The sequence below is a fragment of the Hordeum vulgare genome, chromosome 6H (assembly GCF_904849725.1).
Source record: "Hordeum vulgare subsp. vulgare chromosome 6H, MorexV3_pseudomolecules_assembly, whole genome shotgun sequence".
Taxonomy (NCBI): Eukaryota; Viridiplantae; Streptophyta; class Magnoliopsida; order Poales; family Poaceae; genus Hordeum; species Hordeum vulgare.
In genome coordinates this window covers 398,889,551-398,961,639 of record NC_058523.1, presented here as the reverse complement: position 1 = coordinate 398,961,639, position 72,089 = coordinate 398,889,551, and the positions used below count along the sequence as shown (strand labels likewise).

The following is a 72,089-nucleotide window of genomic DNA, read 5'->3' as shown; positions in this document are numbered from 1 at the left end:
ATAAGACTTTGTTCAGGCTTGTCCCTCGCAGCAAAAGGGATTGGGCCACTTGCTGCACCATTGCTACTACTTGTTACTTGTTACTTTTCGCTTGCTACCTTTCACCTCACTACATCATCACTTGTTACCGCTACTTTCAGTGCTTGCAGTTATTACCTTGCTGAAAACCGTTTATCAAAGCCTTCTACTCCTCGTTGGGTTCGACACTCTTACTTATCGAAAGGACTACGATTGCTCCCCTATACTTGTGGGTCATCAACACCGTTCGGCTACCGGAGGAGCTTCGACGAGCTCCCGAAACGAAAACGCCGCCCGGAAATCGCTTACGATGGTCCGTTTCGCGTGATTCTTCTTGCGCTTGCTAGCTGCAGTCGCCACCGATCCATTCAAAGCATCAGAACAATCAATGGTCATCGGATCTGAGTGCTACACCGACAGTGGCGGAGGCAAGCTTCGGCATCGATGGCAAGACGAGCACCGGCACGCAAATAACCTATCTATCGCGTGGGAACGAAGCTAGGAGTGATCTGGAGCACGCCCGTTGCACCCAAGGGTTGCCAGGGGCACGCAGAGCTCGAGCCCAACAAAAAATGGCGGAGAGAAGAGCTATTTCACGGCGGGAGCTTATTGTGGCGGTCAACTGGAGCTATGCGAGGAAGAGGAGGTCGCGGAGAAGCTCCCTTGCGGCGATGGGAAGTCCGAGAGCAATGGTGATGCACTGCAGATGGCGAATCGACGACGGTGAGCTTGCGGATTCGAGGCGGCGACGTGTGAGCTCACTAGCCTCGATCCAGTACTCGGGCAGGAAGAGGTGGTCGCTACGGAGCTCGTGGACGTCGAACGGAGGCATGGGAGCGGCCGTGGCCACGTGCGTCGGCCTACCGCAGCCATTGTTGCGCTCGGCCGAGCTCGAACGCGAACGAGGAGAGGGACAGAGAGGGGGCTAATGGGTCCTAGGGTTTGCGGGAGGGAGAGAGAGGCGCTCGGGGGTGGTATTATCCGCAAGGGGAGCAGCTGGATGCACGCCAGCGAGCGCATCCCCGTGCGGACGGCTCTCGCTCCATGGCCTCCCGTGCCTATGTCGAGAGGTGGGAGAAAGGCCGGTGGGGATGGGTCGGGCCAGCCTGTAGCACCAGGCCTAAGTGCGCAGGGGCATTTTCCTTTTCTTTTCTTTTCTTTTCTGTTTCATTTTCTTTGCTTCTATTTTATTTACATTTTGCATTATTTTTCTACATAAAAAAATGTGCACCAAGGCCCAACAAATATTTTGAAATATTCAGCATGGCCACATCTAGTTAGGGCATTTTTGGAATCTGTCTTAATTTCCAAATTGAATTTATGAGCACCTTTAAGTCTTTAAACTTCTGTTTTGGATGGTGGGGTCCATACCACCTTCTAGGTGATGTTGTTTTCCTTAACAATATTTGTTTTAAGATTTTCAATAAGTGTGCAACATTTTTCATATTTTCTTTGCAACTTTATTTTATCACAATAAAATTCAAGGGCCTTTTCAAGTGGAATTTGAAATGAGATATGACTTTCAACTTGATCATACCCAATTTAGCTAAAATGATTTGTTGCTGATCATGGTCATCACTGTAGCTTAATTACAATGATCACTGTAGCAAAAACTGAGGATGTCACACCTAACGTATAACAAATCACGGGTCTAACTTTCTTAAGTTATCCAAATCAATTGATCCCTCTCATTAGTGCAATTTATTTTTGGAAGCAAATAACATATTTTCAGGAAAAAATAACAAATTTAAATATAACTTTCGTAACTTATCCAAATCAACCGATGCATCTCATCAGTGCAATTTGTTTTAGGAAAAAGATAATAGTTTTTTGGAAACAAATAACGGATTTCAAGAAAATTAACATCTAAATGACAACAAACAAATCTTATGACAAAAGCATTATATGCGACACTAGGTCGGTCATTCGTTTGAATGGCCTCCCATCGATCGATATCTTCACCCAACCGATTTTTTCCTTCGCATATGCTCCCCACAACCCGATTTATTTTTTCTCTTCATAAACTAAAAACCCGGTTCCCATCTTATGCTGCTAGGACAAGTGCCAATCTCAAGCCAAGTGTTTGGGGTAGATGGGATTTCCATCATCGTCCGTCTTGGTGTGGATCTAGCACAACTGTTCCTAGAGGTAGCTCTTGGGCTCGGTTTTCTTCTTAGCCACCAAATCCTTCTTTTTCTTCTGCTTGGATTTATTTTGATCTTGCTCTGGGACAACATCAACTTCGGCCTTGCCTGATGCGTCGGCCTTCCACTTCTACTTCTTCCTTGTGTTACCTCCCGAATGAGGGGCATCACTGGCTCGCCTTTTCCCATTGTAGAGGCGGTCTTCTTCTTTGTCGTTTGTATGCTGATTGGCGATCTCCATGCCGCGACTGGGGGACAGGTCCCCCGCTCGTCCAAACTTGAGTATGAGCTCCCTGTACCGAGTGACTGCCTTGAAGGCGCACATGGCCTGATGCTCGATGATGTTCTCCACGGTGTTGTGCAGCGTGGTCCATCGCTGGATGTACTCTTAGAGAGTCCCGTTATTCTTCAGGACGCAATGTCGTAACTCCGTCACGCCATCCGGTCACTTGTAAGTGCCCTCGAATGTTTTGATGAACACTCGGGCAAGGTCCTCCCAACTGTGGATGCTACTTGAGGGTAGCTGATTGAGCCACGCCCTCGCCAACCCCTCCAACATGAAGGGCAGGTGCTTCATCGTGACAAAGTCGTCGCCGTTGCTAATCTGGACGACCACTCGGTAATCTTCGAGCCAAGTTTCCGGCTTGGACTCACCGTTGAATTTGACAATCCCCATGGCCAAGCGATCGTTGGAGGGGTTCTTTGCTTCGTGCATGTGTCTACCGAAACACTCAAGACCGGAGACTCCCCGGCCCGCCCACGATCAGTCAACCATGTTTTGCGTGATTATGGACCTTGCATTGAACTGGGGAGCGCGATAACTGTCATGTCCATAACCCATGTGCCGATTGGGGATTGGCGTGCAGTCGTGGGCTCGGTGTCCGAGTGAGCCACTCCTCGGAGGAGGTGTCCTGCTACAAACCCGATAATCATGCCTTCGATCACCATACGGGCCTCTCCAAAGAGGAGGAGTTCTCCGGTGTCTTTCTTATGCGTGAGGGTTGTGTGCCGACTGCATCGTGTCCGCTCGAACGGACTTGCTATGGATGCGATACTGCGATTGGGACACCGCAGAGTTCTGCTGCAAGGCGGTCTTCAACAGAGTCTCGATCTGCCGAATGCCCTCCCGAGCTGCGAAATCAATCGGCTGTATGGCAACGACCTGAGTGACCGCAACCATGTTCTGCAAAGGTATTCGCATCACCTCAATGTTGCGCTGGCGGTCATTCAGACAACTTCCGGCGGTTGCGACTGGACTGGGTTGATCCCTCACGGCTCAGGCATCGAGTGAGCGTTGAAGCCGCTCGAACCACCCGCGCTCGGTCAGGGTGGCCTGGCATGCGTTCTCTAGGGTGAAAGGACGTGGATGTCGCCTAGAGGGGGGGGGGGAATAGGCGTTTTGAAATAATTATGGTTTAGGCTTGAACACATGCGGAATAAAACTAACGTTTAATTTGTCAAGCACAAAATCTCAAACAACTAGGCTCACCTATGTGCACCAACAACTTATGCTAAGAAAGACAAACAACTAAGTGATAGCAAGATATATGACAATAAACAATATGGCTATCACAAAGTAAAGTGCATAAGTAAAGGGTTCGGGTAAGAGATAACCGAGGCACACAGAGACGATGATGTATCCCGAAGTTCACACCCTTTCGGATGCTAATCTCCGTTGGAGCTGTGTGGAGGCACAATGCTCCCCAAGATGCCACTAAGGCCACCATAATCTCCTCACGCCCTCGCACAATTCAAAATGTCGTGATTCCACTAAGGGACCCTTGAGGGTGGTCACCGAACCCGTACAAATGGCAACCCTTGGGGGCGGTCACTGGTACCCGTACAAATTGCTCGAGGCAATCTCCACAACCTAATTGGAGACCCCGACGCTTCCCCGGAGCTTTACACCACAATGATTGAGCTCCGAGACACCACCAAGCTTCTAGGACGCCAAAGCATCCACGAAGAACGATCTCTAGGGTACTAAGTACCAAAGGGTAATAAGCTTCTCAACTTCTCACTTCCACGTATCACCGTGGAGAACTCAAACCGATGCAACTAATGCAATGGCAAGAACACACGAAGTGGTCAAGTACCTCACACTCAAATCCCTCCACAACAACAAAGGCTATGAAGAAATATGAGAGGAAGAACAAGGAGCTCACAAAGAACTCCAAGATCTAGATCCAAGGGGTTCCCCGCACATAGAGGAGAAAGTGAGTCATGGATATGTGGATCTAGATCTCCTCTCTCTTTTTCCTCAAGAACTAGCAAGAATCATTGGAGGGATTGAGAGTTAGCAAGCTCTAAGAAGGTCAACAATGGAGGAAGAACATGAGCTCAAACGGTCAAGTTAGTCCAAGGAGGAAGAAGACCCCCTTTATATAGTGGTGGAAGGAATGAGACCGTTACCCCCACTTAAATCCCGCGCATAGTGGTACTACCGCTGGTGAGGCGCGGTACTACCGCTGACGAGGAGCGGTACTACCGCTGCCCCTAGCGGTACTACCGCTGGCGAGGAGTGGTACTACTGCTAGGCCACGGTAGTAAAGATATTACTGTCGGGCCTACCACCGCTTGGAAAAGTATTCGCAAAAAGTCCAACAAAGTACAACCGCTGAGAGAGAGGTACTACCGTCTCGAAGCAGTACTACCGCCCACCCGGAGCGGTACTACCGCTAGGGAGCAGTACTACCGCCCACCCGGAGCGGTACTACCGCTTGGCACAAACGGTACTACCGCTCACCACTGAAACAGCCATAACTTTTGCATACGAGCTCCGAATCGAGCAAACCCAAGCTTGTTGGATTCAGGACGACAAGAGATATCCAAACACTTAAGACCAAGAAAATATGAAGATGCCAATTATATAGAGATGTGAGACCTCTATGAATGAAGAACCAGCCAAAACTCCAACATCGAGAACATCATAGTAGATGCATATGGACTTCGTTTTCGATGAACTCGAGCTTGTCATGAAAATGACCATAAGCTCTAAAACAAATAGAAACACCAAACAAGAACCAAGAAGTATGATGCAAGGATGCAAATGGTTTGAGCTCTCAATGAACGATACGATCTAGCTACTCACTTGAGAGCCCCCCCCCCCCTTGACAGAACGACAATCTATCCTAAAACAGAAAACCTATCAAGGGCAAACCTATACCTTGCACCTCGTCCTCTTGAGCTAGATGACAATGATCTTGGCTTCCTCAAGATGGACCACCTGCTTGGTTGTGTTGGCTTGATGAAGACTAGTTGATTGCTCCCATGCACAATATGGGTGAGCTGCTCTTCAGCATATCTTCACAAGTCCATTGCCACCACAATGGACGGCAAGCTTCAAGCATGATCTTCATGCTGATCCACTTGAACTTGCTCACCGCAATCTTGATGACGATCACCACTTGACGTCATCCTTCATGGGTTGTATGAGATCTTCCTCTAGACGCAAGCCCATCGAAATACACCTAACCCCACATAGAACTCTCACGAAGACCATGGGTTAGTACACAAACACGGAATGGACAATGCTTACCATACCATGGGATCACTTGATCCCTCTCGGTACATCTTGTACGTTTTGTGTATTGATCATCTTGACTTACTCTTTGTCTGACGATCTTGATCAACCTTGTGTCTCTATGACCATTCTTTGAATAATACCTTGAATACCACCTTGGTCATCATATAAACTCCTTGAACCCAATAGATGGACTTCAATAAGTGCCTATGGACAAATCCTATAAACATAACTTAAGGCAACCATTAGTCCATAGGAATTGTCATCAATTACCAAAACCACATATGGAGAGATATGCTCTAACATAGGGCTATCTCCTCCGGGGTGTTTCAGTGATGGGGGTATGCAGAGCCTGTTCATTCCTCCGCCTCGGTTCCTCCATCTCCTGCTCATTGAGCAGCTGGGGAATGTAGTGGCCGAAGTCGGCATGACGATGCTCGCCTCCATCGTGTCTGTGGGAATTTCCCATGGAAAAACCGAGGGCTCCTCCCCTGGCTGAGTCGGCCATTAGGACCTCCGCGGCGTCCCCGCTGCTCCCGCAGTCGGACTCATCGAATGAGTCATCACGTGATGAACGTAAAAGGCTGAGGGCTTGTTTGAGTCGAGCATGGCCACCTGCTCTGATGTGGCCTCAAGAGCCATCGCATGCTTGATCCAATGTGCATCCATGAGCGCCTGGAGCGATTGCGACGAAACGCAGCAGGACGTGGGTGTGCCGAATGATACGACACCGACGACTGTCGAATCAGGATCCCACACGTCACCGCGTTGAAGTGCGAAGCGCCTTGAGCGGGTAGAGAGTCGGTGTCCAACGACGCGTCCTGCAGCCACACCGAGTTGTCGGTGGTGAAGTTGAGGGAACCGAAGAGGATCTCGCTCTCGAGTGTCATCGTGATGACGGAAAGGATGGAAACTCCAACTACGCGCGGATTTTGCTAGACGCGGAGCCCCAAGGTGGGTGCCAACTATCATTGGAATGAACCTCACAATAGTACCAAGGGTACGAACGGGGGGTGAAGCCTAGCTATGGCGCAATGGTCACACTCGGATGTACGAATTTGGGCCCAACTCGGGAGTGGTAAAGACCCTACGTCTCGAGCCCGGAGGCTAGTGTTTGCTTATGAGGGGTGTGAGAGTACATAATGCTCAACCCTTATCGAGTGAAAGGACCACGATGACGCCTAGAGGGGGGGGGGGTGAATAGCCTATTTAAAAACTTCTTCGGATTTGGCTTAAACCTAATGCGGAAATAAACTAAGAGGATAATTTTCAAGCACAAATCCTAAATGCAATAGGCACCGCAACATGCACCAACAACACGATCTGCCAAGATGGACACAACATGGTTCCTAACAAGCACAAGTAAGTTACACAAACTTACTTGACCTATATCACACGACGAGTAGGTAAACGACACAAGATACTAGATCACACTATAGCATACGATATATCAAAAGCTGCAAGTGTGAACATGTGGATATAGAGGGTATGCTTGAACGATTAATCTTGTACAAAGAAATAGCCAACACAATATAATGAGCACAAACAATATGCAATGTATGTATGCTCAAGTAACACAAGTAAACCACAAGTAAGGAGTTAGGGTTACGGATAACCAAGGTCACTGAGACAAAGATGTATCCCGATGTTCACTTCCTTGGAGGGAAGCTAGTCACTGTTAGAGAGGTGGATGTTACCACGAAGGCACACCAACGCCACGAAGGCTCACCCTATTCTCCCTTTGAGATAACACCACGAAGGCGTTTCTCAAGCACTAGTGGTAAGCCTTTGAGGTGGCTTCCAAACCCTCACAAACTTTTCCGGGGGTAATCACACGGATTGATTCCTCTCCGAAGAACTCCTACTGCCTAGGAGTCTCCAACCTCCAAGAGTAACAAGATCACGGGGAATGCTCAAAACTTGCTCAAATCTCAAATAGCTTGGGTTGAGAGGAGGAGAGGGAGACGATCTATCTTTTGATTGGAACAACTCTCAAAGGGGCTCACAAATGCTCTTGGGATCTAAGATTTGGTGTGAGCAAATGTGTGTGAGGTAGAAATGTGTTCTTATGAAGATATGGTTGTGTTGGACCCCCGCCCACGAAGTGGGAGGGGGTATTTATAGTGGATAGGGGAAAGTGACCGTTGGGGTCACTTAAGTCTGACAATGCTCGGACGTCCGGCACTTCTCGGATGTCCGGACGCCCACAAGGGGTCGGACGTCCGACAGGGGTCGGTCGTCCGAGGGATGTATATATATATATATCAGGAACCACTGTATAGATATCAGGAATCACTGTATAGACGAACAGGGACCGGATGTCTGAGAGGGGGTCGGACATCCGAGGCACGGACATCCGAAAGTGTTCGGATATCCGACAGTTCGGCTGTGTTGGCACACAATCTATCCTCTGAAGGGGCCCGGACGACCGGCCCTCGGACGACCGGAAGTCTCCGGATGTCCGAGAGTTTGGATCTGATCAGAGGCTCCGGATATCCGAAGGAGGTCAGACGTCCAGCTCTCGGACGTTCAGAGGGATCCAGATGTCCGAGATTTTTACTCTGTTACAAGGCTCCGGAATACCGAAGGGGTCGGTCGTCCGGCCCACGGACGTCCGAAGTGAGCCGGATGTCCGAGAGTTTGTTACTGTTGGGTTCTGTTTGGAAGATCTCAAATGAGAAGTGGAGATGTAGTTTTGAGCAAATTTATCGCAAGTCCCGTGATCCCCTCTTAATAGTGCCGGATCCCTAAAGACTCAAGAATCATAAAAAGGGTACTGATGATCCATACTTGAGTGTATACTTTTATTCGCTGGTCATCACTCCGCACCACTAATGTCAAAGGAACTGATACCTTTGAGTTAGCCCTTTCACTTGAGCTTGATGTTGTTGTTCCTTCTTGGCTCAAGTTGAAAGCAAGACATGATGAAGTCTTCAAGTAGCTCTCCCATACACAATGTGGAAAGCCTAGCTTATGTATTCATCTTCATTTGTCCACCATGTGAACATCCACAAGAATCAAGCATGTAGTACTCAGGAATACTTATCTTGATCTTGTCCTTGTTAGCACATGAGCTTGTCCTTGTTAGCACATGAGCTTGTCCTTATCAACACATGATCATTAACAATAGCTTAAGAGGGGATTAGTGATTAGTTGTCTATATATGTGTTGTCAGCAACATCAAAACATCATAAAGGGCATGATTGCACTTTCAATCTTCCCCTTTTTGGTAGTTGATGACAACATACATATAGCTCTCAAAAATAGTAATAAACTTGTGTGGCTTAGGAGAGATTTGTTACGATGCTTATGAAGCTCCCCCTGATTATATGCATGGTAATAATGAATGGGAGAGTTTTGTCGAAACTCCCCCTGATTATATGCTTAGTAAAATAGGTAAGTGCGGGAGCTCCCCCTTAATGCATGCTTGAAGATAATAGCATGATATAATATTACACCATAATAGTTCAACAATACATAGCATATCATATGAATCAATAATACATAGCATATCATATGAATCAAAGCATATCATATGAATCAATAGGATAGCTTAAAACTCATCATCATATGACACAACGATAATATCATGATATCTCATCACCACATGATAGTTTAACAATACATCATCCATAAGTGATGGCATATCACATCATCCATAAGTATCGTTACATGATGACACATCATTAAGTTCGACATACTACATCATACCATACATTATGAGAGAAACAAAAAATCGAAACTAAGATAAGATAATGTCCTCCCCCTTTGGCATCAAGGACCAAAAAGGAAGGAACCCGGCAATGCTGCCACATACTCAAATATCACCCTCATCAACAACATCATCATTAGGCAGGCCACTGCCACCAGCCTCGTGAAGAAAGTCAGCCCACTCAGGGCCAGATGGGAAGCCAAAGCCTGAAGGGGGAGCAGCAGGAAGATCCTCATCGTCACTCACATCAAGAGCGCCTGAGTCTCTCAGACGAGCCTTGAGGGCATTCTTGGAGGAGATGAGGCGAGAAACCACACCATGAGTTTGACCGCACTGGAAAGAGAAAGCCTTCATCATGGCAGAATGTGCCTTGCCAATGAATTTGGCAAAGTGACCGAGAGGAGCTGAGCTGGATGAAGGGGTTGCTGACCGGGCAGCAGTGCGGCGAGTGGAGGTGGATGAGGTTTTCTTAGGAGCATAGTCATCCGCCATGAGATTGGGAATGGCCCACTTGTGATGCGTGTGAGTGGGAGCAACAGTGAATTCAGCAACATGGTGAATAAAGGCCTGGATGAAGGGGGCATGAGGGAAGGCTTGCTTGTATTGAAGACTAGCGAGCCGAATCCCATGCCAGAGAAAGTGAGGCACATTAATCTTGCGCTTGGGGAAATCATGTAAATGTGACATGATATCAATACAGTAGCCGTTGCAGGTTCCCCTGTCACCCATCTTGGGATAGATGGTGCGGATAAGACACTGAAATATGATAAAGAAGGGAGAGTGCCAGATGGATACTTGGTTAAGATCCTTCATCTGTTCGTATGCATCAAGTTCACGAAGTGGTTTGAGGAGAAAGCCACACGCCTCAATGGGCTTAGGTGCATGGTTAGGATCACTCTTATGGATTTTGGTGCCAGAGTCAGGGAAACCGAGTGCGGCAACAAACTCAGCATGAGAGGCTGTGAACTCAACATCAGAAGTCATCCAGCTAACAGTGTTGTTTGAGCAAAAGAAACACGTGGCATAAAATTGATGAATAGCGACACTGTTAAAATCGCACCGAAAAGCAAAGGGGGCAGCGAGCCCCGACGACTCAATGAGTTCAATGGCACCCGGGTATTTCACCGGATGAGTGCGAATATGCTCAAGATCAATCTAATGATGTACTGGGAGACCCTTAGGAACGATGATAGTAGAAAAGATGTCCGCTTGGACGTGTGTGTGGAAACGTGAGTCCATAGAGTCATGTTCAACAGAAGATTGGTTAACATCGCGTCGGAATGTAAAGTAGGAAGACTTAGGAACCTTGGTGAAGTCCTTGACTTCACGACCTAAAGCAGGAGGAGGTTCAAGGGAGATGCGACGAGCATCACCTTCGGGCTGTTCGGGAGGAGGCGAGGGCATGTAAGATGGCTTGCAAGAGCCCGTCTTCGGAAGATTCTTCCGCACAGCTACAAATTTCGCCCGTTCTTGAACTTCAAGTTCGTCCTCAAAGGTTGAGCCTTCCGAGGGAGATGAGCGAACCGAGCGAACCGGACGCCGGGCGACCCATTTGACGGGACGACAGTATTCATCCGAGTCATCCGACCCCGTACCGTGAGTGGCACGAGCGGATGAACCGGCAGCAGGCTTGCGTGCTGAGTGCTTGATCCGAGGCATGGTGGAAGATCCTGGCTGCGAGGAGCGTATGGAGGTGGATCCGGCCAGGGTGGTTACCGGAGGGAGAGGAATCCGGTGAAGAACAACCCACCAGTAGCGAGGAAGGGCCAGGGGACGGTGCGGCGGTGGCTGGGGCGAAATAGGGGAGGAGGAGGTGCGTGGTCGTTAGGGCAAAGCCCAGACCCGCGCCCTCCAGCCTCTATTTATAAAGGATCCCCGATGTGTCGGACGACCGACGGGCGCCGGACGTCCGAAAGCCGTCAGCGGTCGGACGATCGAGCTGTGACGGACGTCCGAGAGGGAGGCAGACAGGTCTGAACATGATGGTGAGATGGTTCAAGTGAATAGAGCAGAGGTAACATCCAACAGTATTTCATATAGTGAATATACCTTCCCAACGCTCGAACAATGGAGTGTGTGGTGGGTTTAACCACCAAGTTCGAGTGCTACCTCGAGACAGGGACACTTAAGCATTTTCTGTCTAGCTCATGATGGTGAGGTGATAAGGAGTATTCTCGCATGTGTAGCAACCAAGGGCCTCTCAACTAACATATTTTGGACATGGTATGATGTAAATCTTCTAACTCGATTACTATGATAAGTGTGGGTCCAAAATACGGTCAAACGCATGAGTGCATAGGATCATGCACAAGTTATCCTATTGTAAGAGCAAGGCACACGACACAAGGGCCATGGCACAAATTTGTCTCATTCATATGACCATGAAGTGCTAAGAGAACACCAACACTAAGCATTTCATTAGTGTGATTAACAAGGACATGCAGGAAATTACAAAGTGGAAAAAGTATTATGTTCATGCAATGATGCAACCTACACAGGGTTGACTCTAATGTTATACATGCATGAAGTAAATACTTGTTACCGGAAAAAGCATCGGTATGGCGTAGAAGTAGCCGAGTCATGTCTTGACTCTAATTTCTTCGTGACCAGCACCATCTTCTTCTGAGAATAAGTCAAGATAGCAATGCTTCTCCAAAGTACCTAAACCACCATTTAAGCACAATATGGTCCCCAAAGTTATTGGGTCCGAAGTAGTTAGTCCAACTACAATATATATAGGGTAAGATCACTCAATTATGTGCATATAGATATAAGTTTTACTTTCAAGCACACCTTAACCTTTTAATGGATACGTCTGATTTACCATATACATATATTGGATAAAAGATACGATAGACATGACATGTGCATCTACACATAGTAGATATGCCTACACAAGCCTATCAAAATCCAAGGATATACAATTTGGACAAATGAACACATAATTGTCAATTACAGAACATTCATGTCTTCCAAAATGGATCAGGGTGACAAATCAACATATGATAGCACCCCAAGTTCAACACATGAACCGGTCAAAGCATCAAACCATGTAAGGTATGCATTTTGCACAACCTTACATGCATGTCTCACCCAAGTAGATGTATAAGTGTAGGTAATATGATTATAACTCCCACAACATTATGAAATAAATAGTACGAGCTCAAAGACATGCATGGGAGATTACTGGGAGACACATGAATTTCTCGGCAAGTTATGTAGGTCAAATGAAGCCAAAGCCGAAATAGAATGACCATGAAAAACACTACCAAGCCAGAGATACCATGTGTGAGAGAACACAATGGTATTTAGAATTATCAGTGGTGGTAGATGCCAAACGAGCACAAAGATCGTTTTATACTCACACAAGTGTGATATGGGAGTTTAACCATAAGCATAATGTTTAGATGTCGTACGTTAACATCCCAATTAGTTAGATCATAGTGTAGAGAAATAATTCGAAAGGCATGCATCAACTATGCCCTTCTTTTAAGTACGATCTAGCGGCTAAGCCATGAGTATTGGTGTAGTAGAACGTCATAATCACGTACATCTAAGGGATTTAGACACCAATAGGGTTATTATGCGAATTAAGACATGTGGAGCATGACACGCCACACAGTTATAGAATAACCCCATGTGGTAGATTCTGAGTGGCATACATCGAATGTTTATCTTACCAAGGGATGTGACATGCACAAAGCATATCACACTCCCTTAATGTGATAATACATGTATTTATCATACAAGGCAATCAATCATCGAACTAAGCTGATAAGTGGATGCCAATTTGAACTTCGGATGGCTTTGACATCCAACGAAATGATTGGATAATCTTGCATCATGAATACTAGATGGAGTCCAATACATATATACACATTTTGGGTTAGTGATGTGCGTAGAGCAGAACACTCCCCCTTAATGTGATGAGCTATTAACGTCTCAAAAGACCCGCACAACGGTGCAACTAGGATGCAAGTAATGATCAGGACTACACACAACTATATGACATACATAACGACCTACACATGATAGATAACACATAACAATCATACTAGTAGGCGCAACATGTCAAAGTACATTCTAGGTACCAAACCTAGACATGAGAAGGATTGGGGCAGGCAACTTTCAATGTAAACAATTTAAGTACAAGTTACCGCAAAGAGGCACATTGGATATGGGATATGGGCTCGATAATCCAAATGACTTGGCTTGAGATAATACAAATGATAAAGAGTCCTCAAATATTCATTGTGTATCCAAGTCTCTAATGTCCTCCAAAGTCACCTATTGATCAAGTTTGAGCTTGTTGGTCCCCAACTACGTTGGGTCCTAAGAGGTTAGTCACAATAGGCTTGGCAACCCAAATGGTTCTTTTCTTGACACCATTTTGAGTACCAACAAACTTGGCAAACACATTGCCAACCTTATCCTTCCTAAGGGAATAGATATCATCAATAGTGATTGGGTTGGATAAGTTACCTCTCGTGCAAGACGAAGCGACGTGACCCTTCTCACGACATAAGTAGCAACATCTACCCTTTGCTTTCTTCCCAGTTGATTTCTCACCTCGGGGAGTGTTGGCTTGGGTCTTATTGGGAGGAGACCTTCCTTCAACTTGTAGCTGAGTATGTGATTGAGTTTGTGGCCGCTTCCCTCGTTGCTTGTGACTTTGAGACTTCGTCTTCAAAGGGCAAGATCTAACATGGTGCCCTTTAACTTTGCACTTGAAGCAGATGATTTTGGCCGAATTCTTGACTTGTTCTAGGCCCCTCTGTTCTTGTTTGAGTATACTCCAACATCATTTTTGTCATTCGGAGATGTTTGCTCACACAGGACGTTGTTGAGTGTGGACATCCCTTCATGACCCTGTTCCAAGTCTTTCTTCAAAGAAGTGACTTGGGCCTTGAGCTCTTCGTTTTCCTCTGCACGGTTAGTATCAACGCAAGTACTAGAGGAAGTGTAAGCTTCAATGTTAGAGCAACAAGGCAAAGAAAGTAATTCATCACACGAGGTAGCAACATTATGAGTAGACGAATTACGAGGACTAGCACATGGAAATATAGTACTTTGACTAGAAGTAGTGCCATTGTCCACATGAGGCTCACTTGATGTTACCTTGGTGATGATAGCCTCATGAGCTAACTTTTTCACATTATGGGATGTTAGAAGATCGGCATGAGAGCTTGTGAGCATTACATGGTTTTCTTCCAACTTCCCATAATTGCTAGTTAGTAAATCAAGTTGAGCACGTAGCTCAATATTCTCCTTCAATGTTGATACTTCAAATGAGGTAGAGTTAGATGTACAAGTATCATCAACAATATGAGAGGAGTAAGTAGCAAATAGAGACTTCTCATGAGTAGATTGGAGATCCTCATAGATCTTAGAGGTTTTGATGAGCTCTCCCTTGACATTTTTGCATTCAAGGAGAAGGACCTCAAAATCCTTTTTAAGTTTATCATGAACAACTTCAATCTCTCCTTTTGAAGATCTTAAGTCTCTACATACTTGATGACTTTTCCCAAGTTCATGTTCAAGTTGTTTACTTTTAGCTTGTCATGATTAAGTGAATCATTACAATTTTCAAAGTAAGCAAGAACATCTTGGAATCTTTGAAGAGCGTTATTTTTAGCTTTATGAAGAATTTTACTGGTCACATAGATATTTTCAGTCAAGTCATCATCATCATCCTCATCGCAAATATCATCGTTATTGCACAGGGAAGATGATACCTCATTATTACCTCTTGCCATGAGGCACATGTGAACTGGAGGAGTTGATGATGATTCTTCTGGTGAATCAGATTCTTCATTAGTCAAAAGTACTTAGTATTTCTTGATTTCCCCTAAATGATTAGTCATAGAGCAACTAGGGAGAAACACGATATTTTGATCAAGAGGACACGGGAAAGCAGGCATATCACCACAGACATTTGTCGAGGGATCTTTAGGTAAAATGCATGACCTATCAGCACAATAATTTACACTATGTGTGGTGCTAGATATGCTCGTGTCCATAGAGGCTATGACATTTTCATCAACATATATTTCTTCACTCACCATGTCATTACCTCGTGAGATTGAAGATGCTGAGGTGTGCAAGCAATCGGATATGGAAGTAGTGGTGGACTCTTTATGATCGAAAAGAGTGAAGAGCTCATGCACCAACTCCTTCATCATAATATTGTCTTCATCAAGATTGGACCCAACATATATATCTTCAAGTTTAGTCGAGCTGACTTGCAAGTCGAGATAGACTTAAACACTTCAGGACTTATGGTTCGATGAATGGCAAGAAAAGCCTCACAATCAAGATACATTTCATTAGTAGATGAAGATGCATCATCCTTTTTGTCGGCAATCCCTACAAGAACAATTCGTAAAGTATTTGGGTCCATGCCCCGAAAGTGATGAAGCATACGAATTCTCCATAGGGTATAATTTGTGCCATCAAAGTCAAAGGTGTCATTGTGCACTAATCCAATAGTCGACATCGATACTCTCTAGGTCGTGAAACCTAATTAAAGAGAGACCTTGCTCTGATACCAATTGAAAGGACCACGATGACGCCTAGAGGGGGGGGTGAATAGGCTATTTAAAAACTTCTTCGGATTTGGCTTAAACCTAATGCGAAAATAAACTAAGAGGATACTTTTCAAGCACAAATCCTAAATGCAATAGGCACCGCAACATGCACCAACAACACGATCTACCAAGATGGACACAACACGGTTACTAACAAGCACAAGTAAGTTACAGAAACTTACTTGAGCTATATCACACGACGAGTAGGTGAACGACACAAGATACTAGATCACACTATAGCACACGATATATCAAAAGCTGCAAGTGTGAACGTGTGGATATAGAGGGTATGCTTGAACGATTAATCTTGTACAAAAAAATAGCCAACACAATATAATGAGCAGAAACAATATGCAATGTATGTATGCTCAAGTAACACAAGTAAACCACAAGTAAGGAGTTAGGGTTAGGGATAACCAAGGTCACTGAGACAAAGATGTATCCCAATGTTCACTTCCTTGGAGGGAAGCTAGTCACCGTTAGAGAGGTGGATGTTACCACGAAGGCACACCAACACAACGAAGGCTCACCCTATTCTCCCTTTGAATAACACCACGAAGGCGTTTCTCAACCACTAGTGCTAAGCCTTTGAGGTGGCTTCCAAACCCTCACAAACTTTTCCGGGGGTAATCACACGGATTGATTCCTCTCCGAAGAACTCCTACCGTCGAGGAGTCTCCAACCTCCAAGAGTAACAAGATCACGGGGAATGCTCAAAACTTGCTCAAATCTCAAATAGCTTGGGTTGAGAGGAGGAGAGGGAGACGATCTATCTTCTGATTGGAACAACTCTCAAAGGGGCTCACAAATGCTCTTGGGATCTAAGATTTGGTGTGAGCAAATGTGTGTGAGGTAGAAATGTGTTCTTATGAAGATATGGCTGTGTTGGACCCCCTCTCACGAAGTGGGAGGGGGTATTTATAGTGGAGAGGGGAAAGTGACCGTTGGGGTCACTTAAGTCTGACAGTGGTCGGACGTCCGGCAGTTCTCGGATGTCCGGACGCCCACAAGGGGTCGGACGTCCGACAAGGGTCGGTCGTCCAAGGGATGTATATATCAGGGACCACTGTATAGATATCAGGAATCACTGTATAGACGAACAATGACCGGATGTCCGAGAGGGGGTCGGACATCCGAGGCACGGACATCCAAAAGTGTTCGGATATCCGACAGTTCGGCTGTGTTGGCACACAATCTATCCTCCGAAGGGGCCCGGACGACCGACCCTCGGACGGTCGGAAGTCTCCGGATGTCCGAGAGTTTGGATCTGATCAAAGGCTCCGGATATCCGAAGGAGGTCAGACGTCCGGCCCTCGAACGTCCGGAGGGAGCCGGATGTCCGAGATTTTGACTCTGTTACAAGGCTCTGGAATATCGAAGGGGTCGGTCGTCCGGCCCTCGGATGTCCGGAGTGAGCTGGATGTCCGAGAGTTTGTTACTGTTGGGTTCTGTTTGGAAGATCTCAAATGAGAAGTGGAGATGTAGTTTTGAGAAAATTTATCGCAAGGCCCGTGATCCCCTCTTAATAGTGCGGGATCCCTAAAGACTCAAGAATCATAAAAAGGGTACTGATGATCCATACTTGATTGTATACTTTTATTCGCTGATCATCACTCCGCACCACTAACGTCGAAGGAACTGATACCTTTGAGTTAGCCCTTTCACTTGAGCTTGATGTTGTTGTTCCTTCTTGGCTCAAGTTGAAAGCAAGACATGATGAAGTCTTCAAGTAGCTCTCCCATACACAATGTGGAAAGCCTAGCTTATGTATTCATCTTCATTTGTCCACCATGTGAACATCCACAAGAATCAAGCATGTAGTGCTGAGGAATGCTTATCTTGATCTTGTCCTTGTTAGCACATGAGCTTGTCCTTATCAACACATGATCATTAACAATAGCTTAAGAGGGGATTAGTGATTAGTTGTCTATATGTGTGTTGTCAGCAACATCAAAACATGATAAATGGCATGATTGCACTTTCATCGAGGAGCTTGGGTGCAGCTTATATAGAGTGCGACACGACGGGCCGAATGCCATTAGGAGGGTGAGTTAATGCTAATAACTTCGGAAGTTACTAGTAACAGCTGCTCTAAGTGCGGTGTTACTAGTAACGCCGATCTTCATTGTGCTTTATGTGGTAGTTTAAGTCTCTTGCCGTTGCAGTCTCTTTCTCATTGTGACTTTGCTTTAGTCCGAGTGTCGGAGCACGTCCGATTGATCGAAGGCGGTCCGAGTGACCCTGTGCATCCGAGGGAGAATCTGTTCGCCCGAGTGAGACCGAGACTGCGTCGATAGCTTTAAGAACATTGATGACTGTGTGGGACCCTAGGTGGGCCCTGAAATGCACGTCCATGGGTCTACCGCTAATGGACAAGCCCATCATGTCCAACAACATACATTATATTTTTGTTTTGTGGTACCGCATGACATTCAATTATATGTTACAATGTGGCAACGGATCACGAGACAGGGGAGTCATGGGTGAAGCAAGCATCGTCCCCCTTGATGGCGGTGGCACATCAACACCAACACGGAGGAAGGGGATCAAAACAGAGCGCGAAGTATGGTTTAAAGGAGAGAGGCTGTCATGGCTAAGATGAGATCGACATCATCTGTTTTTTTAGGAGCGGGCTCCAACACGAAATGTGTCGCTAAGGTGGGAAACAAAGTGAGAAGGGGAGGGTCCGGCAGGAAAAATCGCGGGATGGGGATTTTGTGTTGGGACTGCCTATTAACGATAACATGACGGATAATTTGGTCAACCACTTTTCTCCCCCGCATATGGCTGGATTTGAGGGAGCGCAAACTGTCGAGGTGGCTTGATTTTGAGTGGCCCGGTGGGCATCCATTTAATATCCAAACACACCCATATGTATGAGGGGGAAATGAGCTTTAATCTTGAAGGCAATTCTAATCATTTATTGTATTTATTTATATACACTACGAGGGAAATTTTACTAGTGAAGTATAATCGGATTAACAAAAAGGATGAGCTTTTTGTATGTCGTTAAAATAAACTAATTTTCGACTTACCTTAATAAATGGAAAAGTTCTTTTACGAGGGAAATAATATTCTCATTATTCAAGGGGGGACGAATGGATAAGTTGACTCCATAAAAGTATGCACTGCCGACACGGTTTTTCATTTTATTTTATGGCGGGAAGAAACTTCCAAGAAAAAGAACAATATTTTGGACAAACCTTAACAAATGGATAAAGTTGACTTCCGATATTCCCGCAATAAAAAGAAGAAGGCACCATATAGTAATACATCAACCATTGTCTAGAGTAAACCGATCGCGTTTAAAATAACGAGAGGCCAAATTATAGCCGTTGTTGAGGTGGTGTCGGCCGGAGCCGGAGCCGGAGCTGCACGTTCTCGACCAATACACGTTAGTGGTGAGCAGTTCTCCGATATTCACCGGCCACCGAAGAAGCCACACCTTCAGAAGCGGTCCACCGCTCACTACTACTACTCCGTCGAACGGCCAAGCATTTGAATTTGCTCGTCGCACTGTCCGTCTGCCCCCCGCACGAAATTTCCACGCCGCATTAACTTGCCGAGATAAATACACGGCACGTATACCATGGATGTTCCGTTCTTTACTTCCCCGGCATCCCTTGTCCCTTCCCTCGTACGTATCCGGTTCTGTGTGCGCTCAGATTTCGCCAAGCATACCATATTACCATCCGAGTGATTCATTACTCTTGGACTTGGTGCAGGTGAACCAGCACTACATTGTCATCACATTTCGGATCGATCTCGCCACCAGTAGCCACTTATTCGTACAATACGATGCCAGCATCAGCACGGGCGTACAAAACTTGTGAGTACGTGAAAAGCACTTAACTGAAACAATATAGAACGTAAAGGGCCTGCATGCAAAAGCGCCCACTAAGCAAGATCATTGAAAACGAGCCCTGCGAAAGAGGAGACAGAGGAATCCAAGCAACGGTCTCCTGGGGTTGGCAGAAAGAAAAAGAAAAAAAGGAAAGGAAAAAAAAGATCGAGCCACCGTCTCTTACACTCCTGACCCTTCTCTCCCCCCAAATCGATCGTCGTGGGGAGCAGTCGCACGCGGTGAGGCCGGCGCCACTCCCAGCCCCCCGACTCCAAAACCCCCCACTTCCCCGCGAATCCCCCACCTGAAATCGCCCCAGCCATGGCCGCCGCCGCCGTCCGGAGAAACGTCGCTTCCTCGCCCTCCGGAGCCGCCCGTCTTCGCCAAGCCTTGGTATAGTAACTTACCCGCTTTTCCTTTATTATGTTATTGCTTGAGCATTATTGGTCACCAGAGGAGAGGGGAGGAGAGCTGCTGTTGCGGCTGGTTGGTGGCGACGTCGATGTGAGCCTGCCAGGGCTACTGTTTTCGGTTGTTAGGGAGTGCTTAGGTCAGGCGATTGCTTCGCGCAGATCTGCTAATAACTACGAATTCCTCGGGAAGGAGGATGGTTAGCGTGACAGGGGCGCCATAGATTTGGGATAATCGGTGGTTCTCCGGTGGTGCCCGGCCATCGGACATGCTAACCACTGTCCTGAATCCTGATGATGCGCGTAATTACTGCTAGCGAAGGGTCCACATAAAAATGCTTGCCTTCTCCTCCACCCGCAGCAGCAGCGAGCTCGTCAACAGCCTTGCCCGGCACTCAAATCCACTGGGATAGGACAGATTCGTGCGTCCTGCCGTGTTGCCTTCTTGTCTGCTTCTTCTTTATTCCTGTACGTATCATATGTGCCTTGCTTCTTGGCTGTGGTCTTATAATGCTGCATTTCTGGCAGACGGTGTAGGGAGAGGTGAAGGAGGGGGCAGGTAAGTGTGGGAGCGAATGGGGGCGATTGGAGGCGACGAATCCGTGCAGTGGGACAAGATGAATGGAGCTGAGGTGGTGAACGGCGGTGGAAGTGGCGCAGGAAGCCTGGATAGGATACAGGTCTTGGTGAGGGTGAGACCTCTGAGTGACAAGGAGATTGCAAGGGGTGAGCCTGCGGAGTGGGAGTGCATCAATGACACCACCATCATGTTTCGGAGTACCTTCCCGGATCGACCCACAGCTCCAACCGCATACACATTTGGTCAGTGCACTGTGTTCTTCTCTTCTCATGCTTACATCTTTTGTGGTTTTTCATTGCGCTGGTCTTCAGTATGCTTAATTAGTTTTAGTACTGTTTTTTGGGAGCATTTTCATAACACCTGATGTAGAGTACTACAACGGCTCTCAGAAGCAACACTCAAACATCATATTTCCCTACACAATTTCATGTATACTTGATGTGTATATTATTACTGCATAGTGATCATGCCTTTATCTATTGTTGACTTATTGTTTAAATCATTTCAATGTGCTCAATTGCTCAATTGCTATGTAGGGATCTCAGGTGAGTTGGGGTTATTAGTTGGTAATACTCGTATAGTTTGGTTCCATTTTCCTAGTGTGCATCCTTGTTAAACATAAATCTCTTGTATTTGCAGACAGGGTATTTCATTCTGAGTGCAGTACGAAAGAAGTCTACCAGGAAGGGGTCAAGGAAGTTGCCCTCTCTGTAGTTGGTGGCATTAACTGTGAGTGCAAACTGCACAAAAGCTTATGAGTCCAAAATTGTGAAACATCATAGCGTTTGAACTAAATCAGAGTGTGTCTTCTCTCTCAGCAAGTGTTTTCGCGTATGGGCAAACAAGTAGTGGGAAAACATATACTATGACTGGAGTGACAGAGTGCACAGTAGCAGATATATATGATTATATTAACAAGGTGATCAACTCCCTACCAACCATAGCTTCCATGGCCAGGTTTTGGTCTCGATTGTTACAAAGTCCTCAAATCAGTGTTTCTTTTTCAGCATGAGGAGAGAGCATTTGTGTTGAAGTTCTCAGCAATTGAAATATATAATGAAGTTGTTAGGGATCTTCTGAGTGCAGAAAATACTCCTCTTAGACTTTGGGATGATGCAGAGGTAATAAGGTGCTCCTTCTCAGCATTGTTAACTTTGAGTAATGTTATGCTCATGTTTGCTAACCGGTTTATTGTTGTTTATTCTACAGAAAGGCACCTACGTGGAGAATCTTATGGAGGTTATATTAAGGGACTGGAACCACCTCAAGGGACTTATTTCTGTTTGCGAAGGTTTAATATTGCTTACTAATAGCAGCTTCCATTTTGTGGAAATTATGGTTATTGTATGTTCTCATTTGTGCTTTACGTGATTGTAATAGCTCAAAGGAGAACCGGGGAGACCTTCTTAAATGAAAAAAGCTCCAGATCCCATCAAATACTTAAATTGGTCTGTCCTTAACTTGATTATATTTACGAAATATGTATTTGATGTATATGTGGCCCATTTGTCATAGACGTGTGCATGTTTGCTGACCGTTTAATTTTCATCAACCAATTCAGACTGTTGAAAGTTCTGCTCGTGAATTCTTAGGAAAGGACAAGTCAACTACCCTTGTGGCTAGTGTGGTAAGGAAGACACCACAGTTTGTTTAGTTTATACAATTTGGAGAAAAACTGTAAGCAGCGCTATTCTTCCCATGCAGAACTTTGTTGATCTGGCAGGAAGTGAGCGTGCATCTCAGGCTATGTCAGCTGGCACAAGGCTGAAAGAAGGTTGCCACATTAATAAAAGTTTGCTTTCCCTTGGCACCGTCATTAGGAAGCTAAGGTAGCAAATTCAGCTCACATCGTTACTTTGCTTTGATTCTTCACATTATAAGAGTGATTACTTATGTAGTCATGGGATTATTTTGTTAGCTACTGACATTTCAGTTTTTTTTTCGTTATTCAGCATGGGTAGCAATGCACACATACCGTATAGAGATTCCAAGCTTACACGGATATTACAACCTTCTTTGGGAGGCAATGCAAGAACTGCGATTATTTGTACACTCAGCCCTGCGACAAGTCACATTGAGCAATCAAGAAATACACTGTTTTTCGGGAGTTGTGCAAAGGACGTAGTTACAAATGCTCAGGTTAATGTGGTCATGTCTGATAAAACACTAGTTAAGCATTTGCAAAAGGAAGTTGCTAGACTGGAGAGTGAGTTGCGGCATCCAGTTTCATCAAACTCTAGTCTGGAAGCACAGGTGAAGGAAAAGGACAACCAAATCAGAAAGGTACAATGCATTGAAAACTCTAGTCTGTTTTGTTCCGTTCCTGAATGATGGAGATTGTTGTATTGCTCCCCTCTGTATTCCTCTCGGAATACACACAGATAAACTCATTTTTCTTTCGATCCATTCATGATTCGCAGATGGAGAAAGAAATAAAAGAACTGAAGACGCAACGTGATTTGGCCCAGTCCAGGTTGCAGGATTTGCTGCAAGTTGTTGGTGATCGTGATCCAAAGCACCAGGTATATTTACTTGGCTTCTAGGTATCACCTTTTGGGCCTTACTCCGACAGTGATGCATTTGTTTTCTCTGTATGTTTAGGTCTCGGGAAAGCGTTCAATCAGAAGTCCTCCGTCTGTTGGAATGCCCCCAAGCGCTAGCAGAGATGACAGTTCTCAGATCTCTCATGATGATTCAGAGCATTACAAGGAAGTGCGATGTATTGAGACAATTGAAACTGGAGGAAATGAACGTTTGTCTTTGTCAGCTGGTGAAAGTACCAGCCCACAAGATTCAAATAGGAATTCGAGCATGCGTGGTAATGATTCAAATAGGAATTCGAGCATGCGTGGTAATGATTCAACAGCTTCAGTGAATTCAAGGCGCCTTGGTGAAACTCCTATTACCTTGGAGCAACATTTGGAGAACATCAGAAGGCCTTTTATCACTAAAGATCTAGGATCTTCAACCCGCAATCCGTCAAGTTGTAGAGTAATTGGTAGAAGCAGGAGCTGTAGATCACTAACAGGGTCCACTTTACTTGATGAGATGGAGTTGGAGGATTGCACACCAGTAAACAGAAGTTTGGTAATTTTCCCAGGAAGACCTGAAGAGTACCAGAGAAGAGGATCTGCATTAAACTATGATGCAGGGAGTGAGACTCCTTCAAGGGCAGGATCTGAAATTAGTACTTCGAAGGGAGCTAGCAAGGCAGGTGATGCAGAATTTACCGGTATAGGTGAATTTGTTGCTGAACTTAAGGAGATGGCTCAAGTTCATTATCAGAAACAGTTAGGTGACCAGGTACGGGGTTATCTTTTAGGCATGATTTTATGCTCTTGCCCTTGCAGCTCATTTATTTTACCCGCAGCATAATACTAGTTTACATACCTAAACTGAACCAAACTTGAACACGGACCTGCTGAAATGTTTTACTTCCATTCCATCAATAACTGAATAAGTGATTGGTATTCGTATTCCATGTTGCAGAGTGCGAATGGAAAGAGCGTCGGATTAGACCCAATGATGGATGCTTTGCAATCACCTTCTAGATGGCCATTGGAATTCGAGAGGAAACAGCAGGAGATCATCGAGCTCTGGCACGCTTGCAGCATTTCGTTGGTCCACAGGACATACTTTTTCTTGCTCTTCAAAGGAGAATCAGCCGACTCGATTTACATGGAAGTGGAGCTTCGGAGGCTGTTGTTCCTCAGAGACACCTACTCCAGGGGAAGCACCCCCAGCAACGTGGTCGTAGGCAGCCTCAGTTCTTCCCCTGTCGCGAGGTACGCGGCAATCATCGATGCACCAGTTATCTGCTTTCCATTTCATAACTTAACAGATGAGAGAAATGATGAACACAAACCTGAGAACGTCTTCCCGATGTGTGCAGCGCCAAGAAGCTGCAGCGCGAGAGGGAGATGCTGGCGAGGCAGATGCAGAAGCGGTTCTCCGTGGAGGAGAGGAACCACATGTACACCAAGTGGAGCGTCCCGCTGGACTCCAAGAAGAGGAAGCTGCAGGTGGCTCGGCGGCTGTGGACGGAGAGCAGGGACCTGGAGCACGTGAGGGAGAGCGCGTCCCTGGTGGCCAAGCTGATCGGGCTACAGGAGCCCGGGCAGGTCCTGAGGGAGATGTTCGGGCTCAGCTTCGCGCCGCAGCAGCCCCCCACCCGGCGCTCCTCCAACGGCTGGAGATATGGGATCCCCTCGTTTGGTTGATTGAATTGGTTGGTTGATCGGGTCCGTGACGGCACGAGGCGAGAAGATGACAGGATGATGCGGCTGACCAGAAGATCTTTTTTTCTTTCTCTGGTGGTTTTATGTCTTGGGGTGTTGCCTGTTCTGATTTTCCATAGGGTATCAGGACACGCGCATGCGTTGGGGGTTTGATCTTGGTGTAGGGCAACCCGGTTTGGTGCGCGGTTTCTACGTAGGCGCCGCCGGTCTTTTTCCGGTCTGATTGCTAACATTATTAACGTGTACCACTGCGTATCCAAACGCACGCCCTTGTGTTAACGTGTTGTTGCAATTCCCACGGTTTGCACCACTCATCTGTAAGAAATGGTTGTTCCGCTGTGTACGAAAAGCTTGTAGAAAATCAGACATCTGTCATCCGTTGCAGCCACCACAAGGAGCCGACCATTCTTGGAAGAAGCATACCGTGTGATCTGAAAGTACGCTTTGTAAGTTCTTGTGACAGTTTTTTTTTTCAAAGGATTACTGTGTGTTTCATTAACCACAAACTTATCCTGAACTTAGAGCATCTCTAGCAGATCCGTCTAACTCGTGAACCTGTACATAACCGTCATTTTACAGTTCGGTATTGAAAAAGTGTCCCAAACAGACACCGTAAACATGTATTTTTTTGGTAAACATCCCTGCCAAATCTGTAAATATAAGCATTTCGAAGCCAACCTGTGGGTGTCATATATATACGAAAGACCGTTGGCAGGAAACCAACCGTCATCGGAACCTTCATGGCTTGCTTCCGGCCGCCGCCCCATCCGTTCCCGGTCGCCGTCCCATCCGTCCCCGGCAGTCGCCGCCGCCCCCCCTCTTTGCGGCTACCCTGCCTGTCCTGGCGTATTCGGCAACGACGACGGGAGCTAGCTAGCTAGGGAGCTTCTGGATGGATTCAACGACCGAAGCTAGCTAGCTAACTAGCTCCTCAATGGATTGGCGACCGGAGCTAGCTAGCTGGTTACTGGATGGATTCGACGGCCGGAGCTAGCCAGCAATGGCGACAGTCACTTCATGCGAGCATTCCTGAACGTCGGTGGCTTTGTATTTGGCCGCTTCGTGCGTTCTCCATCGGCTTTTAGGAGCGAATTTAGTTGACCATGGAGACGTACGAGAGGAAGAAGATATGGGGAAAAATATAAGCAAAATTTGATTTACAGTTTAAGTTTAAGGGGTCTGTTTGACCGTAGCTCGAACCGGTCCTTAAAATGCGTTTTCCGCAAACTGAAAACCGCGTTTCAGTTTCGCGTTTTAAGGGGCCTGCTAGAGATGCTCTTAGGAATTCCCATAACTACCATCGTCACCACCGCTAATTGTCGCTTAATTTGGTTGAGACCATAGCCAAGCACTAGTAGAAAATAGACCTTTCGTCCGAAGCTTTAGACCCCGTTGGGTTTGGGCCCGGGACTAATGAGAGCATTAGTCATGGTTCCAATGGCTAGGAGTGGACGGGGGCACGACCAGGATTAGTCCCGATTGGATATGCCAACCGGGACTAAAGGTCTATCTTTAGTTCCGGTTGGTGATACCAACTGGGACTAAAGGGGCTCGCAGGGCCCCCAGCCTGTCGCAACCTCTTTAGTCCAAGCCGAGTAAAGCTGCTTCATCCAACCCGAGTCCAAGCTTTCTCTCCTCTCTGTTTCCTTCCCCAAGCTCGGGTTGATCCTCCATTTTTGCCAAGATTTGTCAAGATTGGCAGCACCCCATCTATCCAAGGGTTCTAAAAGGTTAGCAACTTCATCCTTTCATCTCTAATTGCTAGTTTAGCAGTTTCATGCTCTATAAGTATAGTGATTTGTGAGTTTTAGTTTGGGAGTAATTATGTAGGAGTTCTATTCGATTTATATGCAATCTAAGATCAAATTAACTTCTTAGTTTGTAGATGTGTAGGTGTGGTTTACTTAGTGCCTTCCTGTCCCCGTCGCCGACACCACCTTGGTGAGCCTCTTGTTTTTATCATTTTTGTAAAAAAAAATCTTATTTGTATGATTTAGATAGTTACTCGTATAATTTTATTACTTGTATGATCGTTTGTTATATATATCTTTTATAATTATTTGTTTCATTTCGTGTTTATGACAATTATGCATATCAAGTTGACATAGATATTTTATCTAGGAGGTATGTAAACCAGAAAATGCAACCGACCCTCTTGTCGAGAAATTAAGTTTAGTTGAAAAAGAAAATGATTATTTGAAAGAAAAATTAAAAACAATTGAAGAAGTGAAGACGAAATTGGAGTTGTATTTTGCCGATGTCATCGATGATCACAAGATCAAGATGGATGCAATGCGTTTGAAGATTAGAAAGATTAAAAAATATGTCATTAATAAAGAGGCTTGGTATCATTATGTTGTTGTATCAATGGTTACCTTAGTTGGGATTTTGATCGCATTTATTGTTGCGTTTAAATGCTTTAGATAGTTGTATGTTGTTTTATGCGAAGTATGTATGAACTTTATGTATATATTTTTTGCAGTAATAACATTTGGTCACTACTCTATTTTGGTTTTAATGTGATGACTTTGTATTAATTTGGTCACTTCGATGTTGTGTAATGAACGTGAGACGACAATGGATGTACGATGACCAATGCTCTTCCGAGTACATTAATGGCATGCATAATTTTATGCGTGTGGCTGAGGCAAACAATCGGAATGGTTTTATGTATTGTTCATGTGGTGTCTGTAAGAATAATAAGGATTATTAGTCCATCACAACCACTTGTTGCAGTCCGGTTTCATGTCCATCTATAACTGTTGGACCAAGCACGGAGAAAGAGGGGTTACAATGGAAGACAATGAAGAAGAAGAGGACGGTATAAACTATCCTAGTTTCCGTGAATATGATGGTACTACAATGGGGGAACCTGAAGAAGAGGCATCAGATGAGCCCGCTGATGATCTTGGTCGGACCATTGTTGAGCACAGAGAAACAACAAAAGTGAAAAATGAGAGGTTGAAGTTGGAGCGCATGTTAGAGGATCACAACAAATTGTTGTACCCAAATTGCGAATATGACAAGAAAAAGTTGGGTACCACACATGAATTGTTGCAATGGAAGGCAGAGAATGGTGTATCTGACAAGGGATTTGAAAAGTTGCTGAAAATGATAAATAAGATGCTTCCAAAGGATAACGAATTGCCCACCAGTACGTACGAAGCAAAGAAAGTTGTCTGCCTCCTAGGATTAGAGATCAAAAGATACATGCATGCTGTAATGACTGCATCCTATACCGCGGTGAGGAGTACGAGAATTTGTATGCATGTGTGGTATGCGGTGCATTGCGCTATAATAAGCCGCGATGACCCTGGTGATGTTGAGGGCGAGTGCCCCAGGAAGAGGGTTTCTGCCAACGTGATGTGATATGCTCCTATAATATCATATTTTAAACGTTTGTTCCAAAACAAAGAGCGTGCCAAGTTGTTGTGATGACACAAAGAAGACCGTAAGAAATACGCGATGTTGAGTGTACCAGCTTATGGATCGCAGTGGAGAAAAATCGAGAGAGAGTTCCCGGACTTTGCAATTGACGCAAGGAACTTATGGTTTGCTCTAAGTACAGCTGGCATGAATCCTTTTGGGGAGCAGAGCTGTAGTCATATCACCTGGCTTGTGACTATGTATCTATAACCTTCCTCCTTGGTTGTGCATGAAGCGAAAGTTCATTATGATGCCAGTTCTCATCCAAGGCTCTAAGCAACCCGACAACAACATTGATGTGTACATAAGGCCCTTAGTTGAATAAATTTTACAGTTGTGGGATAAAAAAAGGCGTGCGTGTGTGGGATGAGAACAAATGGGAGGAACTTGACCTACGTGCGTTGCTATTTGTAACCATCAATGATTGGCCTGCTCTTAGTAACCTTTCAGGACACACAAACAAGGGATACAAGGCATGCACACACTATTTAGATGAGACTGAAAGTATATATTTGGATAAATTTAAGAATAATGTGTACCCAGGACATCGTCGATTTCTTCTGATTGGGCATCTCTTAAGAAAGAAAGGCAAGCATTTCAAAGGTCAGGAGGATTCACGGGAAGAAGCCCAGCCATCGTACTGGTGATGATATATTTGATATGATCAAGCATTTAAAATTAATCTTTGGAAAGGGTCCTGTCGGACAATCTGTTTCGAATGACGCTAATGGACATGCACCCATGTGGAAGAAGAAATCTATCTTTTGGGAGCTACTCTATTGGAAAGTCCTAGAGATCCGCTCTGCAGTCGACGTAATGCACGTGATGAAGAATCTTTGCATCAACCTGCTAGGATTCTTGGGATTGTATGGGAAGACAAAAGATACACCGGAAGCATGGCAGGACCAGCAACATATGAACGAAAAAGACGACATGAATCCAAAGCAGTATCAAGGTCCTGCTAGCTACGCTCTTACCAAAGAAGAGAAGGGAATATTTTTTGAATGCGTGAGCAGTATGAAGGTCTCGTAGAATATAAAGGGAATAGTAAATATGGCAGAGAAAAAAAATCCAAAATCTAAAGTCTCATGACGGCCACGTGATTATGACGCAATTACTTCCGGTTGTATTGAGGGGGATTCTACGAGAAAATGTTCGAGTACCCATTATGAAGCTATGTGCATTCTGCAATTTCTCAAAAGGTAATCGATCCAGTAATCCTGCCAAGGTTATAGAATGATTTGGTCCAATGTCTTTTCAGTTTCGAGTTAGTGTTCCCACCATCCTTCTTCAGTATTATGACCCACGTCCTAGTTCACCTAGTCGAAGAGATTACCATTTTGGGTCATGTATTTCTACACAATATGTTCCCCTTTGATAGGTTCATGGGAGTCTTAAAGAAGTATGTTCATAACCGTGCTAGGCCAGAAGGAAGCGTCTCTAAGGGCTATGGAACAGAGAGGGTTATTGAGTTTTGTGTTGGCTTTATTCCTGGCCTTAAGCCGATTGGTGTTTCTCAATCATGACATGAGGGGAGACTAAGTGGAAAAGGCATGCTAGGAAAGAAAATAGTAATAAGTATGGACGAGCATCCTTTCACTCAAGCACACTACACAGTTCTACGAAATTCCACCTTGGTGGCTCCCTATATCAAGGAACACATGGATATTGTACGCTCCAAGAACCTGGAGCAGTCTGAATCATGGATTAAACGTACACACATGAGAACTTTCGGCAGTTGGTTGCAAACACATCTCATGAATAACACCATTCCTGGAGACGAGTTGTACTTGTTGGCCAAGCCACCATCTTCCACTTATTGACTTTCCAAGGGTACGCCATAAATGGTAATACATTTTACACGATCGCCCAAGATAAAAAGAACACTAACCAAAATAGTGGTGTCCGCTTTGATGCAACAAACAACAATGTAAAAGTGCGTTATATCGACTAGAGAGGGGGGGGGGGTTAATAGACGATTTTTATGAATTCGTTGCTGAGGAAATTACCTTTGAGGAAATTGGTAAGAAACGAACTACGTGCAGCGGAATAAGCACTCAGGAGTAAGTGTAACATGGCAGAATCATGGTCATCATGATGGAATAAAACAAACACAGAGTGTGAGTAGCATGAACAGGATAAGCATGTGAAGAACAAGTTGGATGAAGAATTTGAGATGAGGAAATTGCTAAAGTATTGAGTCTAATTCTTCAAATAGTAACGGTCAATTTCATCAACACGTAAATGAGGAAATACAGGGTTGAGGAAATAGAACCAGGTACTCGGTGAATACAGTAATTTGATGACCCAGTTCCAACTACTGCGACACTTGTACGTCTGGTTTGGAGTGGCTTGGTATTTAAAGCAAAGGACACACAGTCCCAGGACACACAGTCCTTACCGTATTCTCCTTGAGCTAAGGTCACACAGTCCTCGCCCAACACTCGTGGTAAGTCTTCAGGGCAGACTTCCAAACCCTCACAAACTAGGTCACTTGGCAATCCACAATTTAGTGTTGGATTCTCTAGACCATTTACACCTAACCGTATGGAAGATGCACAGTCTTCAAAGGTAACAAGCATGGGTTCCACACAGGAACAATCTCTTCAGTGGTTGCTCAATCACTTTTTGTTTTGGGTTTTGGTTTGGGTGTTTTAGTTTTCCTCACAGATGATTTACTCTCAAAGTCCTCATAGGATGGGGTGCTCTCAAATGTGAAGTGTCAAGTTCTCTCTCGGAGCAGCCAACCAGCTAGTGGTTGTAGGGGCAACAATTTATAGCCTGGGAGCAATCCCAACATGATATGACATAAATGCCCCAATGATATGACCGTTATGTGGATAAGGTTTGGGGACAGATGGTGCTTGGCGCAACAACGGTCGGAACTTTCAAGCTATGGAAGTCCTCATATCTCTCATGTTCCTCACTCGTAGGCAATTCGCACTAGCAAAATCCGAACTTCACGCTTAGAGCAATTTCCTCACAGACGAGAAGATCTTGTCTCTGTCACTGAAGAAATTGATTAAACTCTAAAAGATTTCCAAAGGCTTCACTTGAAGGATTGGGTATGTGTAGGCTTTGAGATGAGCATCACTTGGAAACTTTTCCTTAGTATTACCTTGAACCCCTTGAAAAGTACGTGTTCCTATGACTCAAAATAAAGGAAATGAAACTATGAAAACAAAAGTCTTCACGCTTCAAAATCCCCGCTTCAATATCTTCAAGGACACACCAATTTCCTCACTTTCAAAATCTTCAGGAAAGTATCAAAGTCTTCAGTTGAAGACATTCATTTTTGGGGTCGACATTCTCACATTATCACAAACTCCTCAGCGACTTATAGAGCCGGTATACACTCACAAACATATTATTCCCTTAACCTATAAATCTTCAATACACCAAAATCACTAACGGGCACTAGATGCACTTACAATCTCCCCCTTTTTGGTGATTGATGACAAATAGGTTAAGTTTTCAACGGGGATAATTATGTGAAGTGTAAGTATAGAGTTTGAGGAATTTGATTACAAGATATAGAGAAACCCCCCATGAAGATGTGTATATTTGGAGAATTTTCTTTGGACTGCAAATGCACATTGTAGGTTTGTACCATGGAGATCCCCCCTATATCTTGTAATCCATACACACATTTAACACATATCATGAGGAACTTGAAATGCATGATGGAAAGTGGTGTGTGACGAAATTTAGCATGCGTGCATTAATCAATGTGAGGAATAAGCATGCGAAGAAAATGGTTCAAAAGTGTGAGACCACCACCACACATAAGTTTACAACTCATAGAGCCAAACACTTAAGAAGAACGAGAGTTGCAACTTAACAAAAATATATCCCATATAGGTAGACCCGCTTGAAGACTAACTCAAATTTCTCCCCCTTTGTCATCAAGTGATGAAAAGGGACGAAACTGAGGACTAACGCCTATGAAAAATTTCATCATGTTGGTGGTGGAGGAGTGCGAGCGTTGTCGGGGTCGTTTGTTGATAATGGACCGACAACAGTGTCATCAAGATCCTCAGCTTCATCCTTCGAGCACGATGAAGAAAATGAACTAGTCACCAGCAGAGGAACTTCAGCCTTCTTGAATTTCTTCTTGGGCGGAAACAACCAATCAAAGTCCTGCTAAAATTCCATCTCCTTAAGTTCTTGAGGAGTCTTGAGGTCACACACAATGGCCCATGTGCGATCGAAGATTTCATGAAGATAACAGTGATTCTTCGGCACAACATTATGCGTCACAATTACGTCATGAAGAATTGCACCGAACTTACGCTTTACCCACTTGTGTTTGCGACCAACCTTCTGATGAAGACTTAGTAGAAGTTCACAATGAGTCATCATGCATGGGGCAGTTTCACGAGGAGCTTGAGTTGAGGCTTTTGCAACAGAATCTTGTGACGTAGTGTCATCATTGGTGGAGTAAGATGTCGCTTGGCAAATTGTCCATCAAGGGGACGAGATCCTTCATCAATGATAGTTTTTCCTTTACCTTCAATTTGGTCGAAGGTTTTCTTGATGACTTTGAGCGGGGGTAGGAAACTGAAGTGATTCTGGAAATCAGCCTTGTAAGGAATTGAGGATCTGGTCCTGATGAATTTCATGATCCACAACGCATAAGGCTTCAGTTCAAAAGGTGACAAAGCAATGTTGGCCAAAGTCCTCATGAAGAAATCATGAAGATTTATGGGAATGCCATGAATGATGTTGAACAACAAATTCTTCATGATTCCCACCACATCTTCTTCTTTAGAATTATGACCCTTGATAGGACTGAGGGTTTTGGTCAAGATGCGATAGACTATTCTTGGCACATAAAGCAGGTCCTTGATGAGGAATGTGGTTCTTGGAGGTTTTCCTGGTGCTGAAGGCTTCATCAGCACTTGCATCATATGATTTGGTAGTTTAGGTTCCTCATAGATGCATCGGTCTCCTTCTAAGGGAATACCAGCTAGGACCACACATGGCAATTCCGTTAAAGGAGTAGTGTAGTGTGTATCTTCGGTCATCTAGTCAAGTACCCATGTGTTAATATCATGTGCTTCACTAGAGAGATGCAAGATTGCATAGAATTGAAGAATTAGCTCTTTATTCCAGTCACAGATATCCATCCAGAACGGCAAGATGCCAGCATCATGAAGAACACCGAGGACTGGAGTGAAGAAAGGAATAAATTCCATGTGTGCATGAGGAATTTGACGGTGCTGGAAGAGTTTGTTTTTCCTAAAGATCACAACACCATAGAAGTTCACTCGAGTGGAAGTCCAGAACCCTTGCGCCTTATCCTCAGAGATTCATATGGATTTGCATCCATGAAGAAATGATGTTCATCATAAAAGTTCTCCTTGAGGAATTTGGGTCCATTTGTACCTCTGTATGGCTGAAGTGGCTTGGGTTGAATATTTGGCTTGTATGTACCAACAAGTTTTCTTGGCTCATCTTCACCTTGAGGAATTTGAGCCACCACAACTACTGACTGAGGATTTTGAACAAGGGGCTCATCAGTAGTAGCCTCACGTGGAGGAAATTGAGATGCAGCGTCTTTAGTCACTGGTTCTTCAGTCTGAGGAATATGCAGAGCAGATTCATCAATGACAGTCTCACTAGCAGTGGACTTAGGAACAGGAGAAACCAAATCTTCAATAGCAGTTTGGTCAACAGTTTCTTAAGTTGATGCAGTTGGTACTTCTTTAGGAATTGATTGCATCGGAGTATGATGGTCATCACACCGAGTATGAATTTCCTAAGTGACAGTAGGGGACTGATGAATTTGATGAAGTGGTGTGGATAGTGGTGAATTGGGTTAGCCGTTTTCCAATATTCATCATTGATCACTGGTGTGGTGCATGCAATATCCACATCTTCTTCAATTTCTTCAACGCATGTCTATTCAGTAGAAAACTGAGGCGTGGGAGATGATGCTTGAGGGATTGAAGTGTTCTCATCCACTTCAATTTCTTCATTGGTTGACTCTGTGGACGCAGCAGATCGATTTTCTTCATCCACTTCAAGGATGACATATTCTTCAGCAAATGGCACCATCTCGTAAGAAGGTATCATACTAATGGGAGCGGCACAACCGGTTTACTTGAGGAACTTGTCAAAGTCCTCAAGTGTTTGGCTTTAGATGTTTCTGTGCTTGTTGATGCTTTCCGCTTCTTAGCGGCTTCTTTTTCAGCAACTTTAGTCTTCTTCGCTTCTGATGCACAAGGAAGAGTCAATTTCTTCACCTTGAAGATTTTGCAGTTGAAGAATATTCTTCAGGGATGACTGATGCAGTCGTTCTTGTAGGAGCATTTTCTTCACGCACAACATGTTCTTTAGCTCGCCTGTCAGGTTCTTTAGGTGCAACATTGGAGGTTGCCCCAGCGGTTTCTTCAAGCGCTGCAATTTCTTTAGCAACCTTTACAATTTTTTCACTAGGCTGAGCAGAGGAGCTCGTGTGAGTAATTTGTGGTTGCCATGGAGTTGCAACCCTAGTGTTGTGATCTGAGATGGCCTTGGTTGCCAAGTTGATGAATCTAACCTTGGCACCTTTCTTGTCAGCATGATAGCGACTGTATTCTTCACTGAGGTTTTTGATCTCAGTGTGCGTGGAAATGAGTTGTTCAGGTGATAAACAGAGAAGGTTGTTCTACAGAAATCTTTCCTTCCGAGTCTGTTTCTTTATGACCCTCTTGGCCTTCTCAACCTTCCATTTTTATTTGGCAATAAATGTCATCAACACATGGCTTAGCCCAGGTGGAAGATTCAAATCATCGATCGAAGTTTGAGGATTTTGAGCAGACGTCAATGAAGTCTAGCACCATCCTGGGGTCCAACATCAGACGAATGTTTGTGCCTTTGGCCTGAGCAACCCTTTATTTTTTTCTTCTCATGATTTGAGCAAGTTCGCCATCATCAGCTTCATCATCCTCAGATCCCGAGGGAATGTTGAATACCAACTTGTTAGGACTTGGTCTTTAGCCTCGTCCAATAGTCATATTTTTCTTCATGGTTGCACTTGAAGAAGTGAGTGCAGATCCAGATGCAGACGGTCCTGAGGGAATTGCAGTTCCCACTGTTCGTTGACTTGTGTCAAGTTGCACTGGTGTTGAGGACTTTGCGGCAGTTGCTGAGGAAGTTGCAGCCACAATTGGAGGTGGTTGACGATTTTGAACTTGAAGATTTTGTATTCACAACAGATGAAAGGACGTGGATGTCGCCTAGAGGGGGGGGGGGTGAATAGGCGCTTTAAATAATTAAGGTTTAGGCTTGAACAAATGCGGAATAAAACTAACGTTTAATATGTCAAGCACAAAACCTACAAACAACTAGGCTCACCTATGTGCACCAACAACTTATGCTAAGCAAGATAAACAACTAAGTGATAGCAAGATATATTACAATAAACAATATGTCTATCACAAAGTAAAGTGCATAAGTAAAGGGTTCGGGTAAGAGATAACCGAGGCACGGGGAGACGATGATGTATCCCGAAGTTCACACCCTTGAGGATGCTAATCTCCGTTGGAGCGGTGTGGAGGCACAATGCTCCCCAAGATGCCACTAAGGCCATCGTAATCTCCTCACGCCCTCGCACAATGCAAGATGTCGTGATTCCACTAACGGACCCTTGAGGGCGGTCACCGAACCCGTACAAATGGCAAACCTTGGGGGCGGTCACCGAACCTGTACACGTGGCAACCCTTGGGGCGGTTACCGGTACCCGTACAAATTGCTCGGGGCAATCTCCACAACCTACTTGGAGACCCCAACGCTTGCCCGGAGCTTCACACCACAATGATTGAGCTCCGAGACACCACTAAGCTTCTACGATGCCAAAGCATCCACGAAGAACAATATCTAGGGTACTAAGTACCAAAGGTAGTAAGCTTCTCAACTTCTCACTTCCACGTATCACCGTGGAGAACTCAAACCGGTGCAACTAATGCAATGGCAAGAACACACAAAGTGGTCAAGTCCCTCACACTCAAATCCCTCCACAACAACGAAAGCAATGGAGAAATATGAGAGGAAGAACAAGGAGCTCACAAAGAACTCCAAGATCTAGATCCAAGGGGTTCCCCTCACATAGAGGAGAAAGTGATTGGTGGAGATGTGGATCTAGATCTCCTCTCTCTTTTCCCTCAAGAACAAGCAATAATCATTGGAGGGATTGAGAGTTAGCAAGCTCTAAGAATGTCAACAATGGAGGTAGAACAAGAGCTCAACGGATGGATAAGACCAAGGGGGAAGAAGACCCCCTTTATATAGTGGGGGAAGGAATCAGACCGTTACCCCCACTTACAGCCCGAGCCCAGCGGTACTACTGCTGGCTCCAGCGGTACTACCACTGACCCTCCGGTGGTACTACCGCTGGCTGCAGCGGTACTACCGCTGAGCCCATGGTAGCGCAAAGATACCACCGGGCCAACCACCGCCAAGAAAGTCTTCGAAAAAATGTCCGACGCAGTACAACCGCAAAGATGACGGTACTACCGCTGGCCAGGGGCGGTACTACCGCTAGGACAGCGGTACTACCGCCAACTCTAGCAGTACTACCGCTAGGGCCAGCGGTACTACCGCCAACTCTAGCGGTACTACCGCTAGGTCCAGCGGTACTACCACTCGCCACTGAAACAACCATAACTTTCGCATACGAGCTCCGAATCGAGCAAACCCAAGCTTGTTGGATTCAGGATGACAAGAGCTATCCAAACTGATATAGAGATGTGAGTTCTCTATGAATGAAGAACCGACAAAAACTCCAACATCGAAAACATCATAGTAGATGCATATGGACTCCATTTTTGATGAACTCTAGCTTGTCATGAAGATGACCATAAGCTCTAAAACTCACAAAGAGAAACACCAACAAGAACCAAGAAGTATGATGCAAGGATGCAAATGGTTTGAGCTCTCAATGAACGATACGATCAAGCTACTCACTTGAGAGCCCCCCTTGATAGTACATCAATCTATCCTAAACAGAAAACCTATAAAGGGCAAAACTATACCTTGCACCTCGTCCTCTTGAGCTAGAAGATGATGATCTTGGCTCCCTCAAGATGGACCACCTTTCTTGATTGCGTTGGCTTGATGAAGACTAGTTTATTGCTCCCCCATACTCACTATGGGTGATCCACTCTTCAGCATATCTTCACAAGTCCATTGCCACCACAATGGACGGCAAGCTTCAAGCATGATATCTTCGTGCTGATCCACTTGAACTTGCACACCGCAATCTTGATGACGACCACAACTTGACGTCATACTTCATGGGTTGTATGAGATCTTCCCTTTGACGCAAGCCCATGGAAACACACCTAACCCCCACATAGAACTCTCACGAAGACCATGGGTTAGTACACAAACACGTAATGGACAATGCTTACCATACCATGGGATCACTTGATCCCTCTCGGTACATCTTGTACGCTTTGTGTGTTGATCATCTTGATTTACTCTTTGTCTGAGATCTTGATCAACCTTGTGTCTCTATGACCATTCTTTGGATAATTCCTTGAATACCATCTTGGTCATCCTATAAACTCCTTGAACCCAACAGATGGACTTCAAGAAGTGCCTATGGACAAATCCTATAAATGTAACTTAAGGCAACCATTAGTCCATAGGAATTGTCATCAATTACCAAAACCACATATGGAGATATATGCTCTAACAACAGGTTTCTTCACTAGAGCTCGCTTTGGAGCTGTTTCAGTGCCACATGCTTCAGGACGAGAGGTGGTGGCAGCGGTAGCTACAACAGCAGTCTCGAGGTTGAAGTTCCTCACCGTCTCTTTTGCAATTATTTAGCTTTGCTTGATGTTTTGCACATTCACGGGAAATTCTTCACCACTAATGATGCTAGTGGGATCAGAAACTTGGCCTTCAACAAGTGGAGGTCTTGGGCGTGGAGGGTTCAATGCGAATTTCTTCATGTACTTTGGATTCACGTATCTGTACTCCTTCCAATCTCTTGCCCATCTCGTCTCAATTTTCTGTATGCTCGTTTTGTGCTTTTATTTGGTCTCCTTGCCGTAAATTTCCTCATCTGGAGTGCAATATTCATCATAGATGTCAACACGGATTTCAAAAACAGTGTTGGTCTCTGCCTTCTTTCCTCCTTTCTGAGGTCTTTTCCCTTCAGCCATTTTCTTCACTTGAGGAATTTGAGATTTTGATGATTCTGAGGAGGTGTGCAATTTTGTTTCAAGAAATGATCCAGATGAGTTAAGTTGATGAGAACCTAGAGATTCGTCAGCACACATTTTGTACCTGTGAACAGAGTATAGGTGTGAAGAATTTGAAGAGGCCATATGCGTTCTGAGAAGTATTTCAAAAGTAAATCAAGTTGAGGAATTTGACCAAAGGTGTCTTGAAGAATTTCCCTAAGGCCTCGTTTGGTTAGTAGGTAAACCACATGGTTTGCCTGGGATCTCGGCCCAATCCACGTGGGTCGTTTCAGGCCGGGAACTGTTCCACGTGGGTTTCATTTTGTTGTTTGGTTTGAGCCACGATGGGGAAAATACCGGCCCAAACCATGTCTGCCTGGTACATTCCACGGGGTCCAAAGGAATCGTCTCGGAGGCATGGAACTAAATCCACACGAGACAGCGCACAGAACATAGGGTTGACGAGGCGAAATTGATGGCGGCAACGCGTTGTCTCCGGCAACGACAACGAGCGGCGGCGCGGTGCCTCCGACGACCACGACGGCTTCCTTCTCTCCGGTAAGTCCTCTCCTTTTTCTTGCCGATCTGCTGCATCTTTACCCCGCCGCCCTCTCCCCCCTCGTCCGTGCGGAGCGACAACACAAGCAGCAGGGTCCACCGCCGCTAGCCCCGATCACCCGCAGCACCACGACGCGGCGTCCGCCGCCGGCGCCAGCCCCGACCGCCCGCAGCACCACGACGCGGCGTCCGCCGCCGGCGCCAGCCCCGACCGCCTCCCATCTGACGCCATCACTACATCCAGTAGGGTTCGAGACAGAGTTGTGTGATGTTTCTGTGAGTTCCGGGCTTGGCTTCGTGTGTTGAGTAATCTTGGAGGCGGTTGGGGAGGGAATGGTGGATCCAAACAATCTTGTTGGGACAGGGAAAGGTGAGGGAGAGACCGAGTGAGATGGCATAGATGTGACCAAATCTCCTGGTGGTGCTATATTCAGCTCTTTGGCATAGCTCTGAAACTAGTGCATCAATCTTGTTTCTCTGAATCTAGTGTTTCATGAATAATCCTGGTCTTACACTTGTGCATCCTCTTACATCAGTGGCATGTAGTTTTAAAAGATACAAGTATCTAGGATTACATTCTGGTGGCCTGTTGAGGGGCATGTGATGTGCTTGTCTAGGAATTTGGTTCTGTGTACTGGGCAGCTGTGACTAGCAGGAGCTAATTGCTTCATTTTCAAACTTTGCCAGTCTGTCTACTGTAGTATATCTAAGTTCTGGATGCAGGCATACTGATTTGCTCGGATTAGTAATTAGTGTCGGCCACTCTTTTCTGTTACGAGGACGAGACATCAGTAGCATTGATTTTCTACTATATCTAAGTTCTGGATATCTGCTAGTAATTAGTGTCGGCCACACTGATTTTCTACTATATCTAAGTTCTGGATGCAGGCACACTAATTTTTTAAATTATGTTTTGGGAGACGAGACATCCCATTTATGTTACCAGGATGTCAGTAGCATTGATTTGTTGTTTGCTGCTCACCATGCAATCTTTCACAACACCTTGATAGTTGATGGTTTGCCATGAACTATTTCAGTGGATTACATCCAGAGAGGGTCATAGGCTTCATGGAAGAATTACCTTTACCCTTGCAGTTTCAGTTTGCAGTTTTAGTTTCTAGTATCCAGTTTCTGTTTGCAGTTTCAGTACAGTTTCTTTGGCATAAATGTTATCTAATATTCTTTTTTTTGTAGATCGCTTTCTTTGCAGGTCAAGTGGGAGAGGACGAATTACCTCCATCGTGGGAACCAGTTAAGACACCAGTTCATCATCTAGATAAGCGACATAAGCAACAACGTCGAAAAAATCTAGTCAAAAATTCAGGTTTGATGCATCCAACCTTTACCTTTGTCATTGATTTATGTGTGTGCTGCCATATATGATATGCATTACATTGATGAAAAATTGACATCCTGTTGGTTACATTTTTTTATTTTATGGTTACTTAGTGGTAATATGAATTTGACAAGTGTGGATGGAAAGAGGATGAGGGAGGAGGAAGATGATGATATTATGCTTTTCTTGTTGCCTGCATTGCACCTCTTGGGTCCTAGTGTACCCAAAAAGCGTCGGCATACATCGATATTGTGTGGCAAGGAGCGCCTACGAGAAATACTTGAAGCTCACGTGATGGATTGCCGAGTAGCATTCCGTACGGAACCTGAGATCTTCAAGTCATTGGCTAACTATCTTAGACGAGAGAATCTGATGCGTGATACAAGAGTGAAGGTAGAGGAAAAACTTGGGTTCTTCTTGTACATGCTTTCACACAATGCATCATTTGAAGATCTACAACTCTAGTTCAAGTACAGCGGCGAGACATTACATCGCCATATCAAGGCATTTTTCAACATAGTCCCTGCTCTCACCTATAGGTTTCTAAAACTTCCCAATGTTCAACACACCCATCAGACGATTAGTACAAATCCATGCTTATTCCCCTACTTCAAGGTACCTTATTAGGTATTAGCTATGAAGTAGTTATTTTTCTCATAAGAACACAAAATCATTCTTCATCCTTTTCCTTGCAGAATTGAATTGGAGCAATCGATGGTTCCCATATCCCTATTACTATAAGAGGAGACAAAGCTGCTCCATATAGGAATAGAAAGGGCACACTAAGTCACAATGTGATGTTGGCTTGCGACTTTGATTTAAATTTCACTTTCATCTCATGTGGCTGGAAGGGATCTGCAACGGATGCGAAAGTCCTTAGATCGGCTTTGAATAATGGGTTTCAAGTTCCTGAAGGAAAATTCTTCCTTGTTGATGGTGGCTATGCAAATACACCATCATTTCTTGCTCCATATCATGGAGTTAGATATCGTGAAAGAGTTCCAGCGTGGTCAACGTCGACCAAGGAACTACAAGGAATTATTCAACCTTCGTCATGCTATATTAAGGAATTATATAGAGAGGGCTTTGGGGTTTTTGAAAAAACGATTTCCTATCCTCAAAGTCGGTACATTTCATCGCATAGAGAACCAAGTCAAGATACCGGCAGCTGCTGTGGTTTTTCATAATATCATTAGAATGCATAAAGGTGACGAGGAGTGGTTAGACAATCAGCCCAATAACATACCAGCGAGGGATTTTGTTGATCTCCCGGGAGGTGATAATCAATACCACAATGATGTGGAGTCGTTGAGTAATCAAATAGTTCATGGAGATAATGATAGAGACACGATTGCAATAAAGATGTGGGAAGATTATGTCATTTATCGCCAACAGTAGCAAGGAAGATGTGGGGAGGAGTGAGGATGTGGAAAGAGTTAGTAATCTGAACTCTTTGTTTCTTTCCATAATTGTTAGCACATAATATTTTCATGACTAAGTTAGATAACATTGTTACTAACATTATTGTGCTCAACAGCTATGATGTTTGGAAGAGTTTCTCCGAAGTTCGTGGCTTCGTCCAAGAAGTTGTCACCAAAAGCTTGTAGTACAAAAAGGAAAGGGACATCTCCAAAAGGTTGTACCTCAAAAAGGAAAGGGGCATCTCCAAAAGCTAGAGCATCATGGACTTTTGAACAAGAGAAGACTCTAGTTGAGTTGTTTCATGAGCATAACAACCCATCATTTAGGGGAGACAATGGATGGTCTACTGAAGCATGGAACAAGATAACAAGAGAAATGAATGAGAAGCATCCATATGCTTTATTCACAAAGCTGCAGATACAAAATAAGGAAAAGGAGCTCAAAAGGGACTATCGCTTCCTCAAAGAAGCAAGGATGCAAAGCGGAATCTCATGGGATGACTCAAGGAAGATGGTGGTGGCTGAACCTGCATTGTGGGAAAATATTCTCATTGTAAGTTAATTCTGTCCTTGTACATGCCTTCTGTCCTCATTGTGATAAATTATTGTGTGGCTATTCACCAATTAATTTCTTCTCTTTTTAGTCATTTCCTAAAGCGAAGAAGTTCCGCTCCAACAGGGCTTCCTTTCCATTGTTTGATGCTTTAGGAGAGCTACATGATGGTGAGCTGAACTTATTTATACTGAGTAGTACCCCCTTCATTCCTTCCTTCCCTTCCTTCTTAATTTCCCACCTCATGTTGTTTGCTTAATTTTGCTTGTGCCCCCCATGTTGCTAGTTCTTGCTCCCTCCTCTTGTTTTCGTTGGGTAGGGGGTAGGGGCATGAGATGGAGATATGCTGCACCCAGTCAGTCTTAATTTGCTTGTCAAAGTGTGGTTAATTAATAAATGGCTCTCTTGTCATACTATGCCGGTTCTGTTTGTTGGATCCTCAACTATTTAGAAATCGAAATTCAGAATCAGCATGTTAGAGTAGTCAGTACAGTGCTGTTTTTTTTTCTTTGAAGCATGTTAGAGTAATCAGCATGTTAGAAATCGAAATTCAGAATCAGCATGCTTATCCTCAACTATGTTTAATTGATCTCTTATGTCATTTTCCTTGTGTAGGACAAACAGCTGAAGGAACTTTGAACTTCACGTCATCTGAACCTTCTCAACATCCTATTCTTACTCAAGTTGATAATGTTGATGAGCCTTTCGAGAGAGAGAGAGCACATTTTTGGATATTGAAGAGAGAGTGGATGATGATGACGACGACGATGAGATATGCATCTCTACCCAGCAACCAGAAAAAGTGGTTGGAAAAGATCCTATGGAGGTTCAAGGTACTGTTGGGAAGCGAGTGGAGAAGGAGCTAAAGAAACGCAAGAAAGCTGATGTTGCAGGGATGATGGAGAGCTATATTGCCATGAAGACCAAGCAAGCTGGAGAGGAAGCTGCAGCAAGGGAGAGAGCCAAGGCTGATGTAGATGAGTTTTCAATCAAGAAATGCATCGCTGTGGCGAACGAAATTGAAGAGCTAACCACTGAAGAAAAAGTAGATGCCTTTGATGTTTTCATGAATGAACAAAAGAGAGAGATTTTCCTCAGCGCCGATCCATCAAGTCGCATCATGTGGTTAAGGAGGCAATTGGCTAGACTAGCTTGAGTCAGGTATACTATAATATCTTGCATCTAGAAATCTACATTTGATTTGTCAGGGGCATGCATACTAGATACATGGTCTGTCTGTGGCATCAGTAAATAGTCATTAAAAATGTCTAGTTTTTTTAAGGGGTAGCAGTTGTACATGCTGTATGTGCTTATGATTATGATGGATTCATCATATTTGCTGCACTGTATGCCTGTATGTAGCACATTTCCTTGATGCACAGAGCTGTACCAGTCTTGTTATTAGTCTATAAGATTATTACTGATCTGTGCAAACTGGTGATTGTTGAGCCAACATGCCACATTGCAGTGCTAGGATATTTTGCTATGTTTTTTGTATGCCTATCACTACTGCATAAACAACTAAATAAAAAATGGACAAATAAATGAAAGATCATTACTGCTGAAATAACATGTCTTGCATGCATAGGAAATGAGGATTAAACATACTCAAGTCAAGGATTGTGACAGGTTCTCAACATGAACATGGAACACCTGCATCTGCATGCATGCAGTGATAGTCTACATGCATGCTTGTTTTACTGTACTCAGAATCATAAACACTAGAGTGTATGCCAGCTTTTGCTTGTTTTGTGTTGAATATTTCTTCCAGGTGGTATAAATGAGACACCCTCACATGTTTTGTTATCTGCATACCATTTGTATAGTGACACTTTAATTCGTGAAGCCATCATACCATTAGTACACTAGACACAGTTTTGCCATCTAGCGGATGTTTATATGCAGGAAAGCAAATGTCACATATATACTGTCCGTATTTAGAACCTGGCTATTAAAGTCATCGTATTATTAGTTCAAAAATATATTAATCCTGTAGTATCCTGTAGTTGCAAATATATGGGTCATGTAGTATTCTGTAGTTGCACAAATATATTCAGTATCCTCTAGTTCCACAAATATATGGGTCCTGTACTATCCTGTAGTTGCACAAATATATTTAGTATCTTGTAGTTTAATGATGAGTTCATGGTTCATGACCCTTGTTATGCCTTGCTTGAACCACAAATGCCAGCTGAAGAACATGGATATGAGTAGGCCCATCGGCGAGAAGTGCGCAATCAAGGAACAAGTGTTGTTTATCTATTTTTCGAATGAATCGTAAAAGTTCGGAGTAGTTTGTACTAAGTTATCAAGGATGATATGTAATTTGTGCTGAATTATCACAAAAATTCTTGCTTATATATGCTAGTGCTGCATTCAAATGCTATGTTGCACACCATTTTTTATATGATTATCAAGGATTTTTGTTTATCTTGTTATACGGTGCACATCAATTTTTATGTTATCTAGGATGTTTGTTTTTATTTTATCTAGGATGTTTGTTTTTTTTGCTGAAATTGATGGGTCATTAATAACTGAACCAAACCCCCCTTTTAGTATGAGAGAACCAAATGAGTTTGAAGTGAAGTGGTTTGACATGGATGAGCTATACGGTGGATTGGTGACAGGCAGGGATCAATTTGATCCCCTAGTGGATTAATTCCACTAGGGGATTAGTTCCCCTGGAACCAAACAAGGCCTAAGTGTTCTTGACTTAGGCTCCAGAGTTGTGCAGATCCTAGAATTTACACAATTGAGGAATCTTTTGAAGAATAACATGTCTTAGTGAAATAAATCAAGTGAATTAGGCTTAGGAGGTGTTCATATGATGAATTGTTGAGGAATAAACATCTTTTTGAAGATTCTGAGAAATCATAAAGATCTACTAGGGCAATAAAATTAGATTTTAATTACCCTTGCTGATGAACATGACGAACATGGAGAAGTGGAGGAGGAGAAGTTCGTCGGTTTGGATCTTCTACGCCCTAACTCGACGAAAGAAGACGGCTACAACAGCGGTAGAGTGAATATATCCGCGACAGACGCGAGTACGGTGACGAAGAAGTCAAGGCAGTGAAGCTCTTCCACAGCGGCGATGATGAGTTTCAGTGGTGGTGCTAGGTCTGAGCTCGAGTAGTGGAGAGTGAGATTGAGAGGAAGAGAGTTACTGAAGGAGGGTGAAGGGGTATTTATAGCTCAGGTGAAAACGGTCTGGCCCGAAGATTTTGGGCCACATTACCCTTGACACTTCCTCTCTGCGTGACATGTGTCACCCACGTATAAAGAGGTGGAGATCATGGGGATGGTGGGTTATCCAGTCGTTGGAAGTGGGAGCGGTTTGAGAGATAACGACCGAAAAATTTGATAAGATATTTTTGAAGATTTTGTTCGCAAATTCTTCACCTGACAATGACTCAATGAACACTTTGAACAGATTTTAAGGAGGGCGCATATGTAGAATTTGAGAACAAACTGGGTTGAGCTTAGCATAGAGGGGGAACGGGTCCGATCACATTCACTTAGAAGAAAAACAACTTGAAGAATTAACACTAAGTGAATGATGTTGAGGACTTTAAAAGACCAAATATATATATGTATGTATGTATGTATGTATATATATATAAACTCTATTCATCACCCAGGGTGCAGAATAGTTTATTCTTCATCCAAGATAAATCTTACGATCAATTTACAAATAAATTACATTTAAAATACAAATAGTTACATTTATATTAAATCACTACGTAAAATTTTACAAAAGAAAAACAAAAATATAGGTGACAAGACCAAAAAAATTGAGTTTATTGTATTTTTTGCACTATTTTTGTATGTTCGTAATTTTACGTGACATAAAATATTTTTACATTGATTATATTTTTTTATGGTCACTTTTTACGTATAAAATAAGACAAAATTTACGAAACGTAAAATTACAATGCATTGATGTTAAAATAGAGGGGGGTGAAGAAAAACTATTCCTCACCCAATAGCGCGACCCTATATATATATAAATATAAATATAAATATATATATATATATATATATATATATATATATATATATAGAAAGTCTATTCATCACCTAGGGTGCAGAATAAGTTATTCTTCACCGAGATAATCTTACAACTATTTCATAAATAAATTACATTTGGAATACCAATAGTTAGATTTATATTGGTTCATTATGTAAATTTTGATGTAAAAAAAATAAAAATATAGGTCATAAGGCGAGAAAAATCGTATTTCATGTATATTTTATACTATGTTTTTATGTTTGTAATTTTACGTGACATAAAATATTTTTTATGCTCACTATAAAATTCTTACGGTCTCTTTTTATGTATGAAATAAGAAAAAATTTATGAAACATATAATTATGGTGCATTGATGAGAAAATAGAGGGGGATGAAGAATAACTATTCTTCACCGAGGCCGACGAATAGTGAATCCCATGTTTATATATATGTTCAGTGAAGAACACATGTAGAAAAGTTTGAAGAATTAGAACTTTTGAGGAAGTTCAGAACTTGAGCAATTTGAAAATTTGAAGAATTTTGCAAAAAAAATCTCAACTTCGAAGAATTTCAACTTTGGTTGGTGGCGTAACCCACCATATAAGAATGACGATTTCAAACACCGCGTACAATTGCAATAGGGTTCTGAGAATCAAATTCTTCATTAATTTCTTCCCAGTTAAACGGTTAGTCTTCATTGATTGAAGAAAAATGTTTGTTCATGTGTTGAACATCAAAGTCATAAATTTTGCATAAGTGTTAGGATGTGTGTCCTTCAATAGAAAATTCGAAGATTCTAAGATATTTAGCTCACACCGCAACTTGCAATATCGCTTTTCATCCAAGGGTTTAGTGAAGATATCTTCTAGTTGTTCTTCAGTTTTCACGTGGTCGAGGAAGATGTTGCCCTTGAGTACATGATCACGAAGAAAATGATGACGAATCTCGATGTGCTTGGTCTTCGAGTGTTGTACTGGATTGTTCGCAATCTTGATTGCACTCTCATTGATGCAGTACACTGGAACATTCTTCACATTGATGTCGTAGTCCTTGAGGGTTTGATTCATGCACAGTAGTGGAACACAACACGACCAAACATCAATATACTCAGCTTTGGAAGTGGAAAGTGTCACGCATTTCTGTTTCTTCGAAGACCAACACACTAAGGATCGATCGAGGAGATGACATGTGCCTGATGTTAAATTGCGATCCACACGACCACCAGCATAGTTAGAGCCAAAAAATCCAATGAGATGAAGATTTGAGCACTTGGGATACCATAATCCAAGCGTTTGTGTGTGAGCTAGATATCGAAAAACATGCTTCACACCCTTATGGTGTGATTCCTTCGGTGTTGCTTGGAAATGGACACTCATGCAAACACTAAGCATCATATCTCGCCTAGATGCACATAGGTACAATAAGGAGCCAATCATGGAGCGATATACCTTCTGACCAAAATCTTCTCCATTTACGTCAGTGCAGAGGTGGCTGTTTCTGGGCATTGGAATCTTGACTCCTTTGCAGTCTTGCATGCCGAATTTCTTCACGACATCCTCAAGGTATTTCTCTTGAGAGATGAAGATGTCATTGTGTCGTTGACGAATTTGAAGACCTAGGAAGAATTTCAACTTCCCCATCATGGACATTTGTTATCCTTCACCCATCATATGGCCAAGTTCGTCACTCTAACGTTTGTGAGTACAACCAAAGATAATATCGTCTACATATATTCGGCACACGAATAGTTCATTGTCATAGGATTTTGTGAAAAGAGTTGGGTCGAGTGAACCGGGTTTGAAGCCCTTCTTCATGAGGAATTCCTTTAATGTGTCATACCACGTCCGAGGGGCCTGCTTGAGGCCATAAAGAGCCTTGTTGAGTCTGAAGACTTGGTCGGTATGCGATGTCTACTACACAACCTTCTTATTGTAGACTCGTGTTGGGCCTCCAAGTGCAGAGCTTTGTAGGACAATAGCAAGTTTCCCTCAAGTGGATGACCTAAGGTTTATCAATCTGTGGGAGGTGTAGGATAAACATGGTCTCTCTCAAGCAACCCTGCAATCAAATAAAAAAGAGTCTCTTGTGTCCCCAACACACCCAATACAATGTTAAATTGTATAGGTGCACTAGTTCTGGGAAGAGATGGTGATACAAGTGTAATATGGATGCTAGATATAGGTTTTTGTAATCTGAAAATATAAAAACAGCAAGGTAACAAATAGTAAACAACGAGCAAAACGTTGTATAACTGCTTGGAAACAAGGCATAGGGTCTATACTTTCACTAGTGCAAGTTCTCTCAATAATACTAACATAGTTGAATCATATATAAATCCCTCACGTGCGACAAAGAGTTCACTCCAAAGTCACAAATAGGGAGAACAAACATAGAAATTATTGTAGGGTACGAAACCACCTCAAAGTTATCTTTTCTGATCAATCTTACGATCTATTCCTATAAGTGTCACGAACAGCCCTAGAGTTCGTACTAAAATAACACCTTAAGATACACATAACCAATACCCTAATGTCACCTAGATACTCCAATGTCACCACAAGTACCCATGGGCATGATTATACGATATTCATCACATAATTTAGATTCATCATGTTCAATCCAACACAAATAACTTCAAAGAGTGCCCCAAAGTTTCTATCGGAAATTCAAGACAAAAACATGTCCCAACCCCTATGCATAGATTCCCAAGGTCACGGAACCCGCAAGTTGATCACCAAAACATACATCAAGTGGATAAATAGAACATCCCATTGTCACCATAGATATCCCATCGCAAGGCATACATCAAGTGTTCTCAAATCCTTAAAGACTCAATCCGAAAAGAAAACTTCAAAGGGAAAATCAATTCATCACAAGAAGATAGAGAGGGGAAAACTTCATATGATTCATCTATATTAATAAAGCTCGCGATACATCAAGATCGTGCCATCTCAAGAACATGAGGGAGAGAGATTGAACACATAGATACTAGTACATACCCTCAGCCCCGAGGAGGATTACTCACACATTACCATGGTGAGAAAGAGAGATTTGTTGATGGAGAGGTGCAGCCCTAAAGAGATGGAGGAGATGGCGGCCACAACACCGACGACGGGCGGCGGAGGTGGTGACTGGCGGTGGCCCCTTGCCCCTCCTTCTTCCTTGGTCTTGGTGCTGCAATGGAGGAGCCTCTCCCCTTCTTCGCGGCTGCCAAGGGAGAGGCAAATTTGTGGCTCTTGGTGGCTCTACCAAAATTAGGGTTTTTCTCTCCTTATATGTGCCTTTGTGGTGCTCTATGGCCCTCCGATGGATGGATCCTTGATCCAATGGCTCTCGGGCACCTCAAGAACCTTCCTAGGGGCTCCTCGCAGCCCTCATGAGTCTCCAAAGTCGTGTCTTGGCCAAATATATCAGATATGTTAAGAGTTGGACTCAATCACATACACAATTCTCGTGATCCTGTAATAAGCTTCAGTAAAACGGGTCTCCAGATCGCATACAAACTCCATTTAGGATGAATTAATTCCTACAAACAAAAGTGTGAAACAAGAACTTGTGTAATTTTGCAACCATTAATAGGTTAGTCCCAAAAAATAATATAAAGTTGTAGTGAAATGATCGTATAACATTCAAGATTGATAATATAACAGCATTGAATAAGCAAAAATTATAGATATGTTGGAGACGTATCAGGATGCTTTGGGTCTTCAAAACCTGGGGGCTGAGCAACATATACTTCTTCCTCAAGATTACCATTGAGGACTGCACTTTTCACATCCATTTGATATAAGGTGATATTGTGATGGTTAGCATAAGCAAGCAATATATGAATAGCTTCAAGTCTAGCAACATGTGCAAAAGTTTCATCGAAGTTAATTCCCTCAACATGCATTTAGCCTTGTGCTACAAGTCGAGGCTTATTCCTCACTATGTGTCCATCTTCATCTTGTTTTTTTGGTAGATACACTTGGTACCGATGATATTGTGCTTGTGAGGATCAAACCGCTTGACAAGTTCCCACACATTGTTAAGATTGAATTTATGTAGTTCCTCTTGCATTTCTTGAATCCACCAAGGCTCCATAAAGGCATCATCAACCTTTGAGAGTTCTGTGAAAGACACAAAGGAAGAGTGCCCAAAAAACTTAGTTAAATGTGAAGCTTTTGAGCGAGTGAGGGGTCCTGGTGCATTGATGTCATCGAGGATTTTATCAATCTGCACTTCATTTGCAAGCCTAGGATGAGGAGGTTGATGACTTTGTTGGGGTTGAGGATTTTGATCAGCAACAATTTCCTCAGGTGCACCAACACGAATTTATTCATTGTTTGGGATGACTTCTTTAACAGGTAGAGGTTCTTCAGTGGGGATGATATATTTAGTTGCCTTGAACCTAATGGATTCCTCGGGAGCCATTTCATCTAGCACAGGAAGCATGTGCTCTCTTTGTGAGCCATTGGTTTCATCGAACCGCACATCCACAGTTTCAGTAACTTTGTTGTGGTAGTTGTTGAAGACTCTGTAGGTATGTGAGTCCTTTGTGTAACCAACCATAAAAGCCTCATGTGCTTTCGGTGCAAATTTAGAACTGTGGTGAGGATCTCTAATCCAGCATTTCACACCGAAGACTTTGAAATAACTTACAGTGGGTTTCTTGTCAATGAGGAGTTCATATGGGGTTTTATTGAGGAATTTGTGAAGATATACCATGTTGATGATGTGGCATGCAGTGCTGATTGCCTCAGGCCAAAAACGACAAGGGGTCTAATATTCTTCAAGCATAGTGCGAGCCATCTGAAGTGTCCTATTCTTGCGCTCCATGGCACCATTCTGCTGAGGAGTATATGGGGCTTATAGCTCATGAGTAATACCAAGTTCATCAAGATAGTCATCAAGATGAGTGCTTTTGACTCAGTCCCATTATCAGTCCTGATGTGCTTGATATTGACACCGAAATTCGTCGAGGCCCTTGAGGAAAATCGTTTGAAGACTTCCTGCACTTCAATTTTGCAGCAGATAATATGCACCCAAGTGTAACGTGAATAATCATCAACAATGACAAAGACATATAGAGATGTTGCATTGATTAGTGTGGCATAATGAGTAGGGCCAAAGAGCTCCATGTGAAGTAATTCAAAAGGACGAGTGGTAGTAATGATAGTCTTCGAGGGATGATTGGATCTGGTCATCTTTCCAGACTCACAAGCCCCACACAAATGATCCTTGAGGAATTTGACACCCTCGATGGCAATGAGATGCTTCTTCTTCATGAGAGTGTGCAGGTTCCTCATGTCAGCATGACCAAGTCATTGATGTCATAGCCAGCCCTCTAAAGCTTTTGCAAGTAGACAGGTGGCCGGCTGTGGACTTGTAGAGAAATCAACAATTTACAAATCTCCTCTCCTAAAGCCTTCGAAGACTTTGGATTTGTAAGATTCTATGATGACTACGCAACAATATTTTCCAAAGATGACAATCATATCAAGATCACAAAGCATTGAGACTAACATGAGGTTGAACCCAAGGGATTCGACAAGCATGAATTTGTCCATGTGCCGGTCCTTGGAGATAACAACCTTACCAAGACCCAATACCTTGTTTTTTTCCATTATCTGTGTAGGTGATATGCTTTAGGGGTGATGGAGTTAATGGGATGTTCATCAATGGACACTTGTCACCAGTCATGTGATTAGTACATCCACTGTCAAGAACCCACTAAGTGGCTTTAGGGGTTTCTACCTGCAGATGAATTAGTACAACTTACTATCTCATAAGCTTTAGAGAGGAGAATATGACATCAAATTCATCAGACTTGAATTTCATCAATAGTGTAGAGTTTAAGATAACATGAGGAGGTGTGAAATGAATATCATTTCATCATAAATAACTTGCGTCCTTTCAAGCATTTCCTAAGGTCTCCAGCAAATTCTTTAGACGATTACGTTCGTCTAGAGACCTGACGTGCATATATGGTTAGTTCAATTTGTTCACCACCCACATCACAAGGGGTGGTAAAGAGTTCATCATTCTACGAGCACCATATGAAAACTTAGGCATTGAAGGTAATGCAGTTCGTTTCACAACAGAGGGGTTAGTGTATTCGAATGCATATGCAGAGAAATTCTTCGAGGATTTATGAACATAATGATTTGAGGAATAATGCACATATTCATGACCCTTGTAGTTTCCCTACATAACAGAAGCATTAGCACGAGCATGGGCATAATTTTGACCATATGAGGAATTTGATCCTTGTGAAGACTTTGGTCCACATGAGGAATTTGATCTGGGGTTCTTTTTATTCATGTGCGGTGTCATCAGGACAATCACCTGAAGATTTTCCAAGCTGCTTCTAGGAACCCAAATTTTCCTCAACAGTGGTCCATCCCTGCAGTTAGTTCCAACATATCTAGCAAGTACTTCACCATTCTGATTTTTGAACAGTTTATAGTTGGAGTCAAGTGACTCATCAGAGGAATATGAAGTTTCACATGTAACGCCCGACAATGTAGATGGTCTATAGGAGGTCCTTTCGCAGCAACCCATGAGGTTTTGGGATACTGCTCAGGTTTACAGTATGATCCATCAGCATTCAATTTCCTCTCAAATGCAATACCCTCTTTCCTAGGGTTTCTGTTTAGAATCTGATTTTTGAGCACATCGCAAAGGGTTTGATATCCTTTGAGACTTTTGTATATGCCTATCACATACAATTCCTTCAACCCTGCATTCTCGTCAGTGACATTTGTGGATTCCTCAAGTGAGGAATTTGTGACCACATGTATAGTTGAAGAATTTGTAGCAATAGAAGCATTTGAACTTTCAGGTGAAATATTAGCAGATTCACGTTCGATGCATTTCATACATGGTGGAATGAATTCTTCCTGGGCGGAACTGATATGTTGAGCAAGCAGAGATTGGTTTTCACTTCGAAGATCATCATGAGACGCTCTTAGTTTCTCAAGATCTTGCTTTCTTTGATAAATCCATAAGAAAACTTATCATGATCAGCCAAGAGAGTGTCATGACGTTCTTGAAGACTATCAAATTTAGACTTAAGACTTTGAATATCATCAGTCAGAATTTGAGTTTGATCCATTTCCTTGTTCAACAGGTCATTGCTTTTGTCTAGCAGTTTATGAAGCTTTACAAGAGCATTCTGTTGCTTAGTGGCAATATTAGCAAGTTTGTAGTAACTAGGTTTCTGATAATAATCAGGTTCAGTGTCAGTCGAGTCAGAAGAGGAAGTATGTTTGGGTACCTTGGCACCTTTTGCCATGAAGCAATAGGTGGGAGCAAAGTCATCGTCGCAGTCATCACTGTTGTTAACGTAGTCATTTTCTTTGAGGTTTAAGATGAACTTGCTGAAGAATGTGCTAGCAAGGTCTAGACTTGCCACACGAGACTTTGACTCCTCCTCACATCCTTCCTCTCCATCACATTCCTCATATTCTTCGTCAGAATCCATTTCCTTGGCAATAAGATCATGAGCCTTCCTGAAACTATTCTTCTTGTGCGATGGGGACTTTGATGATGAGGATTTTTAAGATTTCTTCTTTTTCCTTGAGTCATCAGAACTGTCATCCTTGTACTTCTTCTTTTATTCCTTTACCCACTGAGGAAAAATCAGCAACCTACTGACGAGACTTCTTGCATTTGTGGCAGGTTCTTTTCTTGTAGTCCTCGTGTGAAGATTCTGATTTCCTCACATATCTTCTTGAAGATTTTCCAAACTGACCTCGTGTGGAGAACTTTTGGAATTTCCTAACAAGCATTGCAAGTTCGTGACCAAGTGCTTCAAGATCACCAAGATTGCAACGAGGTTCTTCTTCTTTGTATGAGGAAACAACCTTTACCTTCAGTGCACGAGATCTTACATAGCTTGGACTATAGAGATCTCTCTTCTTAGATTGTTAGAATTCATTAGTATTGAGTCTCTCAGGAATATCAGCAGGATCTAGTGACCTGTAGTCTCCACGCTCTTGAATCATCAGAACCAGTGTATCGAATGAGGAATCAAGAGATCTCAACAATTTCTTCACCACCTCATGGTCAGTGATGTGAGTGACTCCAAGAGCCTATAGCTCATTGGAGATATCAGTGAGGCAATCGATAATTTGCTGACAATTTTCATTATCGAGTCTTTTGAAGCGGTTGAAGAGATTACAAAGAACATCAACCCAAGAGTTATGTTGAGTAGAGATTCCTTCGTTGACTTTGGACAACCTGTCCGAGATGAGTTTTGCAGATCCCAAAGCACTAACTCTGCCGTACTGACCTTTGCTCACATGGCCACATATGATATTCTTCGCTTGGGAGTCGAGTTGCTTGAATCTCTTCACATCAGCAGCGTTGTTAGCTTCAGATATAGCGGGAACACCATTTTCCACAATGTACCAGAGTTCGTTGTCAATTGCTTCGAGATGCATGCCTGTCTTGTTCTTACAGTAGGGGGTAGTCCATCCCTTCAAAGGTAGGACAACCCATAGTGACCTTGATCATACCTGCGGTTGACATAACTAAAACTCCAAGTGGTTAAACCAAAATCACACAGAACAAGGGAGTACCTTGCTCTGATACCAATTGAAAGTGCGTTATATCGACTAGAGGGAGTGAATAGGTGATTTTTATGAATTCATTGCCGAGGGAATTCTGTTTGAGGAAATTGCTAAGAAACAAACTATGTGCAACAAAATAAGCACTCAGGAGATGATTTTCTCTCAAAGTCCTCACAAGATGGGGTGCTCTCAAATGATAAGTGTCAAGTTCTTTCTCACAACAGCCAACCAGCTAGTGGTTGTAGGGGGCGGCTATTTGTAGTGTGGGAGCAATCCCGACATGATATGACATAAATTCCCCAATGACATGACTATTATGTGGATAAGGTTTGTGGACAGCTCGCGCTTGGTGCAACAACGGTTGGAACTTTCAAGCTATGAAAATCCTCATATCTCTCATATTCCTCACTTGTAGGCAATTCTCATTAGCGAGATCCTAACTTCTCACTTAGAGAAATTTCCTCAAAGACTAGAAGATATTCATCCGAGTCACTGAAGAAATTGACTTAACTATAAAAGATTTCCAAAGGCATCATTTGAAGAATTGGATATGTGTAGGCTTTTGAGATGAGTATCACTTGGAAACTTTTCCTTAGTATTACCTCGACCCCCTTTAAGAATACAGTGTTCCTATGACTCAAGATAAAGGAAATTAAACTATGAAAATGAAAGCCTTCACGCTTCAAAATCCTCGTTTCAATATCTTCAAGGACACACCAATTTTCTCACTTTCAAAATCTTTAGGAAAGCATCAAAGTCTTCAGTTGAAGACATTCATTTTTAGGAGTCGACTTTCTCACATTATCTCAAACTCCTCAGCGACTTACAGAGCATGTGTACACTCACAAACATATAACACCTTAACCTATAAGTCTTCAATACACCAAAATCACTAAGAGGCACTAGATGCACTTACACAATGGGAAAATGACACATATTATGGTTACATAGAGGAGATATGTGAACTTGACTATGGACGTTCTTTTGAGGTCCATTTGTTTCGATGCAAATGGGTCAACCTGACAGGAGGCGTGGTAAAGGTAGACCCGCAGTATGGAATGAAAACAATGGATCTCAACAATCTTGGGTACACGGACGAACCATTCGTACTAGACAATGATGTGGCTCAGGTTTTTTATGTGAAGGACATGTCTACCAAACCTAGAAAAAGAAAAGATAAGGAAGAGAATACATCATACGATGAGCTAAAGCGCCACATAGTTCTTTCAGGGAAAAGAAACATCATGGGAGTGGAGGAAAAGACACACATGTCAGAAGATTATAATAAGTTTGATGGAATTCCTCCCTTCAAAGTGAACACTAACCCAAGGATCCTATTAAATGATGAAGATTCCTAGGGTTATGGCGCAATCATAAGCAAGGTACATATGCGAAGAAAAAATCTTCTACCCCATGATCCCACTCTAGGATGTGACGGGCTTCACCGTCATCACTTTATCTTTTGTGAGTTTTCGCACTTATAGCTGGAAAGACCCACTTCGGATAAACTGGAGAGAATCTTTGTAAGAGTTACGGTATACATGTGTTTTGGGTGTTCCTAGGATTACCCTAACATAAGCAAGCAAAAAAAAAATCATTTTGCTACCCCTTTCTAATGCTAGAATCTTTGTAAGAGCAAGGATTTTTGGCATTTGAAACATGATTTTTGAATAATTATTTATAAAGTTATGAATTTTCAAAATTAGGAATCATTCATATCTTTTAGTATTTAATTATACACAGGAGTTAATCAATGCAATTTTGTATTTAATTAATAAGTGCAAAATTAACTATGCAATTTCATGTCGAAATGATACTATATAGTTGATAGAAATCTTCAAGATGAACCGAGAGAAATTTGAATCAACTCATTTGTTTTAGTTTTCAAATTGTTATGCATTTTACAAAAATTAATTTCAATCTATAAAATTGAATCTATCAAATAATTTCTTCAAAATGAAAATTAAAACTCCTCATATTAACTAAGAAAAACATAATATAATATGGCAAAAGAATAACACGAAAACAAAAACTACAATAATTTTAAAAAAGGAAAAAGTATAAAACTAAAAGAGCTAAAGAGAATCTGTTTTTGATTAAAACATCTATTTGAAATATCCTAAAAATTCCCAAATTGAAGAAAACACAATAATATTAAAGAGCACAAAAAAGAATCACTAAAAAATCTATTTTTAAATTAAAGTTATTCACAAACTAGTGATTCACACAGATTTCAAAGAATTCAAATTTAAACTATTAAAATTTGAAAACTACTCGCACTAAGAGAAATTTATAATTTTTGTGACCTAAAGCAAAAAGGTTGACTCAAAAACTCTAAATATTCTAAGAGTTATTCAAAATCGAAAAACAAAAATTGTTCTGTTTAGAAAAACAAAAAAGAAAAGAAAAGGACACCTTTAGTCCTGGTTGTAACCACGATCCGGGACTAATGGTTCCTTCTCCCATGCAGAATTTGGGCCGTCGAAAAGGTGGACCTTTAGTCCCGGTTCGTGGTTTCAACCGGGACTAAAGAACCTTTAGTCCCGGTTGGTGTCTCGATCCAGTACTAAAGGTCGCGGGTATATAACTACCTGTTCTCCGAGTGCGAGCCACCTCCCAAGAGAACAATCAGATCGATGCCGCTAGGCTGCCCGCACCGCCAATCGCGTCTTCTTCAACCTCTCCCCCGCAGGTGGCTCTTCGACGAATTCGCCGCCCCTGCTGCTCCTAAACCGCTGATGAGCCCCCATGTGATCCCACGGTGAGCCTTCACCTCGTTCCTCCCTCTCTGTTGCGCTATTGTTTGGCCCCCTCACTATGGCCGCGCGCGCGTGCCTGAGTGCGGCAGCGCCATGCCCGTTGGCTTACTCGAGGAAGAGTTTCTCCAGCCGCTCCATGGTGCTCGTCGTGCTCCCGATGAGTTGCAAAGCCGCCCAAATCCTCGCCTTGCTCGCTAGAGGCCCACGGCCACACGCTCAACAATGACCAAAGCTCGCCGACGCAGACCTCTATGCCGGTCATGTTACCGGCGTCCCCAGCCCCTGTCATCGGTCCCTTTAGAAGTGCGCGAGTCCCTAATTTTTTTGCAATTTCTTGACCTAATTGAAAATGGATATGATACTTGTGTTTGATTATTCTATATTTATGATATATAAATATACATTGTGTTTTTTCGGTGAATGGATGTTGATCAAATTAGTGATAGATGAATGGATGGATGGATGATGATCTAAAATCTTCAGTAGATGTTATTGGCACTATGATTTTTTCCTAGTTTGAAGTGTCAATGCTTTATGTGATGCGATGACTAAAATTAAGATTATGATGATTCGTTACTTGATCATGATGATCTTGTTAAAAAAATTAAGTGTCAATGTTGTATATGATGTGGTGAACTTTAGTCCCCGACCTTGAGCCCAAGACGTCGTCGTCGTTGTGATATGTGATCTATTTTTATTTTGTTGTTCTTTGATTTGTAAGACATCATCTTTTTTTCATAAGTAGATTTTTCAAATAGCTTTTTGACAAATTATTTTTGTATCAAAAACTTTAGGTAAAATCCTTTTTGTTATCTTAATAAAATTGTACATTTCTTTTTCTTAAGATTTTATTTGTGGCATAAAAATATTTATTAGTTGTTGTTCCAATGATACAACTTTTCCATTGGATTTCATTGATTCTTTTGGTTTTGCCTTGATTTTCTTGATGCCGATGTTGTTTTCAAATTATTTCTGTTAAGCTATGGACGATAGCAGCAGATACAATGAAGATGACCTCTTCGCCATCATACGATCCTCCCCAAACCAAGAGTATGAACAAGATGACGGCACACAATATATGAACGAGTCTGGTGAGGGACTTGAGGAAGAACCAAGAGACGACGGGCAAACAAACGATGATGGCGAAGAAAATGTTAGACAATAAATAATGTCCGGTGAGGTATGTATATATATTAAGCCTCTGGTGATCATTAGATATATTAATTATTTTGTATGTATATATATATATATATATTATCGAATCTTTCTTATTCTAGCCCTCCGGATCGAGCCAATCTTCTCGAAGGGTACAAGGCCGGGCCAAAAAGTTGGGCGATAACATAAAGTTAAACATCGATGAAGTTGCAAAAGATGGCGAACCAATTGCTCATGAAGAGAATGTTTGTAAATTTATAAATCTACGCGGAGTTATTGTTAGGGACCAAATCCCGATCACCATTCGATAATGGAATAGCCCAAAGGTAGATTGAGGAGTTAGTTACGTCAACGAAAGATCAAAAGATTTGCTTTGGGATACGCTGATGTCACATTTGAACCTACCAAATGGTCTCATAGATACCAAACAGTTGAAATTCAAGCAATTTTCTATTAAGAAGATGGCCACACAATTCCAGAGCTGGAAGAAAAGATTATACAACGACTACATCAAGGCAAAAAAGAATACTCCAGAATTCACTGGAGCAGTAGAGAAAATAAAAGATCACTAGGATACATTTGTGGAGTACAAGGAATCGGCTGAAGCTCTAGAAAGGTCGAGAAAAAAATAAGATAAATGCTGAGAAAAAGAAGTATCACCATGTTCTGGGGATAGGTGGCTACAAGAGAGCCGTGCCTAAGTGGAAAGCAGTTGATGCCAAGATGGTTGCAGAAGGGGTCATTCCAGCTACAACGGATTGGCCCGAGAGGTCCAAGACTTGGTTTTATGCGCATGGGGGAAAGTTGGACCCAACAACATGGCAGATTATTGTAAAGGTAGATTTTAAAAAAGCCTCAGACGCTTTACTTCAAACAATAGAAGATGCTTGAAAGGGGTTGTTCCAGCGCGCGCGAGAGAGAACGATGAGCTTACATGCACCCTCAAGAATCCTGATCATGGAGGATGAACAAGAGGCAAAGGCATTGTTTCGTGGGTTCAGGGATTTTCGGAGTGGAACAACATTTATAGAAGCCGTCATAGAAAAAAGTATGAGGATGCAGACCGGATTCAAAGGGTAGAAAGAAGTAATGAGGAGTCGCACCACATATTAAAGCCGGATCAGGAGCAACTGGACATAATTAGCCAACAAAGGGCATCTCCATGACAAGAGCAAGCAGATCCAACATTGGATAGTACCGTCCCATCTATGCGAAAAAGCATCATGGGTTCCATGAGGGTTCGGGCCGATGATGCACTGCTAGATCGCTACCCCGTGGATGATATCAAAGAGAGGATAGATGTAGCGACCCGACTCAAGACGAGTCAAGCCTCTGTGTTTCTGTGCCATCCCTGGATCAGTATGCTGGCACACACAGTACATCAATGTATATATCAAAGTGCAATCACATGTAAAATAGCGTAAAACTGATATATACCTTAAATATCTCAGCGGAAGCGGTCAAGGGAGTGGAGTCCCAATAAACACCAACGGCAGGTTGAGTGTAGACCGTAACCCTGAATCATACTCTTACTCGTGGATGAAAAACATCTGCAACATAAGACGTTGCAGCCGTGTAGGTCAGCATATTGAATATGCCGGCAAGTCACATAAGAGAGGGGTGAAATATCATCTATCTCTACATGCATATTTGGCAGGTGGGGCTATAAGTTTTTGGCGTAAAGCAAATTTTCTCCTACATCAAGAGAGGGCTAAAAGCAAAATGTTACTACATTGTTGGTTGTTAACGAGATGGTTCCGCCAACCAGTTCTCGTACCCGAGTTGTCAATATTTACCCTCATCAAATATATATAATGGTGTTGAGAACTCCAGATAACTTCAGTTCCTTTGGCTCAAGTCGTCCATGACCGTGGACACGGCTAATCGATTAGGTTTGAGTACTCTGCAGAGTTTTGCACACGTTCCCCACAAGATTTGATCGCCTCCGAGTATGTCCTCGCACTTCAGGGTGTTTGAAGACCGGATGATCAAAACATGGTCTTTTAACGGGTCCCTTTGAATCCCTGTCGGTGCCCATCCATTCCTACCGTTCTTCTACATCTGCTAGCACCGCCTGTCCAGAGTCGCCGCGTTGTCCAACCAAGCCAGAGCCCATAATGACTTGTGGCTGTGCAGGTAAGCCTTGGGTCTTGAAAATATCCGTCCGTCCCTTTGAGCCTGGGTGAAGCTTTCCGCAGGATGTCATGGCCGTCCCCAGCATCCCGGGCATCCACTGGGTTCTCCAGGGAGCCGATCAACCGTCCTTCACCCAGAGTTGCATTGCGTCCGAGGTCTTGAAAATCTTGTCTTAACCGGTCTTGATTATTTAATCAACCTCGCATCACTCGTGTTATGCACTCAACCGAAATCCCGTCTACTCAAGCATAGCAATATGAACTTTGCCGTCCCGGGGCCAAGTATCGGGGTTGTTGTGTGCCTACCACATGATACTACAATCTATACTAAAATTTCCAAGTACCTACTCAGCATGCAATTGGGCATAGGATGGTAGAACTACGATGCATAAAACATAGGTGATAGTATGATCAAAGTGACTTGCGTGGTGATGTTGACGAAGAAGGATTTCTCGAGAAAATAACTTGATAGACTACTCGTCACTCTCCGATGAAATCTATATAACAAACATATCATTCACATAAGCACTTATACTTGCAATCATTCTAACAATCAAAACGAAGAAGAGAGTGTATAGGAATTCCAAAAGAAACTTCAAATAAGACTAGAGAGTCTTCTACTACATCAAACACTAAATGATTTTTGTCCAACAGAAATAATAACATGGAACTAAGATATAAGTTTAACTAAGATAAAATAAATTATTCTTCACAAAACTACTTGAAAGTATTCCCAAACGGGATTTGAAACAGTGCGGAAACCAATTGCAAGTTACTAAGGAACTAGAATTGATTTCATGATAACAAATAAAAATAAAATAAAAACTTGTTGCAAAACTACTGTTTAACTATCAGAAACATAACATAATATTTCTGAAATAATAAAGAAAATATTTTAAAACAAAAATAGAAAAGGAATTAGCCGAAATCCTAAAAGAGGTGAAACAGAAATTGTTTCACATGAAACAGTGAGCTAAAATACTCAAATAAATCTGAAAGTTTTACCACTGATACATAAGATCACTAGTGATCAGTACCAAAAGGAATCAAATTAAAAGCTATTTTTAAACTCCTGGAATAGGCAAAACAAGGTTTAAACTAAATCTGATCTAACTTATATTTGCAAATTTCAAACATAGACAAATTATATGTTTTTAAAAACTACAGGAAATTTCTGAGCTACTGGAAAAATAATCACTATCATTGGACTTCGGGATCAAACGTTATGGGCTAAACAAGATTGAAACTTTCTGTTTTTGGAATTGAATCTGAAAAAAACAGAATAAAAGCTAACTAACTACGGGCCACGTGGCGATCTCTGGTTGGCTAGGGGGTGTGCGCTGCGGTGCTAAACTAACAAACGTCCGTACGTTAGAAGAGAACTGTTTGGCTAACTAATTAAATAAAAACCACCGCCGGTTCTTTTTAGAAAACCGAAGGGGTAAGTCACTCTAATCTATACCGTAAAAAATAGATCTAAGGGCTACTACAAAAAAAAAGAAACAGGAGGGGGGAGGTTACCTCGGCTGGGAAGCTGATCCCGTGCTGGCTGCTGGTGGCGAGGTGGAGTGGGGCTCCGGTGGGTTGGGTCGCCGGTGGGGAGGGGGCACTCCGACGGGGTGGGGAAGGGGGCCGAAGGGGTGGGGCGGCTTCAGGGAGGGGGTGGTGGCGAGGTGGAGGGGGTGCCTGCAGGTGGGGTGGCGAGGTGGGAAAAGCTACTGGTGGTGCTGCATGCTCGCTGGTTTCCAGGGAGGGGAGGGAGCAGTAGGGGTCCGAAGGTGGGGTGGGGAGAGGTGGCCGAAGGGTGGAGGGAGTGCAGGGGGAGGGGCTCGGCAGGGAGGAGTTCCTGGGAGGAAAAGCTCCTGGTCGTGGCGAGGTGGAGGAGTTCTCTGGTGCCGACGGGGTGGTGGTGGCGTGCGAGCTAGAGGCGAGGAGAGGGGGTTTTCTCGGGAAAAATGGAGAGAGGGGGGCGGTGGGAATTTATAGGCGGTCTCGGATGGCGTCCGGAAGGAAGGAGGAGGGAGATTGGTAAGGAGAGGATTCCTTCCTCCATGGATGGAAGGTTCTGTCACGTGAAGAAGAGATGGAGGTAGGAGATGATCTCTGTTGGGCCAAATTTGGAAAGCTCTTAATTGGGCCAGCTCTTATTTCCTAATAGAAACGATTTCTTTCCTATTTTTAAAACTAGGAAACTAAACGATAAAAAGGAAATCAAATCAATTCAAAATAAAGAGTTTTTATACATTAAAATTATCAGAAAAATAAAATATAGATGATGGGCATTTTTCCACGGCAAAAATAAAAACTTCAGAAAAAATTATTTTCACAAAATTGCCTAAAAGGTTTATTTTCTTTTGCAAATAATTTTCAAATGACCCTCTAAGTTTGGGGGTTCGAATAACTTTCAAAATGCCCGTGGGTTCGAGGGTCATGTTCCTCCTCTCTTTTGTTTGACAGAAAGTATTTCCCGGCATTTCTTGCACGAAGAAAATGAATGGAAATGCAAAAGAATTCAATGCAAATATCTCCGTTCAAATTCTTTATAGTTGAAAAAGTCATGTCATCTTCTCTCTTTGCTTTTAAAAGCTTGAATTTGAATTCACCGGAGAAGGGGAAAGTCATTTTATTCCCTCTCATTCAAAAGTTTCGAAAAGTTTCAAATTTCACACAAGTTTCAATCACTCAGGCAACCAACAAACAATCGAATAATAATTATATTAACATTCCAAAATTTATAATTTTGGGATGTTACAACAGATTGTGAGCTACGCCGGAAAATGAAGAACATATCCATGAAGGTGGCGGTTGGCTTTGCTTTACCTAATGAACCTGAAGCAACCATCCATGGCAATATGATTCCAGCTGACTATGCTAAATTCGGGGTGGATGAAGTTCTGCCGGGATGTGAGTCACTAGAGCTTGACATTCCTGGAGGTGAAGGGGAGCACACACTAGGAGAAGTCATATATGGTGTCATTGTATGGAGAAAGGAATGCATCATGTTTCCAAACTCGGCGCCAAGGCCACCGACTCCTCCGTGTAGCAATACACCTCGAAGTCCACTCCACGTCGAGATCAGGGAGCCCAGCACGAGTCTATGACGATCTCTGCCACGCCAGCAGAATCCACGCCACGTCGATATCAGGGAGCCCAACGCGAGTCCATGTCGATCTCCACCGCGCCAGCTGACTCCACCCCTATGTTCTAGCAGGTCAAAAGCGGAAGATCATCGCTCCGTCGACTAATCCTATTCAGAAGAAAGCTACAAAGAAGAAAGCCAAAGGTGATCCTCCTATCAAAAATATGTTAGCTTACAATACGACTGACGAGGAGCTCAAAGCGGTCATGGTTTTAGAAGTGAAGTCCCATTTTGCAGCAAAACCGCCCCCGCCGCCAAAGGACATAATATGTGAGAAAACCATGGATCACTTTAAGAAATTTCTTGAACGACACCTGCACATGTGGATAATAGGCCATGAGACTATGACCGCTCTATTAGGATGTCATATAATTAACAAGTGTAGCAGTCGAGATGTACATGTAGTAAAAAAGCGGGAAAACAATTCCATAGTCGAAGAACACGCAATGCAATCGATCCCCCACTCAAGGTGATTACTAACGCTGCTATAAACATGGGTCTAAGTGTTGATCAACTCCTAGGCACCGAGGAAGTCCACGTGGTTGAAGTAGCATGTCGATATGCCGCCAGGCAATATCTGGTCCCAGTTGAGCATGTCCCACAGCTATCAACACAAATGCAAAGAATGCATAAGTGGTACACGAAAGAAGTTGCCAATGGGCGAGTGATGCTCATGGTGAAAATCAAGAAAAAGCAGTACTTCGAAGAAAACGAGTTATACATTGAGTTTGACAAATTGTTTCAGTTATACAATCAAGACTCACTCGACAAATCTATCATCAATTGTTATTGTATGTAAGTGATTTCTTTTTGTAATTTAAGTCTCTAGCGAACTCGTTCATTGCCTGTTATTATCCTTACTATGTTCTTTTGTACGCTATTATGCAAAATGAAGATTCTCCAATGCAAAAGAGAGGAAATCTATGACATTGGCTTCATTGACCCATATATCCTTAATGAAAAATTGATAGAATACCACCCTGAAGACTTAGAGGATAACTTCCTAAGGTTTTTGAAGGCACAAGATGCCAAAATAGAAATACTATTTCCTTACAACTTCGAGTGAGTGTTACTGTCTTGTACTATAAATTCTATTTTTCTTACTCAATGTTAAGTGTAGTTGATGAGTTATACATGCTTGCTTATATATATAATCGTGCGCAGGTACCACTAGATCCTGCTCACCATTAAAGTTGATGCTGGAACTGTAAATGCTCTGGACTCACTAGGTTAAAACCCTCAAGTATACACCAACGTGGTTAAAATGCTCGACAACTAATTTCAATCATTATCGCACTAGACCGACCTCTTTCGTTCATTTCCTTATATCAAGTAATTAACAACTCCGTTATTCATTTTTTTGCCAGGCAAGGTTTGGAAATGGTTCATCAAAGAGCTCGTCGATGAATGGAAACCAAAGGTGCGTTTGCGATTGACCAAGGTAATTAAGTAGTACTAACTAGGTACGTGTATCTATTTAATTATAGTTACAATATCATTATCATGCTTGATTGTTATCTGACTGAATTTTATTCTCGCAAAGTGCATGAGCCAAAAATAAGGGACTAATTTATGTGCATACTACGTTTGCGAAAACATTCGCATGGAGACCGAATGGCGCATAGATGCAAGACAACTTCAAGTACGTAAATACTATTCACATTTTTTATGATGATCTAATATACATAAACACAATTAATATATTCATATTGATCTCCTTTTTAAAAGATTGAAGCCATGCGGGAGAAGCTCCTCCATAGAACCACCTATGAGCAATTTAAGAGGAAATGGTGGGATTTTTTGCTTACGGAGGTCATACCTAAAAGCGGAGAATACCATTGCATGTAATGATCTCTAAATTGTAGGACAAATTGTATATATATATATATATATGATCGTACGAGAAATTATATTATATATGCATCAACGTGTACAATATGTAGTAGCGTAAAATATGTTGGAAATGAAAAAGAATTTAATGAAAAACACAAAATGAAAAGGAAAAATAAACCATAAACCCTAAAATCCTAAACCCCAACGAAAAACACAAAATCCTTAATCCCGGTTGGTGTCACCAACCGGGACTAAAGGTCCTCCAGACACACCGCACATTCGAGGCCACATGGAGGGACTTAGTCCCGCGTTGTGGCCAACTGAGACTAAAGGATGAGGGGCTTTAGTACCCATCTTTTAGTCCCAGTTGGTGAGCCAAAACTAAAGGTTATTGCCAACCGGAACTAAAGCTCGTTCTCCACTAATTAAGAAGGTGTTGTGAGACGATGAAGAAGCTCATCGCCAGCAAAGGTTTTATCATTATGGTGCGTTGATTGAGGAATCATCCCCATCATCCTCAAGCCCCGAAGCCGTCGCCTGCCGTCGATGTCATAAAGGTCAACCGCTAGATCCGCCACCGTCAAGCCGCAAGCCCATAACTGAAAACACTATTTAGTCATGCCCGTCGGTGACACCGCCAAGGACGAAGGTCATCCGCCATAGACTTAAGAAATCTTCAGAAGGACTAATGAGAGAGGAGTAAAATCTGTTTTAAAACTTGAGCTTGTAGAGCTCGTCGTAAATGAACTCTCACCTTTAAATCCCTGAAATTTGTACCCTGTACTTAGTGATCCTGGTAAATCTCAACCTGAAACCTGTCTATACTAGTTTCCACCTAGGAAACCAATTATCTCGGCCGGGATCAGTCTAACGTCACTGACTTGAGTGGTCCACATGTCATATTTCTTTTCCCGAGAAACCGCGGCTAGCTGCATGTCATACCATGGTGCACCTATCCGTCGAGCTGTCACGGTGCACCTGTACGTCGAGCCATTGCGGTTGAGAGGAGGCCCTCGTGGCCGGCTTTAGTAGGTAATGGGGAGGACAAGCTCCAATGAAGATGCGTGCATGCGGCGACTGGTTTGCTGCCCTAGTTGCTGTCCTTGTGGCCACTGGCCTCCCCGGCGACCAGGAGGTTGTCAGGGGACTTCCTCGTTGCCGACTCCGTCATCCCCGTGCATCCGTTTGATCGGAGCTAGACCGTGTTGCTAGTTATACTGCTGTCGCTGCCTTGCTTGCCTACTTGTTGCTGCTGGCTGCTGCTAGCCACGACTACTCCTCAAGATGTTGTCGCTTCTACGTGTTGCATGCGTGCGCTCGCCTGCTGCCACTGCTCGCCCGCACGTGCGCCCACTTTCGCCCTTTCTGCCGCTTGCTGCTGCTAGCCACGGGCTCGCGGCCTACGTGTGATGCCACCATGAATAGCTCAATTGCTTCCGCTGATTGCTTTCTTTTGCCCGATGTGCTTGGATAAGTAGTAGCTTAGCAATCTAGCACCAAATGCTCATATATGTGCTAATTAATTTAATTGATCTTGGCCTGATTGATAAGATTGAATCTACGAAGAACACAAGATTGCCAATAAGGATGCGACTACAAGCTCGTCTTCGTTGGGCACTAGCTCGGCTCCGGCAGTGCAACGTCCATGACAAGGCCGATATTGAACGCCTATGGTGGCGCGTGGGATGCGTGTGGGCACACAACACGCCCTTGTCCGCTGATGACCCCTAGGCGCACCTTGCTGTTCTGCTGCATTGGTGCCGTCCAGGCATCTGCGCTTATTTCAGGAGAGAGAGGACAGGGTTGGGGCTGGAGGATGGATCTAACATGTGGTGTAGGGATGTAAGCGAGAGGTAGACATTAATCCCAAGCGGGATGTATCTTTTCCCGGCGTGTCAAACAGGACAAGGGTTGAGATTGACCGGGATCAGTGAATATAAGGTACAAACGTGAGAGATTTAAAGATAAGGCCCTGCTTGGGATGTCTTTTTTTGCCAAATACACTTGTAAAAATAATACACACCTCCATCCATCGGTTTAGTTTTTAGCTGGTTTTATACTTATAACCGGTATAATACCTCTGTAAAATATTACACTTGTAAAAATAAAACGACATTCTAAGAAGGGCCTAAGGGTTTATTTACGACCATCTCTACAACCTCGAGGTTTAAAACAGACTTTACTAATGAGAGAGCGATCCCACCTGCTCCTCAACACTGCCATGGACGCCGTTGAGACGAGACTCAAGCCTGCACATTATTCTTGGATGTGGAACCATCATCAATGTTAATAAGAATTCCACCCACATAATGTACCTTGCAGTGTCGTCGCTGCATCGCTGCCGCCACTTTTGGGATGCCAGATTGTCTGATCAGAACGAACAGAGTGAATACATATGAGGTAATAGCACCCCAAGTCCTACAACTTGCACCACATGTGATGGTTTGGTCCTACAACTTGCAAAATGCACCTATTTAGTCCTACAACTTGCAAGTGTTGTGCATTTTGAGTCCAGAGCCATTCGCAGCGCGCCAAGTGGACAGGGTGGGTCAGGGTTGGTCGTTTTGCGCCTAGGCCCTTGCATTTATCAGTTATTAATCGGCTGTTGTCGGTACCTGAGAAAACACCTGAATTAATAACCCTAATAACTAAAGCCCGAGACTATACCTCTCTACTTACTTACCCCCGAGCTGGAGACAGAAGCTCACCAGCTCCCGTCGCCCTGCCCCTCTCTGTTTATCTTCTCCCCCAGCCTCTCTGTGTTGTCCTTCAACAAGGTCCACGCGTGCAGCAATGGTGTCCTAGAGCGATGAATCCTACTCCTCCTCCTCCTCGGACAACGACGTCAGCAGCCCGGTTAGCTTATGTTCTTTTTCTTGTCCTCCTCCTTCATTTAGGGTTTGCACATTGGGGATTTCCTCACCAGTTTTTCTTTTAGGCTCCTCCAACCATTTTGTGCATGGAATGGAGAGGTCTAGCTGTAGATCTAAGTGCTAGATGTGAACATGAAGCCATATGTGAAAAATATGTTGCCTTTCAGTCAGTGGATAGTGGCAGAAGATTCTTAGGTTGTGCACAAAAGGATAGTGGATTATCAGATCTACACATTTTCTATATTATGGTTTATGTAGCTCTGATGTACAGGTTTTGCACAAAGTGTTTTTGTCTGTCTTAGTAATGTTCAAAAGATGTTATTTCTAAATATGAATTTAGATAGCAAAATGTGTGTTGCTGACATACCAAAATGGGTAGTTATTCAGATAACAAAATGGGTAGTTATTCAGATAACATAATGTTTATTATTCAGATAACATAATGTTTATTATTCAGATAACATAATGTTTATTATTCAGATAACAGAATGTTTAATTCAGATAAGCACTTATTAAAATAACTCAAATGTCTTTCTTTTTTGTATTTTCTAGGAAGGACCTAAATGTGGCTATGTGGAGTGGGTTGACCCAGAATAGCCTCCTCCATTGAAGACTACAGTGGGTAGGGTGTGGGACATGTATGAAGATGAGAACAAGCTTAGGCTCTCTGATAATCTTGCTAATGCAGAAGGAAATTTTAAGGTGCTGAAAGAGAAGGAGGAGATGGAAAAAGATCTAAGGTTTTTCAAGCTTGATTTTGCTAAGATGGTAGCTGAAAAAGAGCAGGCATTGGCTGAGCTAGGAAACACACAAATTGCTCTTAGTGACCTAAAGGAAGAGTTACAGAAGAAGAGCATTTCAGACAAATCTGCCACAAATATTCATCAGGTATTTAGGGCTAAGGCAGAGAAAGACCTTGAGCTCATGAAGAAAGAGCTAAAGCTCATGAAGCAGGAGAGGGAAAAAACAATGAAAGATAGTGATGAGGTCATGCAAGAGATGGAGAAAGTGATTCAAGAGAGGGATGAGTTGAAAAAAGACAAAAAGAAATTAGAGTACATGATTGGTGACCTATTCAAGCATAAGGAAGAGACAAAATCAAAGATAAGGAAGGTCAGGGAGATATTAGATGAATTTGAGTGATGAATGGCTATATTATTTGTTGAGACCTTAGTAATGTTGGCTTATTTGGTGAACTTATATATTGTAACCTGTCTCATTTGTTGAATTCTTAGGCTTTATGTTTATCCAGAAGACTGATTTGTCATTTGCAGTGAACTGAATTTGCTTTTGCTTAACTACAAATGTTGTTAGTGATTTAGTTTTTAACCTAACTCCACATGAGGTGCAAGTTGTAGTATCTCTGGTGGAATTATTTGACATTATGTGAGACCTCAATTTTGCTCATTCTAGTAAGTGGACCGCATTTCTACTTGAGGCATGTTGCTACTTAGCCAACCAATAGCAAGAACAAGCAATGCATTGCTACTTATATCCATAGCAAGAACAAGCAATGCATACACATAGAAAATGAAACAAGAGTAGCCAACCATTGGTACTTATATCCATAGCAATAACCTTAACAGTGAGTCCAAAAGATTTCTAACTTATATGTTGTCATATATATCAGCATACCTAAACTAGAGATCACCCAATATTTGTAACTTATGTGCTGTCATATATATCAGCACACCTAACCTACAAATAACTCAATATTTCTAACTTACATGTTCAGTTTCAGTCCAATATGAAGTGCAAGTTACATGTTCAGTTTAAGTTTAATATACCTGTAGGAATGATGGGTCATCATAATGTTCATCAACCACCTCCACTCCCTCTTCAATGAGAGCTTCTTGCCATTTGTAGTGCCCCTTCCTGTTATGATCTGCTCTGCCACAAATTGAGCAATGCATTGAAACACCCTTCCTGTTCAACACCTTTACACCATGTTTAATCTTCTCCTCTGGTGTCTTCTTCCTGTTCTTCTTGGGCCTTCCCAACTGTTTAGTAAACACTGGTGGATGCACTTTGTAAACATTCTGTATTTGCCAATCCTTTGGGTCTGCAAGAGGGAAAAGAGTGTATCCATATGCCTTCAGATATGTTTGAACTGTATAGCAATCATGAACCATTGTCTCTGGGTCAATCCTCTCCTCTCTGCAACAAGCTATGGAATGGCCACATGGTACCCCAGACAACTGCCATCTAATGCATTCACATGTGTCCTTGCAAAGATCAACTGTGTAGCTAGAGTTACCAGACTGAACTCTGAAGATTTGTTGGGCAGCTTCTGATACATGACATTTTGCAGCAAACTCAGTGTTTTTCTCTAATTTCTTCCTTATCTTTGGGCATATTCTATGCCCTGTCCACTTTTCTATAGCTTCTCTTTGCTTAGTCACTATCCTATGCATGATCTTGTAGAAGATATATTCAAGCATACTAAGAACTGCCATCTCTCTGCCATCAAGAATGTAACTGTTAAACACTTCAGAGTTATTGTTCAACAGAATATCACATTTGGGAAATGTACTGAAAAATGCCTTGCACCAGGTCTTTGCCTCAAGTCTTTCAGTCCAATGGAAGGCAGCTGAGGAGTGATCATACATTTTCTGACAGTTCTCTCTCCACTTCACCTCGTTTGGTGATCTTGCAATGGCCCACAAATCTTGCTTCAGTACCTCTCCTTTGTGCTTCTCATTAAAATTTTGATAAATATGCCTCACACAAAACCTGTGTTCTGAATCTGGCCAAACTTTGTGCACTGCATTGATTAATCCTTTCTGCTTATCACTCATTACCGTGAAAGGAGCGGTGTTGGTGATGTTCAGATTATCTCTTAGAGTTGTCAGGAACCACTCCCAAGAACCAGTTCATTCTACTTCTACCCAACCCATTGCAATGGAGAAAATGCAGTCATTTGGATCAATTCAAACAACACTAAGAAGCACTCCTTTGAATCTTGTTTTCATGTGACAACCATCAATAAATAGAATGGGTCTACAACCTTTTAGCCACCCTCTCTTACATGCATCATATGACCAGTACAATGTTTTCAAACATTTCCTACCCAATGGAAATTTTGTATCTTTTACGAGTG

The 72,089-nt window shown here is 43.0% G+C and overlaps 2 protein-coding genes across 2 annotated transcripts; both read left to right on the top strand.

Annotated features, from left to right (window-relative positions):
• The first annotated feature begins 19,941 nt into the window (after positions 1-19,941).
• On the top strand, positions 19,942-25,399 carry LOC123406045 (kinesin-like protein KIN-7C). Its single transcript, XM_045099544.1, has 14 exons — positions 19,942-20,221; positions 20,767-21,060; positions 21,458-21,547; positions 21,637-21,737; positions 21,826-21,939; positions 22,028-22,109; positions 22,199-22,266; positions 22,380-22,445; positions 22,523-22,647; positions 22,771-23,101; positions 23,239-23,340; positions 23,420-24,121; positions 24,308-24,603; positions 24,711-25,399. The coding sequence occupies exons 2-14, from the start codon at positions 20,814-20,816 to the stop codon at positions 25,036-25,038; spliced, it is 2,652 nt and encodes an 883-aa protein (XP_044955479.1). The 5' UTR covers positions 19,942-20,221; positions 20,767-20,813; the 3' UTR covers positions 25,039-25,399.
• Positions 25,400-42,093: 16,694 nt separating this feature from the next.
• On the top strand, positions 42,094-43,684 carry LOC123405522 (L10-interacting MYB domain-containing protein-like). Its single transcript, XM_045099178.1, has 4 exons — positions 42,094-42,528; positions 42,620-42,698; positions 43,144-43,220; positions 43,319-43,684. Exons 1-4 carry the CDS (start codon positions 42,094-42,096, stop codon positions 43,682-43,684), a joined length of 957 nt encoding a protein of 318 aa, XP_044955113.1.
• The last annotated feature ends 28,405 nt before the right edge of the window (positions 43,685-72,089 follow it).

What these genes read in the sequence shown, in the direction of transcription:
- LOC123406045 (XM_045099544.1), top strand. Translation starts at nt 20,814, where the DNA reads ATGGGGGCGATTGGAGGCGACGAATCCGTGCAGTGGGACAAGATGAAT. An exon ending in ACTTATTTCTGTTTGCGAAG is followed by an intron (nt 22,110 to 22,198) that starts GTTTAATATTGC and finishes TGATTGTAATAG; the next exon opens with CTCAAAGGAGAACCGGGGAG. An exon ending in AGTTCTTCCCCTGTCGCGAG is followed by an intron (nt 24,604 to 24,710) that starts GTACGCGGCAAT and finishes CGATGTGTGCAG; the next exon opens with CGCCAAGAAGCTGCAGCGCG.
- LOC123405522 (XM_045099178.1), top strand. Translation starts at nt 42,094, where the DNA reads ATGATGTTTGGAAGAGTTTCTCCGAAGTTCGTGGCTTCGTCCAAGAAG. An exon ending in TGTGGGAAAATATTCTCATT is followed by an intron (nt 42,529 to 42,619) that starts GTAAGTTAATTC and finishes TTCTCTTTTTAG; the next exon opens with TCATTTCCTAAAGCGAAGAA. An exon ending in TTCTTACTCAAGTTGATAAT is followed by an intron (nt 43,221 to 43,318) that starts GTTGATGAGCCT and finishes ATCTCTACCCAG; the next exon opens with CAACCAGAAAAAGTGGTTGG.